Source organism: Leucopleurus acutus (genome assembly GCF_964270905.1).
Source record: "Leucopleurus acutus genome assembly, chromosome: 14".
Lineage (NCBI taxonomy): Eukaryota > Metazoa > Chordata > Mammalia > Artiodactyla > Delphinidae > Leucopleurus > Leucopleurus acutus.
The window spans coordinates 83,182,945-83,251,979 of NC_139156.1; the positions used below are offsets into that span (position 1 = coordinate 83,182,945).

At 48.6% G+C, this 69,035-nt stretch overlaps 1 protein-coding gene across 2 annotated transcripts; it reads left to right on the top strand.

Moving 5' to 3' along the window:
* Positions 1-3,973: 3,973 nt before the first annotated feature.
* On the top strand, positions 3,974-36,011 carry LOC309971764 (uncharacterized protein C1orf198 homolog). Of its 2 annotated transcripts, XM_082855151.1 has the most exons (4): positions 3,974-4,314; positions 16,214-16,264; positions 31,461-31,973; positions 34,821-36,011. In XM_082855151.1, the coding sequence occupies exons 1-4, from the start codon at positions 3,982-3,984 to the stop codon at positions 34,875-34,877; spliced, it is 954 nt and encodes a 317-aa protein (XP_082711277.1). In that variant the 5' UTR covers positions 3,974-3,981; the 3' UTR covers positions 34,878-36,011. The 2 variants fall into 2 exon arrangements, with proteins under 2 accessions (XP_082711277.1, XP_082711278.1); XM_082855152.1 differs by lacking the exon at positions 16,214-16,264.
* The last annotated feature ends 33,024 nt before the right edge of the window (positions 36,012-69,035 follow it).

Here is a 69,035-nt window from a genome sequence, read left to right on the forward strand (position 1 = left end):
GTCTCTAAATACACCAGGCCGACTCTCTTCCATCTCCTGTTCTTTCTGGGTGTGGGAGTGAAGAACAGAGAACAGTCCTCTTTCAGGGCAGCATCTGGAATAACCAGAACCAGATGCAGGAATGAATCATCCTCCTCAGGGAGCCTGCTTGCATCCAAGCTGAAAGCGTCAGTAAGGAAGGCTGGCTTTATCTACCAGCCGACTGCCTGCTATGTCACCAACAGATTCCCTTCCCAAAACTGTCATGTTTGCCACAGTGCCTGGAATTTCACCATGAGCGTCAATAACCGGCTTGTAAAATGTCATAGCTGGTCACTCGGCTCTTAGAAGCAGGGCTAGAATGCGTGCCCTGTGGTCTCCCATGAGCTGGCAGTGTCTTCATGGGGGGAGTGGGCTCACAAATGGTTTGTTTGGGACAACAAATTCATTCAACAGACATTTGTACTAACTGGCTGAGGGAGGGCCTTTCGCACGTGTCACCCACCCCTCTCATTTGACGTGCTACCCTTGAAGGCTGGTATAGTTGTCTCTGTATCAAAAATGAAGGGATTGGGCTTCCCTGGTGGCGCCGTGGTTGGGAGTCCACCTGCTGATGCAGGGACACAGGTTCGTGCCCCGGTCCGGGAGGATCCCACATGCTGCAGAGCGGCTGGGCCCGTGAGCCATGGCTGCTGAGCCTGCGCGTCCGGAGCCTGTGCTCCGCAACGGGAGAGGCCACAACAGTGAGAGGCCCGCGTACCGCAAAAAAAAAAAAAAAAAAAAAAAAAAAGTGAAGGGATTGAGGCTTCAACAGGTTTTGAGCACCTCTGTGGTGGCCAGGTGCCTGACCACGGCACCCCACTTCAGGTGCACCCGACTTCATTGCCTCTGGGCTTTTCCCCAAAGCCACTGAATCTTGGCAGCCCGCGGGTCTCCCAGAGGTGCCTGCAGGGCAGCCTCCAACCCTGGGGATGGCCTTGCTGTTTGCATCTCTGTCAATAGGTTTAAGAAAGGTGCTGACCTGGGGAGAGGAGTTCCAGGCCAGCAACTGTTAGCTGAGACGTCAGGCGTATAATGGAAATGTTCGTGATCGTCTCGGGTATTCAGTTATTATACTGAAAAAATGAGTGCTGTCTTTTACTAATGAGTAATTTGGAAGCTTTAATAAACTGTAGCCATAAACGCAGTTTATTATTAATAATCCAGTAATTAACCTTAGACACATTAATCTAATGTTAGAGATTTAACAAAAGGCAAAGGCACCTCTGTTTTGTGACTCTCCGTTCCATCGCATGAGGGGCGACGGGGGATGATCTCAGGTGAATTTTTTTCCTTTGATGTCTCAGCATCTTTATCTGTAAAGATGGGATAATAATGTAAACTATGCAACATTCGTTCCTTTCTTCATTCATAATTCATTCAGCAAATAGTCACTGAACCCTTAACTCTGAATCAGGCACATGCTTGTTCCCAAGAGTAAACAAGACAGATAAGGATCTCCCTACTGTGGAGTTTACATTCTGGTGGGGACTCAAGAACTCTTCTGAGAAAAACAGCTGAAATGACACTGGCCAAGAAAGAGCTCCACAGTTCAAGACACCGAGACAGTTTAAACCTTAGTTAAAGCACTCTTTGCTATGTCTCCCTAGTTCTTAAGAAAAGCCTTCTAGGAACAAACACCAAATGCCTCAATAAAATGTTGATGAATGAAGGAATGCTCTTTGGAACAGCGCAAGGTTTTAAAGCATTTCAGAGGGTCAGTGACCACATGCTTGTCTCTTCATTTTGTGAAGAGCCCACTGGCTAAACCAAATCCACAAAGGACAAGGCAGCCTGCCTCTATCCAAACTCTTGCCTAAGAAGATGCTTAGCGCTCGAATCATCCCACTATTTCACCTTACTACATATTTGGGGTTGGGCTATCTTTATTCTCCTGAGAAGACGTTCGGGAGAATTAAATGGCTCTGACAGATGACTTTGCTGAAATTAGGAGATAAATGGGCAGATAGATAGATTCACTATCTATTCACTATCTATCTATCTATCTGCCCATTTTTCTCCTAATTTCAGCAGTCATCTGTCAGAGCCATTTAATTCTCCTGAGTGTCTTCTTTTAATTTGGAAGAAATTTTCTTTTAGTTACCCCTTATCACCAAGATCATGGATTTTACATACTTTGGCTGACGTCCCTGATTTATTTCATACTATATTTATATTATGGCTTCTCTAGTAATAAATTATATTTGATCTGAAACACTTAATCGGGTTGTGCTTTTCTGCAATCAACATTTATTGTTGAAATTGCTGTGAACACCCCATGCAACCAAGTTTCTAACAGCACAGAACCCTTTCTATGTGACTTTCAAAGCAACCTTAAAGATGTTAATTAAATTTCAAGAATACATCTTTAAACATCACCCACCTTATTAAACAAGTCTTAGAGGTGAGAAAGTAGGATTCAGGTTGGTGTATTGAGCCTATATAAAATAGACTTATCTAGAGATAGAACAGTACCAGAAAACTCAACCTCCTGGCCTCTAATAGACCTTCAAATACTGTGCAATCCAGGCTATTACTTCGTGGCTTTTCCCACTGCTTTTCAATATGGTATGCTGATAACACTGTTGAGAGCAATATGTTTTATTGCAGAGCTTGTCACATTCATGGCATTCTAAAAATATTTTCTAAGGAATTCTGCGCCAGAAGATAAGGCCATCTCACATTTAAAACAGAACCCTGCGAGTTATTTCTATGACTGTGTTCAGAATTATCCAAGTGCTTTATTGTTATTATTTGAGGCAACACTGGTTTATAACACTATACAAGTTTCAGCATTAGCCAAGTGTTACTTCAGAGGCAATGACCCTAAGTAACAGCTGAAATGCAGTTTTTTGTTTTAAATGTGGACATTTAATTCTCACCTGAGACCTGTTACAGTCAAATCAGCCAGAAAGTAAAGCAGATGAGGGCTCTGTATAATTTTAATCGTTGTGCTCTGGGGCACACTTCAAAATGGCCCGGCTGACCTGCCTATGAAAACTTTCTGCCGCTCTTCAGTTGGTTTGCAAACCTCAAGCCGCCTAGAGTTCTCGTGATTTTCGTGAGATTCCAAGAGAAAGCAAAGGCCCCGCGGCCGGCTCGGGGAATACGTCTTCACCTGCAAAAGCACAGCGAAGTGCAGGTGCACCAGCCCGCCGGCCCCAGATGCCTGCCGGCAGTTCCACACTCCCTTTTAGGGAAAGGTACTGTGAGCTACCCGGCACTTCATTTTACTCCTCTCTTTAGGAGGCACGGAACCTGATTTTCTTTCGCCACTCCCGACACCAGTCCAGTCTCCCCAGCTCGTACCTTCGGCGCCCTCGCTGCCCTGAACCCCCGACCCCCTTCCATCAGCTCACCGCGCCAGGACCCTGGCCCAGGTTTGGGACAGCTCAAAGAAAGCGAAAAAGATGGCTCGGCAGGGAAAGGGAATACAATAGGCATAAGGCGGCCGGTGGCTCGGACCAGAAATGCCGCACTTCGTAAGGAGAAAAAAGTTTCCTTTGTCAAACAAGTGACCACGTGGCGCTATGGCGGTCACCCCCAACAGTCCCGTCAGGCTGCCAGGCGCGGACCTGGGGACGCGCCAGCCACCTCCGGCGCTGGCCGAGGGGAGCCCCGAAAAGCGGGGGCCCCGCTGTAAGCCCTGAGAGAGCGGATCCGGAGGACGCAAGGAGGCGCGAGACGGTGGCTCTGGGAGCTGCGCTGAGGGCGGGGCTCCCGGGGGGAGAGGGGCGAGGAGCGCAAGGTTCCCGGAAGCAGAGGGGCACAGGGGGCGGGACCCTCGGGGGCGGTGGCGCGGAGGGCGGGGTCCCCGGCGTTGGGCGGGCGCGGGGGGCGCGGCTTCAGGGACTGGGCGGGAGGCGGGGTCGCTGGGGCCTTGGGCGCCGGGCTCCGGGCCGCGGAAGGGCGCCGTTCGCGGGGCGGGGCGGGGCGGGGCGGGGAGCGGCGGGCAGGCCGGGCATGGCGTCCATGGCGGCGGCGATCGCGGCGTCGCGCTCGGTCGTCATGAGCGGGAACCGGCCTCTGGACGACAGGGAGCGGAAGCGCTTCACCTACTTCTCGTCGCTGAGCCCCATGGCCAGGAAGATCATGCAGGACAAGGAGAAGATCCGGGAGAAGTACGGGCCCGAGTGGGCGCGGCTGCCGCCCGCGCAGCAGGACGAGATCATCGACCGGTGCCTGGTGGCGCCGAGCGCCCCGGCGCCCCGCGACTCCGGGGACCCCGAGGAGCTGGCGCGCTTCCCCGGCCTGCGCGGGCCCACGGGCCAGAAGGTGGTGCGCTTCGGGGACGAGGTAGGTGCGGAGCGGGCCGGGCTCCCCGCCCCCCGAGGCGCCCCCGGCCGGGCGGACCCCTGCCCGCTAGCAGCCGCCCCCGCCAGGCGCGCGGGCAGGGGCTGGAGAGGAGAAGGCGCAGGAACCGGGGTGGGTGGGACGGGCGGCCCGGAGCCGGAGGTGTGGGGCTGGGGGGCTCCCCGGGGCAGTTCGTGGAGGACCGCCGAGAGAAGGAAGGAGGTCATTCCAGACCCTCCATCTGGAGCTGCCCCGCCGGGCCGCAGGGGACCCGAGACTTGTCAGACCAAAGTGCCAACAACAAGGGGTTTTAAGCCAGGCAGGCCTGGGTTCTGATCCATTCTGCCATTTAGTTCTCTGGCCGTGGGTGACCTAACCTTTAGAGCCTCAGTTCCCCCCGGGAATAATAATATCCCCCCTGGCCTGCCAGGGAAGGCAGTCAGCCTTTTATACGTAATAATATTACTATTTGTGGTGGGCTGTGTGCGGAGAGTGAAATTGTCCAGCAAGGTAACAAGAAGCAAGAGGTGCCTTCCAAGATCAGGAGGCAAAACCCGAAGCCCTAAGATGTTTCCGAGTGAGCCCGATGAGCTGCTTAGTTTTGGGAATGAGTACGGTGGCCTCCTTTTTCCAGTGAAAAACGGGGGATACGTGCAAATGAGCTGTCGCAAGCCTTTGGGACATATAAGGGCATGCCTGGGCCTCTGACCTAGACACTCTGCTGGGCCTTCTAGAGGGCCGGACATTGTGGAGGAAGAAACACTGAAACTAGAAAAAACTCAGGGGTGACCCATACTAAGTCACAAAGGCCTGAGTGTTCTGTGCTTCTCCGAAAGTTGGCCTTTTCCTGGAAACGTGTTTAACTAAAACCTGTTTGGTGCCAAATCTGCGGCTCTTTGGCCTTTCAGACTCAACTTTTGTGGTGAGGGTCAAAGAAGTCCAAAGGAGCCTGCAGTATACAGGGAAATCTGCAGCCCTGAGAGCTCTGAGGCTGCAGGCAGGAGGGGCTGGGCTTGGAGAGGTTTTCCAAGGAAGTCGTAGACTGTGGAAGGAATTCTAGTTGAGGATGAGGTTTTAAGCTGATTTTCCGGCGTGGGTGTGCTGAGACATTTATTAATACAAAATGTTTGTGGTCATAAACCCGCTTTCACATGGGGGAAGTGTGAGAGAGCAAAACTTTGCTTGCAACATTGCCTTATACTGACAGGATTAAAAGAAGAGTCTTCCATGGATTTTAAACTCTGAAGGCTTCGCCAGGAAAAAAACGAGGGTGTGGTAACGGAAGAGATGAGAATATAGGTTTAAAATGTAAGCCCAGAGCTGAAGCATTTTTAGTGTGAACATATGCATCTCTCTAAAGACATTCGCAGGGTTGGGGCTCAGATTTGGGTGATGGAAAAGCAGGCAGCCCCTCTTTGGAAAAGTCACGAAGAAATAAACTGTGAGAAGAAATAAACCTGCAGGTATTTACAGATGTTGCAGGGTCCCTGTCATTTTCCCTTAGCTTGCTGTCCGGCTAAGAATATCCGCGTGCCCGTTCACCATCCAAAAACCCGTGCCATATAAGGGTCCAGTGTGGCTGATAAGGAGAGATGTGGCCAAGTGAATTTTGTGCTCCGATTCCTTAACTGCGTGCCGGACTGAGCTGTTTGCGAATTTGTAAACGCAAAGCGATTTAACGGCCAACGGAACTTTTTGCTGTGGGACCTACATGTCCTTCCAGGAGCACGGGAGCCCTGATTTTCAGAATTGAACTCAGCTTTGCAAAACGGGTTGCGAGTATGTCCTGGAATGCCTCCGACCAACCTCTCAGCACGGATGGCGGAGAGACAGTGAGTTTGAGGACAGGTACGGAGGTACCTTGCTCAGAGCTTCTGTTGTTGTTGTTGTCTCCCCCTGCCCTCCTGCAGCGGCTGAGCGATTTCATCCCACTAGGGAGTTTAAAATGTGTTACCTGGACTTGGCAAGAGGTTGGCACCAAAGTGGAGTTGGTGGTCTCGTGCCCAAGAGGAGGGTTGTACTTGGAGGAGGGTTGGCTCCTGTGCACAAGGGGCGATGATAAGGAGAGGGTGGCGGGTGACCTCTCGGTAGGCTGCTGGACAGAGTGGCCTGCATAGGTGGCCCCAGGTTTGTCCAGAAGGGCCCTGAACCAGACAGAGTCAGGCACTCTGTCCCTTCCTGTTTGATCTGTCCTCAGATGTAGCCCCTGGGGCCTCCACGGCCGATCTGGCAGCAGAGAATCCTCACCCTAGCTGTGCCACTGCCAGCATCCACCGTGGGCCCACTGAGGGACGGGTGCTCAGGGGCGCCCAGCTCTTGCTTTACCAGCATCTGACCTTGGATGATAAGCAGGTGGGCCCCGTAGATACTTGGGAAAGACCAGCTGGGATACTGGGCTCTGAGGGCCTTTCCTAAGGCTGTAATAGAGAGCGCCTGGGCTTGGTGGTGAGTCTTGGCTTTGTTCTGGCTTCCATCTACTAACCTGTTGGCTGTGGTGAACCCCTAACCTCTCTGAGCTCCTGCAACGGGAAGAACGTTTACAGGATGAGAGTAGAGACAGTGTCTAGGAAAGGCCTGTGGGATAAAACATGGTGGCTGCTGGTGAGAATATGAAGGTTGTTAGCTGTTGTCTCTCCCCATCCACTTTTGAAAATCACTGTCGTGAAATCAATAAATTCCTCCTGTTGCTAAGCCTGGAGCTGGCCACATAGAGTCCCACGTGAGAAGGAGCTCTGTCCTGCTGAGCTCTAGGGATGGGCCTCGGGGCACATACTGAGAGCTGGGCTTGCTCTGTCCGCACTGTGGCCATGATGTGCCCTGTTTCCTGATCAGCAGTCACACCGCCTCAGATGGGCCTTCGGCTACCCCGAAGGGCCAGGACGCCGCCTGTTCCTTTGAGTACTCTCCCTCATCGCTGGCAACATTTCTGTGTCCCACACAGCAGCATCTGACGCCAGATCATGCCCACATGGCCTTCAAATGGGACTGCCATCCAGTCACGGTTACGCGTTGAGGGAACAAACGAGTGGAAGCCTGCTTGGGCTCCGGGCTCAGCGCACATGCCCAAGTTGCCCAGCGGGGGCCACTCCGTGTAGGACAGGTGTGGCAGCGTGCCATCCGCATGTTCGTTTTTACCTTCGCTGTCTGTAAAGTGAGGAGACCAGCGTCCAGGCCCAGATCCACCCTTGCTTGGAGGGCGCGCCTGCCGAGGAGAGGGAGGCTAGCTGCCTTTGCGCGGTGAAGCCGTGAAGGGTCCTGTCGGTTGCTTGGTTCTTAGCACCTTGGCAGTCAATTGAGTGCCTACTTCCCAAAGCCCAGTGTATTAGACACTAGAGCTGCTCATGCTTTAGGGACGCTTAGTCTTCCCCTGATTTTCACCAGCTTTTTTAGAAATCCCTCCACGTGAACACATGATCTCAGTACAGCTTCAATGCAAGGCTGCCGGCCCCTCCTGCCCCCTGGTCATCTCCCCAAGCCCCCTCCTGTGCAGAGAATCTAGAGCTGCTGCCGGTGGAACAGTTATCTCTCAGCAACGGAAGAGAAGCACCTGGCGTCCCCATACCTGGTTCTGGTCCTGCCGCAGCCCGGCTGCCCTCTTAGGGCGGGGTTCTCCCTCCACCGGGGAGCAGCTGCCTGGACTTCTCTCGGGTTATAGGCCTTGCTTGGAACAGACATGGACACAGGCTTGCCCTTTGGGTCGAGTACTTGGTCTGAACGTTGAAGCGTGGAGGTTTCATGGAATGGATGAAAGCGAGTGGATGCTCTGAGCAGTCTGGCTTTCCCTGTGCTTCTCAATTACGGCGTTCTTCTTCCAGCAGTCAAAGTTCTGGGAATGGCTTGCTTTGGGAGATGAAAAGTTTTCATTTTAGAGGGATCTAGCCATCACCCCAGTCTGCTTCTGCCGCTTCCTGTTACCAAATAGCAAAAAAAACACACCAAAAACGAAGAAACAAAAAGCCCGAAAGACGAAACACCAAAAACGAAGAAACAAAAACCCCGAAAGACGAAAACCCTGACTTTGCAGGCATGTGTCGCTCTCTGCCCCTTGCCCCACTCCCAGACTCCTCCACCGATCTGAGCACGTCAGTGAGAGTCACAGGCTTCCAAGCACTATGCCACATTCTTGGCTCCCGACAGGCCATAAGCAAGTGAACTCAGAAGTTTGGGCAGCCGGAGTATTGGCTTCTCAGGGGCCTGCTTGCCTGTTTCACTTCTCTGTAAAGTAGGTGGGGCTGGGCAGGAGGGGGTTTCCACATGCCAGCCCCGGGGACCCTGACCTGGATTTCGCGTGCTGTAGAGCACAGGTTTGAAGCCCTGGAGCGAGGCAGTTCTGTCCCCTGTTCAGCAGCTGCGCGCGGCCCGCAGCTCTCAGAAGGAGGTGTTCTCTAGCACCTGCCTCCCTCCCCCTCCTGCAGGAGCCTGGAGGCTTGCTCCCCGCTCTTCTACTCTCCCTGGCCTTCACCTCCTCTTCTGGGGCTGAGTCCTGGCCCTCCCGGCCCCTGGGTGCCTTCTGCAGGCCTCTGGCGGCCCCGTGGCTCTTCCCGTGCCCATTGCCCATCCGGCTTCTGCTCCCAGCCGGCTGACGGAGCACCTTTCCCTGAAGCGCCCAGGAGGCTGGGGGTCAGTACGGGATCCCCCAGCGCAGCAGACCTCGCCGAGCCGCTGTCATCCAGTCCGTGCCCTTGGGGCTGCCTGCCAAGGGCCACCTTGCCCTCGCTCCTTAGGGTCCAGGCTGGCCAGCTCTTTGTGTTTGCAAATAAACTAATTAAATGGGTATACAGTTTCTAAAATAACGACCCTGTATGTTACTGTTAAAAGTTTCAGGCGCTGCAGAAAGCAGCGGCATTATGAAGCAGAAATTGGTAGTGCCCTTCCAGAACTTTCCTCACTTATTCGGATACGTGTCTTCCTGATGCAGGACCTGTGACACGTGAGGTCACCTCTTCCCCGTTCACTTCAGCAGCTTGGCTTCTATTTTTCAGCCTTTGGCACAAAAAATGAGAAATTTGAGAGTTCCTTTCTCAGCGTTTGGACTTGTTTTTTAAGGAAGGCGGAATGTGTAATTATGATTCCCACCTTCTGTCTGGCAGATGCGTGCATTTTTTAGAAAAGGTGACAGGGTGGACCTGGCTTTTCGTGTCCCTGCGCCTGGCGTCTGTGCCCGGGCTCCAGGCAGGAGTTGAGAACACGGTCATCCTCAGCCATCCAGTTGAGATGGTCCGATGGCCCTCTGCCCAGAGTAGCACCTGGCCTGGGACTCTGCATAGCTGGGGCTCCTCGGGTGGGGCAGCTGTATTGAACAGGTGGCCTTGGGAGCGGAGGCAGCAACACAGGCTCCCCCTGGCCCCTGTGGGTGTGTGGCCCAGTGGCTACCAGGGAACAGGTTTTGCAAAGAAACGACTGGCACCTCGTCTTGCAGGGAGGGAGGGGGCAGAGCTGGGAAACCTGTTGGCGGGTCTGGAGTCATCTTATAATTGACGGGAGTTACTTTTACACTCTAAAATGAGAGATTTCCTTAGTGCCAGAGAAAGTACCCATTTCTCAGAAAAAGAAATCAAGGCCAGACCTGTCTGTTAAACTTCTGGCTCGTTCTTCTCTTCATTTCCTTAGACCCGTCCCCCACCCATCCTCCCATCACTACCTTGGCATGTTTCTGCTGAGGTCTGAGGAGGCCTGAGTTTCTGTATTTGTATTCATGGTGGAACCTGCCCAGGAGTTAAATCATAACTGCTTTTCTGTTGTTGGAACTGCCCTTTTGTACTTCCGGTGATGGCAACCCTCTGATCTCAGCAGAATTAAATACACTGCAAGTCAAAGGGGAAAACATCGATTCCATAAACATATAAACAATAGTCCCTAAGAATAACCAGTTGGTAAAAAAAAAAAGAGCATATTCTTCTTCCTCACGTCTCCCTTTTTTAAAGTAGGCTTTATTTTTTAGAGCAGCTTTAGTTTCCCCAAAATTGAGCAGGAAGTACAGAGGGTTCCCATATACCCCTGCGCCCCATGCACAAACTCCCCCAGGATCAACACCCGCACCAGAGCCGTGCATTTGTGAACGACCAGTGAACCGACACTGACATATCATGATCACCCAGAGCCCAGAGTTTACACTTCACTCTTTTTTTTTTTTTTTTGCGGTACGCGGGCCTCTCACCATTGTGGCCTCTCCCGTTGCGGAGCACAGGCTCCGGACGCGCAGGCTCAGCGGCCATGGCTCACGGGCCCAGCCGCTCCGCGGCATGTGGGATCTTCCCAGACCGGGGCACGAACCCGTGTCCCCTGCATCGGCAGGCGGACTCTCAACCACTGCACCACCAGGGGAGCCCTTCTTACTTTTTTTTTGAATTTTATTTCATTTTATTTTTTACACAGCAGGTTCTTATTAGTTATCTGTTACAAATCTGTTACAAATTAATTACAAATTAGTGTATACATGTCAATCCCGATCTCCCAGTTCATCTTCCCCCTACCCCGCCCGCCCCTCCTCCTTTTCCTGCTTCGTGTCCATATGTTTGTTCTCTACATCTGTGTCTCTGTCTCTGCCTTGCACACGGGTTCATCTGTACCATTTTCCTAGACTCCACATACATGCGTTAATATATGATATTTGTTTTTCTCTTTCTGACTTGCTTCACTCTGTATGACAGTCTCTAGGTCCATCCACGTCTCTACAAATGACCCAATTTCGTTCCTTTTTATGGCTGAGTAATATTCCATTGTATGTATGTACCACATCTTCTTTATCCATTCGTCTGTCGATGGACATTTAGGTTGCTTCCATGACCTGGCTATTGTAAATAGTGCTGCAATGAACACTGGGGTGCATGTGTCTTTTTGAGTTATGGCTTTCTCTGGGTATATGCCCAGTACATTTCTTACTTTTAAGCCAAGATGCCACTGTCTATCAACCAGAAACTCCCCTCATTTATGGACTTCAGGAGGACAGTGACAGTATATGGTTCCAGTGAGCACTGTTTCTGAATCACTCAAGAAAAATCAGATATATTTCTGGGGAACTTAATGGTTGGGATTCTAACTCTTAGAGACTCAGCCCTCTAGGTGGCAGGAGAAATTTAACAAACAGTGCACCATATTCTGACTACCACCTAAGAGTGTTTATTGTTTATGGTTACATACTAAGGGCATGATTAGAAACGCTGTTGCAGTAGTTTTATGTAATCTTTGAACTCTGGGAAGAATGAAATGAAAGCGGCCTTTAAACGTGATCTGCGGGGCCCTTGCTGTGTATTAGGAGACCGTTTGTGTGCCTTGGTTGACTATACTGATACGCAGAACGTGATTCTGCCTGCTGCAAAGTTGGGTGGGTGAGAGCCAGCCCAGAAATCCTTGGGCTCCTCGTGACGGAAGCCTGAACCCTGGTTGGTTTAGTAGAAGTCCTTATTTGGGGATGATGAGAGCCACCTAGCAGTGTTCATTGAGGCCACCTTGGCAGGTGGGGTGGCCTGGGAAGACAGAGGTGGGTCCCTGAGCCTGGGAGGTCGGCAAGTGCAGCCTGTGTGGCCAAGTGTCCCCAGTGTGAAGAGGCAGTCAGGTGTCCTGTGGAGGACTGAAGTAGGTAAGCTGCCCAAGGGGAATGGCTGCCTTAGAATTACCTAGGGAGTTGTTGGTTTTCTAAAACTAAATCAGGTGGGACCCACAGATTCTGCCTATTAAAACAGCACTCTAGATGATTCTTTTTTTTTAATGTGGGAGTCTTGTCCTTCTAAATGAACTTGTTAATTCATTTGGTGGAATCTTTTTTTTAATTAATTAATTTATTTTTGGCTGCGTTGGGTCTTCGTTGCTGCACACAGGCTTTCTCTGGTTGCAGCGAGCGGGGGCTACTCTTCATTGTGGTGCACGGGCTTCTCCCTGTGGTGGTTTCTTCTTGTTGCGGAGCACGGGCTCTAGGCATGTGTGCCTCAGTAGTTGTGGCACATGGACTCAGTAGTTGTGGCTCGCGGGCTCTAGAGCACAGGCTCAGTAGTTGTGGCGCACGGGCTTAGTTGCTCCGCAGCATGTGGGATCTTCCCGGACCAGGGCTCGAACCCGCGTCTCCTGCATTGGCAGGCGGCTTCTTAACCACTGCGCCACCTGGGAAGTCCCTAGGTGATTCTGATTTACAGCCAGACCTAGAACCTCTAGGCTAGAGATGCTCTTCAGAGAGTCTTGAGTCTGGTGCCTGTGAATGGCGCCAGCGTGGACCCAAGACCAGTAAGGACCCAGGAGCTGGTCATCCCCTCTGGCTACCTGGGACAGATATGCCAGAGAGAGGGCATCTGCAGGAAGGTGCAGTTTGTTCAGGTTGCAGAATGGTCCCTAGCCTGTCCCTCAGAGAGGCCCAGAGTGGAAGCGAGACTTTCAGAGCGCTGCAGGGGTCTCAGAAGTGGTTCTTTTGACTGTTGCAGGAAAGGTGCCGCTCCCCGTCTGCGGGCTGCTAGTGGCCTGGCTTTGTGTAGGAGGAGCTCAGAGCTGCTCTGTGACGCCCGTGCTCCTTGCCCCACTTGCTCAGGCTGACCTATGGCCGCACTAAGGGACACCCGCTGTGGACAGTGCCACTTACGGGTGCTGTCCACCTCACACGCTTGAGACACGATGAAATTCACCGGCCCCAAAATTGGAAAGAAAGTTATAAAAGAATAAATGTCCCATTAGTCTCCAACTTCATGAAGAGGAAAGGCTAATATTTATAACATTTCATGTTTGAAATGAATTCTAAGTCCAGAATTTTTCATTTTAGAATAATTTTGGAACAGTCCTGACTTTTACAGAGGAATCAACCAATTATAGATGAGTTACTTGTCACCAAATAATTTCTAAAGCAAAATTACCAAAATCCTTAAAAAATTTAAGAGTAGCAGTTACATTTAGTGTAGAATGTAGTGAATTTCAGCGTGTCTGATATTGGTTGCAGCTTGTGGTGTGTTCGGGAATGTTTAACATCTGGCTCCAGGGCAGTGAGGGGAGCAGCCCTGATGTGGAGCACGTGCTGGTTGCCATGGAGATGCTCCCCCAGGGGCTGTCCAAGCCCCCAGGTAGCTCACTGCATCAGAGCCGGTCAGGGAGGTGCGGTGACCCCGTTGTGTGGTGTTATAGATGCACTTTCCATCTTGCAGGGGCAACAGATGTAAGTAACCTCAAGAGCACAGATAATAGCAAGAGGCACTAAAGTCATTAGGAAACGATGTTTTTAGCATTTGTTACCTTTGTCAGGTTTTTTTTGGGGGGGAGGGGACACTTTTTTGAAGAATAGATTTTAATTTTTGGAGCAGTCTTAGTTCCCAGCAAAAGTGAGTAGAAAGTACAGATTTCTGAACTACCGCCTACTGTCACACATGTGCACCCTCTGCTACTACCAACACACGCCCACCAGAGTGGAAGATTTGTTACAATGGATGAACCCACACAGCATTGTTGCCCAACATCCATAGTTTCCACTGGGGTTTACTCTTGCTGTGGTACATTCTGTGGGTTTTGAGAAAAGCATCCATCATTACCGCGTGGTACAGAGTATTTCACTGTCCTGAAAATCCTCTGTGCTCTGCCTACTCAGCCCTTCTTCTGTTCAACCCTGGTAGCCACTGATCTTTTTATTGTCTCCATAGTTTTGCCTGTTCCAGGATGTCATATAGTTGGAATCATATAATATATATAGCCTTTGCAGATTCTTTTATTGTGGTACAATATTCAGAACATAAAATTGACCGTGCTAACCACTTCTAGGTGTACAGTCAGTACGTTCACCGTGTTGTACAGCCACCACCACTCTCCACTTCTACAACTTTGCAATCCTGATGCCATTTTGCATCCAACTGCCTGGAAAGCCTGTGCTTGCCCCCAACGCTCTTTGTGGCTGGAGTGTGCAGCCAGTGGCTGACATCAGAGCTTCAATCACATTTTTGTTTGGCATGTTTATTTTTGTTAAGTGCTTTATTATTATTTTTTTTATGAGCTCAGAATTGCAGAAATCTAAGGAATTTGCCCCTTGACTCCGTTTCTTGCTGGAGCAAACAAAAGATTATTGACTTGACACCAAGTTGGGGAGAAATCACAGTGCACCCCTCTGTCTGCAGCCCCCTTGGAATTTCAGCCTGTCTGGGCTGCAGCCACTGGAGCCTGCTGGCTCACCAAGCTCCAGGCTACATCTTTCTTCCTCAGTCTTGCACTCATTCATCTTCCAAAGCCAAAAACCTTCTTACTGTGTTCTTTGCAGATTTCAAAGGGACTCAAGCTGCATAATTAACATTCAGAGGATCGATCATATCCCATGAGAAAGGGTGTCCAGCTCTGGTGTGTCCTGCTTTTGGTCAGTGGTCCTGTCCCCTTCTCTGCCTCTGCCCGCCCAGTGAATCTCCGCACGCCTCCTCTGTCCCCTGAGGTGGCCACTGGGCTTGTCCACCGCCCCCCCGCCACCTCCCCATAGAGGGGGCACATTTACCAGTTGGTTTCCCTTTGCCCTTTTCCACAGGTCCAAATCTAGAACAAAGGGAACATACATTCCATCAGCCTCCTTTATTTTTTCCCATGTGAAAACAAAGTCCTTCTTGTCTTATTGCTTCTAAGAGGAACTTAGAGGGTCCTGAGATCACAGAATTTTAAGGACTTTCAGGTCATTGAGCTCAACTGCGCTCCTCTCCCACGCCCTGACCACACACACAGAGACCTGGATGCAGGAGCCCCTCAGCCGAGACTCGTTAACTCACATTTCTGCTTTTGGAGGGACGCAGTTTGTAAGCTGAGGAGTACACTTGGACTTAACTGAGGTTCCCAATGGGAGCGTAGTGGCCCACGTTCCCTCTCATTTTTAAAGTTTTGCCTGACAGCCAGGAGTGAATAGGAGACATAGCTTAGAGGCCAAGGCTGGGGATGGAGTTGGTACTGAAGGAAGTGGACCCTCTGCAGAACTCCGGGAGGGGGAGGGGAGCCAGGTAACCTAGCTCTGGGGTTAGGGAGTGCCTCTGGGCGCGAAGACATCATGTACCTGGGGTGCTTTATGCAAGGACAGTCTCAGTTCAAAATATTTTATGCCATTTTCAGTCTGTATCGCCCACGATGTCCCAGTTTTTGGTTCAGAAAATAAGATTCCTCAGCAGAAGCTGGGCACACGTGAGACATTTGCTAGTATAGGAATACAGCTGGAGAGTTGGAGGGGTGGCCTAGGAAAGGCGATCTTACAAACCTGTGTTCGGGTCACTGGATCCAAGGTCAGACTCTCAGTGACTGTTCGAAGGGCTCCTTCTCTCCTGTTCCGCTTGTGAGGGTCGGAAGGATTTCAGAGTTTTCACTATAATTAGGCAGCTGCATTCAGTTGGCATTTTCTTCACTGACAGGCTGGTCACTCACTGCCTTTCAGATCTCTGGTAGGCACTTAGGGGGATGGCGGGGGGCGATGCTCAGACAGTTACAGGTGTTGATTGGCAGATAATCACCCGGCCTCCTTTTCCTCTGTTACCTCATTTTATCCTCACAACAGCCCCGCAGGGGCAGCGCAGTTCTCCTTTCACAGATGAGGAAACTGAGGCTCAAAAGGCTAAGTCATCTTCCCCTGGCCGTGTGGCTAGGCGCTGGCAGGGCCGAGACCTGAGCCCGGAAGCCCTGTTTCCTTTCCCCTCGGCCTCCCTGTCATCGAGTCCGTCCTGGGGCTCCCAGGCATTCATCGAATGTCCGTTTGGCAGGGGACGGGCGTACCTGGCAGCCGCGGCCAGCAGGGTGAGGGGGGAGCCAGACCAAGAAGGTCAGCACATTCTCTGCAGAGCGCGACAACTTCAGGCTTGTTTTGAGCCGGGACTTGGGATTCTTCTTGCTGAAGTTTGGTTCCCCCATGGCCTCGGGTGGTGGCTGTCTGCGCGGGGTCCCTTTGGGTTTGGATTTCAGATTTATTCTTGAATTTTTATTTCAGGACATAACTTGGCAAGATGAGCACTCTGCCCCTTTCTCCTGGGAAACGAGGGTAAGTTGGGTTAAATTTAGATTTGTTTGTCTTCTTAAAAAGCGTGGCGTCCTTAGGTATTTTCCGTTCAGCCCCTGGTGGGCTCAGACGGCCGCGGGCTGCGGGTGATGCGCCCCCTGCCGGTGGGAGAGGAGAGGTGGAGGGGCGGGGCCTGCGCCGCGTTGGGCTTGGTGATGGATGGAAGCGTGGCGGTCGGCGCGCTGGGCACGGTCGGCGACCCTGTCCTGGGAAAAGCGGGGGCAGCCCCTCGGGGGGCTTTCTCGGCTCACACTTCTGCCCACCAGCACTCAGTGCCTTGTTGGGGGCTCCATAAGGCAAAGCTTTGAGGGAAGCTTTTCTTGGCGGGGGGACGGGGTGGTTAAGAGCTGCGTTTATTAAAGTGAAATGCGAAGGGCAGCCGAGACGGGAAGGTGGGTGGATGTGGAGACAAGGCTGCAGACGCATCAGAACTGCCTGCAAGAGTCACCTCAAAGGCAGAGTCCTGGGGGAAGAAGGGAGGAGGGGAAGAGTGCCCTTGGTACCCTTTGAAACTGGAGTAGCCGCTGGATACAGATGTGCAAGCCAGCCTGGGCGCCTGATGCTGGTCCCCAGTCATTCGTTTATTGCTGTTAGTGTTATTGTTGCCAAAGTTGCTTAAAAGTATCAAGCTTAACGGGGTTTATCCATTTCCCCATTCTCCCTGGTTGTCCCGGTACAAGTGCATTAATAAGTAGCGCAAAATGACCAAAAGGCAGGTGTCTCAGACCCAAGGAAGAGAGGGAACGACCAGGACTCTCTGGATTCTAGCGCGCTCTCTGCCGTGCGCCGGGGCCTCCGCATGGGGTGGCCAGGGCGGCTGTGTGCCTGCAGTGGGGCCCCGGCTTGAGGCCGGGCCAGGGCTTCCAAGCCGCGGCACTTGAAGGGGCTCGCTTCTTGGTTTTCCACTTGTCCCCACAGCTGTTCATCCTGGCAGAAACGGCGTCCAGGGGGCCGTAGGGAGGGTGGGCCAGAGCGGGTGCGGCAGTGGGGCGGGCTCTGCAAGCCACCTGGGCGGCCCTCAGGGGTCTGTGTCTTAAAATGAAGGATTTGGTGAGGGCCCAGATGGATGAGGGCAGCCGGCGGCGTTGCCCACAGGCGGCGCGGTTGGTTAGCTGATTGCCCCAAGTGACGCGAGCGCCCTAGGTTGAGGAAGCCTGTGGAAGTCGAGGGGACCCTTACGTGAGAGTCGAGAGGTGGCTTCTGCGAATACGTGGCATTAACGCAGATGGCCGTGCTCCTCCCGCAAGCACAGACTCCTGCCTTGGGGGGTCCAGAGCGTCAGGTCCTAAACATCCTCAAAATAAAGATGCAAATGCCTGCATCCTGCGTGCGTGATTTTTTTTTTAAATTTCCGTGGCAGATTAATAACCTAGGTCTGTGCAGAGGGCAGGGCGAGCGACAACGTTGTGCCTGGAATTGGAGTCTCCTTCAGGATCTGGACACTGGTTAAGGGGTGGCTGAACCAGCGAGGGTGTCTGGGAGGCAGCCAGAGAGGGTGAGGGGCAGCCTGGGATTGTAGCTTCCGAGCTCCGAGACCCACCCATAAATCCCTTGTCCAGTGACAGGGCAAAGGGAGTTGGAGGTGGCTAGGAGGGACCTCGCCACAGTGACGTTCAGCCAGGGCCGTCAATACTCCTTTTATATGGGTTCCCCAGATGGGTAACTGACAAGCACTACAGTTAAGTCCCCTACGTAGGAACCTTCAGGTTACAAACTTTCAAAGATGGGAACCATCCACGTCAGGCGTGAGGGAAACTGCAGCTTCCTCCGTCTCCTATTGCTGGCGCTCCTTTAGCTCTACCGTCTCCCACCTCCTCTCCCTCCTCCAGTCAGTACCTCTTCTTGCCTGTTCACTCGATGCCAGCCCCTGGACGCCAGCTGTTGTCCTGGACTACTGTCCTTTTCAAGGGACTGTACTGTGAGACTAAACGTGTTATTTTTTGTTTGTTTGTTATGTGTTATTTGTGCGAAAGGTATTTTAAACCTGTTACAGTACAGCACTAGATAGCCCATGTGTTAGTTGGGTACCTACATACAACTCGTTCGTATGTAGGGGCCTTACTGTAATCCTAGGCAGATGGGCAGTCTGCAGGGGGGAGTGGACAGCCTCGGGGACAGTGGCCCGGAAGGCAGCACAGATGTTACTGGACTGGGCCCTGTGTTTGATGATGTCTCAGTGATGAAGACAGAGAAGTCGAATTAGTTAAAATGCCCCGAGCCCCAAGTCCATCGTGCCCCCCACGAGGATATCTACTCTCGTAAGAATTTACCTTGTTAAATGTTCCTGAGTCAGCCGTTTGTGGGATGGGATGTTTCATCTGTTATTACCTTGATGCAGATGACATTCTGGGGCAAGGATGGGGCAGCACCTGGGGCGGCTGCTGAGAATGAGGCTCATTGTGGGAACAGGTGCCGGGAAAAGGTCTCCAGAACAAGGTGTGCTGACCCAGTCCAGCACGGGTCACACTCGTGCTGGTGTTAACTGTCCACAGACACCGTCCAGGTCCCTTAGGAACCTGCATAAATTGAGAAGGCTTGATAAAGTTAAGTCAATATGTGTTGCTCATTTTAATTAACTTGTTTGGTTTTTTTTTAGTAAAAGGTATAGTCTTTGTGGCTCAGTTCTCAGTTTCATTTTTTTTTCCGTTGTATTATAGTTACTTTACAGTGTTGTGTTAGTTTCTGCTGTACAATGAAGTGAACCAGCTGTGTGTATACCTGTATCCCCTCCCTCTTGGACCTCCCTCCCACCGCGCCCCTCCCCCCATCCCACCCATCTAGGTCATCACGGAGCACGAGCTGAGCTTCCCGTGCTATACAGCAGGTTCCCACTAGCTATGTGTTTTACACAGGGTGGTGTATTTATGTCAAACCTAATCTCCCAGTTCATTTCACGTTCCCTCTCAATGAGAGAACTAGCTTATTTCATGAACAGGTGGGCTGTGTCCTCACCTTTTGATTTGAGCTCTCAAAATCACACTTACGTGATTTAAAGTCAGAACTTCGTAGGGGCAAAACAGAGAGCGCTCCAGAGAGCAAAGGGCCTTACCCCGCTCGGTCATCAAGAGTCAGAGTTCCACCACTCGCCTCTCCCCAGCTGAAGTGCGAGTGCCCGCCTCTCTGCATTGTCACGCCCTTCCTTAGGACTGAAAGACAGATGAGAACTTTGGAGAGCTGCATGCAGGAGCTGGGTTAGCCAGGGCAGGGTGGCCCTGACCTCCAGCTGCAAGGCTGGAGACTCTGTCATTTGATGACTCTGATGCATGGCAGGCACCTCACTCCTTCGCGGCTTGAAGCAGCCATTTCTTTGCTCTTGATTCTGGGGGTCAGTGGTCTGGGCAGGGCTCAGCCGGGCTGTTCTGTGGGCCTCGCCGGGGACCGCTCATGTGTCATCTGACGGCCGATGGGAGCTGGTTGCTCTAGGGTACCTTCTCTTCTGTGTCCGGTTGGGGCCACATGTGTCCAGCGAGCTACGTGTTGGTGGAAGAGTTCCCTCGGGTGAGGGTGGAAGCCGACAGGGCCTTCTGAGGCTGAGGCTTGGGAACCAAAGTATCCCCTCTGCTTTGTTCTAATGGTCAAATCGAGGCACAGTCCAGCCCGAATTTGGGGTGTGAGAACATGGATCGCAGCTGCTGATGGACAGTTGCAGAGAATTTGTGCCATTTCAAATCAAAGACTCCACGCTCTGGCAGCCCCGACAGCGGGTCGTTTCATTTGATTGTCTATCATCCACTGACGTTTTTTTTTGAATTTTAAATTGTGGTAAAATACACATCCCGTAAAATGTACCATCTTAGCCGTTTGTAAGTGCGCAGTTCGGTGGCCTTAAGTGCATTCACACTGTTGTGCAGCTGTCACCACCATCCATCTCCAGAACTTTATCATCTTCCCAAACTGCAACTCTGTTCCTTTTAAGCCGAAAGCCCCCTTTCCCCCTCCCCCAGCCCCTGGCAACCACCCTTCTACTTCCTGTCTCTATGACATCATTCACTGATTTTTTTCAAAACTCCGGCGGACGTTGATTGTCCTTCTACTCTGGGACAGACGTTATGGTTAAGGCTCAAAGGTGAGTAAACACTTGCTCTCCGCAAAGATCCCAGCGTGGGGATGACGGCGCCTGGGGCAGAACTCACAAGGGGGCCACTTCAGCCACACGACCCTTCCTCCAGTCATGTTCCTTCGTTCACATGACGCATATTTACATACACGTTGGTAGATACGGTCTCATGCCTTCTGCAGCTATTCACTTCAGCAGACTTTTTTTTTTTTTTTTTTGGCCGTGCTGCGCGGCATGTGGGATCTTAGTTCCCCGACCAGGGATTGAACCCGCGCCCCCTGCACTGGAAGTGCGGAATCTTAACCGCTGGACCACCAGGGAGGTCCCCACTTCTGTAGACATTTAAGGATGGCCAACTAAGTGCCCAGCTCTTTCTCAGCTCTGACTTCTCAGCCCCCAGTCGATCAGCTGAGGCCAGACCCCGGGTGATGACTGTTGAGCACAGAGCCGAGAATCTCAGGGATTTGGGATTTCTTCGCAGTTTTTGCACCTCTGTCTGGGCTCCTTCCTTTGGGCCAGCCCGTGGCCGAGGACCCCTGCAGAGACCTGCAGAGACCTGCAGAGCGTGGACGAGCTGGTGCTGTCTGTCCCTGAAAGGCGGCTCTGACCAGGAGAGGCCTCGATGCCGGGCAAGCACTGCCCGTTTCCTCAGATCCTGCTCGGTCTTCCAGCCTGCCCTCCCCTCCTGGGTCGCCTCCTGCCAAGGCCGGGCCAGGCCTGATGCCTCTGTCGCTCCGGAAGGGAGGCTCCGAGGCAGAAGTGCCCGTCCCGGTCGGGTGAGGTGCCCTTGGTCATCATCTTTCCCCTCATCCGTCAGCTTGGCAGGTGTGCTGGGGGCCAGGGCACCTGCAGGGCCCCACGGCGGAGTCCTTTCTCCTGTCCTGAGGTTCCACGGGGAAAACACTCAGCACTTGGAATGCTCCAGAGAGGGGAATCGGGAGGAGAGGATGCTTCGCGCTGCCACCCCTCTGGGCTGGGGGGTTTACAGGAGACCCCTGCAGAGGCAGGTGAGGCCCTAGCGCCGGGTGGCTGGACTCTGGGGACGCCACGCCCACCGTGCTCGCCTCCCCCCAGGCGGTCTGGATTTTCCCTTTCTGTCTACCCGAGTCCTTCACCCGAGGTTCGGCTGCCTCTTTGGGGATCGTAAGTCAGCTGGGTGGGGATCAGCTCCTTGATCTCCGAGGGTCAACACAGACCACTCCTGGAGTAGGGGGCCTCTCAGCCGCTCCTCAGGAGGAGAAGTAAGCCTGGGAGCCAGAGCGTCTCCGCGGGCTGGGGTCCACACCAGGGATCTGCAGGCACGTCAAATTCTCTCACCCAGGAGGTCAGCGTCGCTGCCCCCGCCGCGGGCCGGATGCCGGGGCTCAGGGGCGGCGGTAACGGGCAGGCGGGTTGAATCGAGGAAGAGGGATTGGAGCTTGGGTCTGTCTGTGGCTAACAGGCATCTCTGGCCCACGCGGAACAGAAGGGTGTTCCGTCGGGATGTCCGTACGTGGAGCGTTCCCTGGGTTCCCAGGTACGGCTCTGCCTGGCTGTCACCCCTCACCGCCAGCCCAGAGTTTCTGAGGAACGCAGGGCCGTGGAGCCCCGCCGTGCTCCCATCACAGCATCGCTCCTGCTTGGGGACCCTCACGGAGACCCCCGTCTCTGCCCAGCAGTGAAGCCTCCCTCCCCCTCCCCCTGCCCCTCCCCCGTGCCGTCTCTAGCTCACCTTCCTGAGATCCAGAGCAGGCCTGTGGCCCCCTGCTCTGGACCTTTCCTGGCTCTTGTAGGTGCAGTGACCTGTCAGCTCCTCAGCCCAGGGCCCAGCCTGCTGCTGTGGCCCCAAGGGTCCTTCCCGCCGGTCTCTTCTCCAGCCCCACAGCCCTGCCCCATGGCACCGACCTCACCTGCCTCGGTGCCTTGCCCAGCCCCCTGGCCCCAGCCACCTGTGCAGGTCCCACCTGCCCCCAGACCCGGAGCAGATTCCGTTCCTGTGTTTCTCCCAGTTATCGTGACAGCCGGGCAGCTCCCACAGGACCCCGATCTGTGCTGAGCACCTTGGGGGCATTTCCTCAGCTAATCCCCACAATGCGTGCTTTGACAGATGAGGAAACAGAGGCCCAGAGTGAGGGGGTGTGAGCTAGATGTCCCAGCCCAGCGCCGTGCGCTTCACCCCTTGCCGCAGCGTCTGCAACTGTCCCCCTTCTGTGTCCCCTGAGAAGCTCTGCGCTAGGCGGACCCACGTTAATGTCACCGGTGGTGCTCTTTGTTGGTGCGTCTTGTCCCTGCGAGACGACAGGCACCTGGAGGGCAGAGGCTCCTGCCCTCCCCTGTGGCCTTATGACCGCAGACTCCTGCACACCCACTGTCTGGTGGGTGTCTGGTGGGTTTTCCCCAGGCTCGTTGCCATGGGGCCCAACAGCTGGGCCCTATCCATCGTCTGCCCGGCTCCCTGGTGAAAATACAGGAGCGTCCTCTAGTCCCTGGGGCCTCGCGGTTAGGGGCGGGTGGTCCCCAGACCCTGTGCCCCCTGCCCCGCTGGCCTGGAGGGCCTGACACCCCCAGTCTCAGTGGCTAGGCCGTGCTGTCTCTTCCCCACCGGCTTGTCATCTACTAATTTTTAGATTCTAAGAGTTCGTATCTTCCCCTCTTCTTATTCCTTTTCCTCCTTCGGCGGGGGAGGTGGAGGAGGGTAAATGTTAAATGGTTTGTGAATTTATTAGGATCTGCTCCAGTAAAGCTATTGTATCTTCTGACAATGTTTCTGCAGCCTTCATCTCAGCAGTTCAGACCCGCCAGAGGCCGCCAAGCCAAACAGTTAGTTTTGGTCGCCTGCACCCTCCTTTACTGAAATATCACACATTCCTCTCCAGTGAGTGGGACGTAAAAATAGACACTGGGCTCAGTTTTGGGCTTTCTGTTTTTAGAACGGACGTGGCCAGCTAAGACCCAGTTTCCCACATGGGGAGGCTGACACCCAGGCCCAGCTCAGTGTGTAGCCCTGGGGCTCCAGCTGGGGCGCCTGGGACGTAGAGGGTAGCGCCGTCAGCATCGCTGTGAGGAGAGGAGAGGGCTTCCTGAGTGCCCCTCACTGTTCCGTCTCAGCCATCTCGTGTAGGACCGCGGGCTTGAGTCCCCCTCCGGCTTGCTGTGCGAGCTGGGGCTGCTCTTCACCCGGTGCAGCCTCCTGGGCAGCCTGCTGTCACTGGGCCCCGCTCGGCGCAGGGCACCGGGTTCCCGAGAGCTTTGTCCACACCTGGAAAAACGGACTTTTCCCAGAAATCAGAAGATTGCACAGGAACTTCCTGACTTGCTAGCGTTCATCACAGGCTCCAGACGCAGCCCCCTGCTGGGCTGTCAGGTCTCGAGGCAGGGCTGGCCTCCCCTGGTCACTGATCGGCTCCAGTGTCAGAGGGCCCCCTTGCATAGCCTCAGGGCGACGGGGGAAGGTGAGGTCAGAGACCCCGTGGGAAGCACAGGCTCTGTGGGGGGGTCCAGGGGCAACACGGCGGCTGCGGTACATCCCTGTGGGGAGTGTCTCAGCTCAGATTCCACGCCAGACACCGGGCCAGGATGGGGCTTCAGAGTCGCGCTTACTTCCGGACGCAGACACGGCCCGCGTGTCCCAGCCACGGGCACCACGCCCCCGGTGACCAGAGGAAGGCGGGGAGGGGCCAGCGCCCGGAGGGGATCCAGTGGGAGTACTGCTGACCCCTCAGGAAGCTTAGATGCCTCTGACCAAGCAGAACAGGAGCAGAGCCCAGTAGCCTGCGTTTACTGAGCACTTCCTATGTGCCGGGCCTCGTTCTAAAACAACAGCCCAGGGAGTAAGAATACTCCGATTTTACTAGAGAAGAAAAGAGTCCAGGCTCAGGCTGGGTCGTTGGTGGGTTTGCCCTTTACCGAGAGGAGCTGGCTCAGGGAAGAAGGTAGCTGTGGCTTCGGGCCAGTGAGCAGGAGACGCCTCTGAAGGGGACCTGGGGCTTAGGGCACCTCCCGGGAGAAAGCACGGGAGGGAGCAGAGGCGCCAGGCTGAGCCCTGGTCTGGGAGGTCAGGGGGCGGCCCAGGGAGGGTGGAGTCACCGAGCAAAAAGCAATGAAAGCTCTCCTAAAGCACAGAGGGAGCTGCAGCGCGGGTGCCACTTCCGTGTGACCCGGACAACAGCGCGCCTTTGAAAATGACCAGGAGCCCCTCTTCACCATGTCCTGGTCCAGTTTTGCTGGCGTTCTGGGGTCTTGGAGCCAAGTAAGATGAACTCTGGTCAGGAAAAAGGACCCTTTGCCCCTCTTCTTCTTTCTTTGCCCGCCCCTTCCCAACAGGCGTGTGTTTTAAACACAAACCACAAACCTTTGCCCTTTGGGGCGAGGAGTGGGAAAGAAAGAGACCCTCACCAGTGCAGCTGATCAAGGAGGACTGTTTCTTAAAAGGGGGTTGTAGTCGTATTTTATTTGCAGAATGGAAATCAACACATGCCTGGGCAAAAAGGCTCAGCAGCTGACACACTAGAACGTTTTTTCTTCTGTAAGTTCTTGTTTTCCCCATTTTCACCCCGGGGCGCCCCAAACCAAGTAGCCATCCCCGTCAGCGTGGCCCTCTCTTCTACCAAGACGTCCCCCTCCCTGAGGGGCTCTCACGAGGGCTCCGGTAGCCCAAGGAGCCCTGAAAGCCTCTGTGGTTCTGTTTCAGGTTGTCACTCCAGCCAGCTAAGTGCTGCGCGGTGCCCTGATCGAGGGCCTGAAGCAGTCCTGGAACCACTGTGGCTGACTTCTCTCCCCAGCATCCCTGGCTCGGCCCAGTGCGGTCCTGTGCCTAGACTCATGTTCAGCCCAGCTTTCCGGGAGCTTCTCCCCACTGGAGAGATGGCTGATCCTAAAAGAGCCTAGTGTTTGACGAACCACTCAAAGTGTTTTCTTTACCCCGCAATTTCCAGATCAATCTCAACTCTTTCTCTCAGGCTCAGTCCCCACTTCCAAGCTATTTCTAGCACTTTGCTTATTTAAAGAACTCATCATCTCTGTGCCCATATTCTCCCTGTATTTTATTGTGGAGTTTGGAAATATGCAGAGTATTGAGAATGACTCACTCAGAAACAGCCCTTTAAAAATCAGATTAGGTCACTGACATACAGAAGTCCTGCCACGTATGGGGATCGCTGGTGTTCACATGGACATCGTCCCTGGCGGCCACTGGCTTTTTAGGTGTGGTGTGATGCCCAGCACAGCTGCAGGCCTCGGAATCACTTGCTCCAGATTGAAATCCCAGCTGCTCTTAATGGACTAGTGACCTAGGACAATTCACTCATTTGCTCCAGACCTCCATTTTCTCCGTTGTAGAATAAAAACGTTTTAGGAGAAAAGCCCAACAACAAAGAAAACTGTGCCTGGTGCACTGGATGTGCTCAGAGTCTGCATTTGTTCTGAGCTCCAGCACCTGAGCTTTGATTTTCTTTTTTAATGTCTAGATTAAAAAAATTTTTTTTATTGAAGTATAGTTGATTTACAATGTTGTGCCACTCTCTGCTGTACAGCAGTGACTCAGTTATACACATACATACATTCTTTTTTTATATTCTTTTCCATTATGGCTTATCACAGGGTATTCAATATAGTTCCCTGTGCTGTGATCTTGTTGTTTATCCATCCTGTATGTAATAGTTTACATCTGCTAACCCCAAACTCCCAGTCTATCCCTCTCCCTCCCCACTGGCAACCACAAGTCTGTTCTCTATGTCTGTGAGTCTGTTTCTGTTTTGTAGGTAGGTTCATCTGTGCCACATTTTAGATTCCACATATAAGTGATATCATATGATATTTGTCTTCCTTTTTCTGACTTACTTCAATTAGTATAATAATCCCTAGTTGCATCCTTGTTGCTGCAAATGGCATTTTTCATTCTTTTTTATGACTGAGTAGTATTCCATTGTTTATATGTGCCACATCTTTATCCATTCATCTGTCGATGGACATTTAGGTTGTTTCCTAAACATGTCTCCATGTTTTGGCTATTGTGAACAGTGCTGCTGTGAACATAGGGGTGCATGTTTCCTTTTGAATTATAGTTTTGTCCGGGTATATTCCCAGGAGTGGGATTGCTGGGTCATATGGCAATTCTACTTTTAGTTTTCTGAGGAACCTCCATACTGTTTTCCATAGTGGCTGGACCAACTTACATTCTCACCAGCAGTGTAGGAGGGTTCCCTTTTCTCCACATCGTCTCCAGCATTTGTTATTTGTAGACTTTTTAGTGATGACCATTCTGACCGGTGTGAGGTGGTACCACTTTGTAGTTCTGATTTGCATTTCTCTAATAATTAGTGATGTTGAGCATCTTTTCATGTGCCTACTGGCCACCTATGTGTCTTCTTTGGAGAAATGTCTGCTAAGGTCTCCTGCCCATTTTGGGATTTTGGGTTCTTTGCTTTTTTGTTGTTGAGTTGTATGAGTTGTTTGTATATTTTGGAGATTAAGCCCTTGTTGGTTGCATCATTTGCAAATATTTTCTCCCATTCTGTAGGTTGCCTTTTCGGGGTTTTTTTATGGTTTTCTTTGCTGCACAAAAGCTTGTAAGTTTGACTAGGTCCCATTTGTTTACTTTTGTTTTTATTTCTGTTGCCTTGGGAGACCAACCTAAGGAAACATTGGTACGATTTATGTCAGAGAATGTTTTGCCTGTGTTCTCTTCTAGGAGTTTTATGGTGTCTTGTCTTATGTTTAAGTCTTTAAGCCATTTTGAGTTTATTTTTGTGTATGGTGTGAGGGTGTGATCGAACGTCATTGATTTACATGCGGCTGTCCAACTTTCCCAACACCACTTGCTGAAGAGACTGTCTTTTTCCCATTTTATATTCTTGCCTCCTTTGTTGAAGATCAATTGACTGTAGGTGTGTGCGTTTATTTCTGGATTCTTTATCCTGTTCCATTTATCCATATGCCTGTTTTTGTAGTGATACCACACGGTTTTGATTACTGTAACTTTGTAGTATTGTCTGAAGTCTAGGAGAATTATGCCTCCTGCTTTGTTTTTTATTTTTTCCTCAGGATTGCTCTAGCAATTCTGGGTCTTTTATGGTTCCATATACATTTTTGGGTTATTAGTTCTAGTTCTGTGAAAAATGTCATGGGTAATTTGATAGGGATCGCATTAAATCTGTAAATTGCTTTGGGTAGTATTGCCATTTTAGCAATGTTCATTCTTCCAGTCCAAGAGCATGGGATATATTTCCATTTCTTTGAATCCTTTTTTATTTCCTTTATTAATGTTTTATAGTTCTCAGTGTATAAATCACCTCCTTGGTTGGGTTTATTCCTGGGTTTTTTTTTCTTTTTGGTGTAATTTTAAAAAGCTTTTTTTGTTTGGTTGGTTTTTTTTACATTCCCTTTCTGACATTTCACTGTTAGTGTAAAGGAATGCAACTGATTTCTGAACGTTAATCTTGTATCCTGCTACTTTGCTGCATTCATTTATTAGATCTAGTAGTTTTTGTGTGGAGTCCTTAGGGTTTTCTATATATAGTATCATGTCATCTGCATATAGTAACAATTTTACTTCTTCCCTTTCAACTTGGATACCTTTTATTTCTTCTTCTTGTCCGATTGCTGTGGCTAGGACTTCCAATTCTATGTTAAAGAGAAGTGGAGAGAGTGGACATCCTTGTCTTGTTCCAGATTTTAGTGGGAAGGCTTTCAGCTTTTCACTGTTGAGTATTGTATTGGCTGTGGGTTTGTCATAAATAGCTTTTATTATGTTGAGATATGTTCCCTCTATTCTCACTTTGGTAAGAGTTTTTAATCATGAATGAATGTTGAATTTTGTCAAATGCTTTTTCTGCATCTATTGAGATGATCATGTGGTTTTGGACTTTTCTTTTGTTAATGTGGTGTGTGTTGATTGATTTGCGTATGTTGAACCATCCTTGTGAACCTGGGATGAATCCCACTTGGTTGTGGTGTGTGATCTTTTTTATGTGTTGTTGGATTTGGTTTGCTAATATTTTGTTGAGAATTTTTGCATCTATATTCATGAAATATTTTGTCCTGCAATTTTCTTTTTTAGTGGTGTCTTTGTCTGGTTTTGGTATCCGGGTGATGGTGGCTTCATAGAATGTCTTTGGGAGTGTTCCCTCCTCTTCAATCTTTTGGAAGAGTTTGAGAAGAATCAGTATAAATTCTTCTTTGTATGTTTGGTAGAATTCACCTGTGAAGCCATCTGGTCCTGGACTTTTGTTTGTAGGAATTTTTTTTATTACAGATTCTACTTCACTTCTAGTGATCAGTCTGTTCAAATTATCTATTTCTTCTTGATTCAATTTTGGTGGTCTGTAAGTTTCTAGAAAGTTGTCCATTTCTTCTAGGTTGTCAAATTGTTGGCATGTAATTGTTCATAGTATTCTCTTATGTTTTTTTGTATTTCTGCAGTAACAGTTGAGATTTCTCCTTTTTCATTTCTTATTTTACTTGGGTTCTTTCTCTTTTCTTCTTGGTGAGCCTGGCTAGAGGTCTGTCAATTTTGTTTACCCTTTCAAAGAACCAGCTCTTGGTTTTGTTAATTTTTTCTATGTTTTTTTTAACCTCTTTTTTTTTTTTTCGGTATGCGGGCCTCTCACTGTTGTGGCCCCTCCCGTTGCGGAGCACAGGCTCCGGACGCGCAGGCTCAGCGGCCGTGGCTCACGGGCCCAGCCGCTCCGCGGCATGTGGGATCTTCCCGGACCGGGGCACGAACCCGTGTCCCCTGCATCGGCAGGCGGACTCTCAACCACTGCGCCACCAGGGAAGCCCCTAACCTCTGTTTTATTTATTTCCTCCCTGATATTTATTATTTCCTTCCTTCTGCTGACTTTAGGATTTTGTTCTTCTTTTTCTAATCCTTTCAGGTGATAGGTTAGTTTGTTTACTTGAGATTTGTCTTGTTTTCTGATGAAGACCCAGTCCCCTCCCCAGGGTCTGACCCCCGAAGCCTGAGCCTGAGCCCCCAGCCCCCATCTGCTCCAGCAGTGGAGCAGACAAGCGCCTCAGGCTGGGGAGTGCCGGTCTGCACAGACCCTCTGTGCAGGTCTCTCTCCGCTTTGCCCTCTGCACACCTGTTGCTGTGCTATGCCGTGAGGCTCTGAATGGGCTTTGATGTTTTCTCTTGGGTTCTATTTCTTATAACCCTGAGCTTCGAGGCAGCCTGTGCTTGTGTTCGGAGCTGGAGTTCCTTGTGGCCTCATCATCTTGAGGAGAGACCTGTGGCCATCAGAATCTGGGCTTCTAGGAAGAGTCTCAGCCAGAGAGAAGTGAAGGCGTATGCATTAAAGTAATAGAGAACCATGTTAGCACAGTTGTAAATTATACTCAGTGACAACACGGACGCAGTGGCTGCAGTTGCTACTCTGATATATAGCTGGCAGCATTAGCAATCAGGGCAGCCCCTGGCAAACAAATTTGGTATGCACCCAAAACCACAATAAAAGAAAGGTTTAAACCTGTTGTAGTTTGGTACTTCACTTCCGGAAATCTGTCTGAAGAAATTAACTCCAAATGGGGGAGAGCTGTATACATGAAGATGTTCTGGCAGCCTCAGTTATAACAACAGAAATTAAAAGCAGCAAACTGATAAAAGAAAATGGAAAGTAGATGGTGGGACAGCCACTCAATGAAGTATCTTGTGCCCATTCAAACTGATGATTACAAAGACAACATAACACCATTGATGACGCTTCTGGTTAAGTGAAGAAACGATACCCAAAATTATATGCATAGCAGAACTGCAACGTCATAAAATACGTATCTGAGAAAGATTACATGAAACTACACAAACTAATAGAGATTATGGGAAGAGGGAAAGGTTATGAATGATTTTTTTCTAATTCCTCAAATTTTAGTATGTAGTTTTAATACTTTTATTTTTAAAAGAAGAAGAGGAAGGGAATGTATGAGGGAGCAGAAGTGGAGAGGAAGAGAAGAATGTTCCAGTTTAATTTGAGAGATGCCTGAGGCAGCAGATTGCTCACTCTGCAGGGCTTGGGGACGCCACCCTCCAGGGTGCTCCACTGTAAGGAGGCGTTAGGCTTCCACTCAGTGGTTTGTTGGTCAGAACAGCTCAGCCCTACCACTTTTAGAGGTCACAGTGGTTAGCAGCAGCAGATCAAGGAAAGTGTTTCTGGGGCACTTGGATGTGGGATGTGGACCCTGTCCTGCCCTCAGGGGTTCCCCACCTAACAGGGCCAGGACCAGCTGAGAGCAGCAGGGTAGCACCGAGGAGATCACGGTCAGCTGAGATCACAGTCAGCTCGGGCAGCTGTGACAGATACCGCAGACTGGGGGCATCCAGTAACAGACGTCTGCTTCTCACAGTTCTGGGGCTGGGAGTCCGAGATCACGGTGCCAGCAGGGTTGGTCCTGGGGAGACCCTCTTCCTGATTTGCAGACAGCCGCCTTCTCACTGTGTCCTTACATGGTGCAGAAAGAGAGCATCTCTCGGGGCACTAATCCTGTCCTGGGGGCTCCACCCTCATGACCTCACCTAAACCTCCTAAAGGCCCTGCCTCCAAATACTAACTTCGGGAGTTAGACCTTCAACATGTGAATCTGGGGCACACAAACATGCAGTGTGTAGCGGGCGTGCAGGCGGAGTGTGGGATGGAGGCGTGAGGGGGATCACGTCTTTGCAGCCGCGCACAGGCCTGCCCTTGCCTTTCTTGGTTTAGTCCAGGGAAGCAGGGTCTGGCTGCTGGTTTTTCCTTCACCCTTGCTGGCTGCCATCGGTCAGGAAGGCAGAGGCCCGTGAGGTGGGGACTTGGTTCTGGGTTTTGACCCTCACTGCAGTGCTGTCGTGCTGACTGTGCACCCTTCCTGGGGGGCAGTCACCCTCCTCAGGAAGGGGCGGGAGTCCCTCCTGAAGAGGCGGGTGGGTGATCTGCCCACCAAGCAGAGGCCTTAGTCGTCAGTCAGATTCAGGAGTCCGAGCTGTTCGTAGCCTCCAGTGTGACAGCATGTGACAGCTTGCGCCGCGTTTCAGGGCTGTGATGGCGCACAGGCAGTGCCAGCAAATGGACAGCAGGCGGCGCTGTTGCCACTGGGGGGGACCTGTGGGCCGGCACACCTGTCCCGTTGACCGCATGTGTCGCTCTCTTCTTTCCCTCCCTCCCCGCATCCCGCTAGAGTCAGATGGAGTTCAGCGTGTCCTTCTTGTCCATCCAAGAGCCGAGCTGCAGCACCTCCACCGAGCCCAGGCCGCTGTCCAAAGCCCCTCAGGGCTCGCAGGCCCTCCGACCCTCCCAGGGCAGCAAGTCCTCCAGCCTGGATGCTCTGGGTCCCGCCGCCCGGAAGGAAGAGGAAGCGTCCTTCTGGAAGATCAATGCAGAGCGGTCCCGGGGGGAGGGCCCTGAGGCCGAGTTCCAGTCGCTGACCCCCAGCCAGATCAAGTCTATGGAGAAAGGGGAAAAGGTCTTGCCTGTCTGTTACCGGCAGGAGCCCGCCCCGAAGGCCAGGGAGGCCAAGGTGGAAAAGTCCAGCAGCCTGCGCCAGGAGCAGGGGGTCCTGCCCAGCGTCAGCGTGGAGCGAGAGAGACCCCAGCCCGCCCAGGCCTGCAGCAGCCCGCTGAGCGAAGCCGCCGCCTCCGAGCCCGTGGGGGACACGGAGGGTGCTCTGTTCTCGGAACCCGTGCCTGTACAGGTGGGTGCCTTGCTTCCGGCCAGGGGCTCCTTCCTCCCGAGTGGCCAGGGCCACCTCACGTGGGTGGGCGGACCACAGATGCCCCCATTTTCTCCTTCCTCTGCCATCCCTCGGAGGACTTCTGGGTTCAGGTGTGCTGGGTTGTCGCTCAGCTTGGCGACCAGCACACAGGCAGGAGACGTGTTCTGGTGCCGTGACCTGTTTGCCTGTTCCGTGGTTGTGTCCCAGATGCCCACCGCCCTTCCCCAGTTGTGTGAGGGCAGGTACGGAAGGGACGCAGGGGGCAGGGAGCAGAGGACTCGAGGGGGAAGGCGGCAGTGTGGGTGCCACGCAGGGGCCTGGGAGGCTGGGCTGCAGTGTCGGTGAGGAGGGGACCCGCAGATGTCCCAAGGGACATGGGGGAAGTGGCTGGGACCCCAAGCCTCTGCCAGGAGAGCAGCCGTGCTTGTTTGGGGACCACGGGAGACTTGCCTCAGGAATGATGGGCCACTTCTCATTTCCACGCAAAACAGGGTTAGGTGTCCAGGGAGGAGTCCTAAAGAAAGGACTTCTTTCTGGGAACAGAGGGAAAGGAAGAGAAAGATGTGAGAGGTTCACTGGCTGCAGTGCCGTGTGTCGTGAAGAAAGAGCCCTACAAGAGAATAGGCAGCATGGGTGGCTTCTCCATGTTTTCCCAGTTTTGTGGAGCGCCAACTGTTGTCTTTACCAGCTGTTCTGCATTGCTTGAGAAAACTCAGCAAAGAGAAGAGAAAATGAATAAATAAATAAATAAATAAATAGGTAGGTGTGTTTCAGAGGGAGGCTGTGTTTTGTTTTTAATAAATTTATTTATTTTATTTATTTTTGGCTGCATTGGGTCTTCGTTGCAGCACGCAGGCTTTCTCTAGTTGCGGCGAGCGGGGGCTACTCTTCGTTGCAGTGCGCGGGCTTCTCATCGCGGTGGCTTCTCTTGTTGTGGAGCACGGGCTCTAGGCTTGAGGGCTTCAGTAGCTGTGGCTCGCGGGCTCTAGAGGGCAGGCTCTGTAGTTGTGGCGCACGGGCTTCTCATTGCGGTGGCTTCTCTTGTTGCGGAGCACGGGCTCTAGGTGCGCAGGCTTCAGTAGTTGCAGCATGCGGGCTCAGTAGTTGTGGCTCGTGGGCTCTAGAGCGCAGGCTCAGTAGTTGTGGCTCGTGGGCTCTAGAGCGCAGGCCCAGTAGTTGCGGTGCATGGGCTTAGTTGCTCCGTGGCATGTGGGATCCTCCCGGACCAGGGATCAAACCCGTGTCCCCTGCAGTGGCGGGCGGGTTCTTAACCACTGCGCCAGCAGGGCAGCCCCTGGCTGTGGGTTTTGTTGTTGAGCTGTGGTCATCCTCTGGGTGTTTCCTGGATTGGGGTTCCAGGCACGTCCACGCCTCTCTAAGCAGATGACCTAGTCAGTTGTCCTCCCGAAGAAGGGGAGCCCCGGGACGGGAGGCCCTCTGCCTTCCATCGTCCAGCCTATCCCTCCTTTCAGGGTCTCCCTCCATCTTAGGCCGGCACTTTGGGCCCCTCCCTTGCCGCTCTGGTGCCCGGCTCCATCTCCGCCCTAATCTTCCTGCCTGGTGTTCTCTCTCCGACACTCCGCAGTGGGGTCCACTTCCTCCGAAGGAAGCATCTATATAAGCTACGTGAGGGTCTTCATTGTAACGAGATGCAGGAAAGCGTGTGTGTGGGGTTGGGGGCTGTGAGTAGGACAGAGCACCTGAAACCCTTTGAAAGAACAGATTTACGAGTGCACAGCACAGCGTGCAGTGCGGCTGCACGTAAGACACTGGTAGGAAACCAGAAAAAGGAACGTGTGCCTGAACGCCTTTGGCTTTTCGGGCTCTGGCTCAACCCAAGAGGCGGCAGAACTGGGCCTGGGACGTGCTTCAGAGGGAGCCGTTCAGCTCTGTGGCCTCTGCGTCAGCATCTTCTGTTTGCCGGTGTGTGGAGAGCACAGGGTCAAGGCTCCCTCGCTCGGGAAGACTGCGGCCACCAGGGAAACACGCACTCATGTTAGACCCGGGAGACGGGCCTCTCGCCTCAGGCGGCTGGCGGAAGCCTGTGCAGATGTGTCTGAATTAGCGGCCTGTGCTCGCAGACGGCCCTTTAAACCAACCCCATGTCTTGTGAGTGGGCAGTCTGTGGCCTGAAGAGTGGCCCTGGGTTAGGGAAGACCACTCCAGACCCTTCCGCATCATCTGAAAAGAGTGCGCTTTGCGCCCTCTCTCCGTATTTCTCACCCCCTTCCCTTGGTAAGGTTAGGGAAGACCACTCCAGACCCTTCCGCATCATCTGAAAAGAGTGCGCTTTGCGCCCTCTCTCCGTATTTCTCACCCCCTTCCCTTGGTAAGGTTAGGGAAGACCACTCCAGACCCTTCCGCATCATCTGAAAAGAGTGCGCTTTGCGCCCTCTCTCCGTATTTCTCACCCCCTTCCCTTGGTAATTTATTGCATTTTGTTTCGTCTGTCAGTGTGTGTGTTTCATATTAGGCTCACATGAAACTTGCAACTTGTTCCCTCAGTCCACAGTGACTAAATTTTAACGTGCCCGTCATCCAACAATAGAAAAGCTCCGTTCTTCTCCTTTTCTCTGTGGGTAGTTCCGCAGGCTGCCCTCGGACACGCCTGGGGACGGAGCGGGGTGCGTGTTGGATCCTGTGGAGTGTGGCTGGCACTGAGCTTTATTTAATTTTCTGGTTCCCAGCACTGAGGCAAATTGAGGTCAGGGAGCCTCTGAGACGGGAGCGGACTATTTCATTTGGGTCATTTTAAATGAGGTGCTGTTTTTAGCTTATGCTAACTTAGTCTCATGCCTTATTTTGGTGTTTTTGTCCCTTCTACAGGTCAGCTCAAGTAATGTCATCTTGAAGACAGGATTTGATTTTCTGGACAATTGGTAAAATGTGTTAGACGAAACAAACCAAGAATCCCAAAATGTTTTCCAAAGCGGTGTGGCGAAGGAGAAGAAGGGCAGCGTTCGCCTGTGTCTTTTGATAGTTTCGCTACGCTCTTTTCTTAACCGTTTGGAAACTGGTAAATTTTGCCTTGTCCAGCTTTCCAGATTTTTCCCGTTTTGGTAAGAACAGATACCTGTGCTATTTTCAGCGATTTGATTAACAGAAGTTTTACATTTGGAATTTTTAAAAACTCTTAGGAATTCAGTAAACCTTGTAAATAAATGTTCTGTTCTAGCTCCACCCAATTTTCCCCCTCCTCAGAGAAAGATGTTTCTCAACCCTGTCACAGAAATCATAAAGTGATTTCCATCTCCTCTCCCGTATCCCCTCCCTTTTAGAAATGCACGGGGCTCCTTTCAGTGGGTGGCTGTCCTCAGCAATAATGGTGCTGGGTGCTGGCTGTGCCCATGGGGAGACCTGCCCCACATGGCGGGAGTCCTCAACGCCACGCTCCGGCTGTCCAGGCTTCCCTTGCTGAAGCCACGCTTCTGCATCACGTGCCACCCTTCATTCTCACGTCATTTCCAGGAAACAGGTTGTTGGCATGTGATGGAGGTTGTCTTTAGGCTGCCGTGGTACTTATTCAAACTATTCATCATTGTTTATTAACGAGTTGCATGTTTAGAAGTTTTGTATTAACTTTACATTATTTTGTACCTAGATGTAGCAGTTGTAGGGCTACCACTTTTCTTGGGTTTGTACCAGTTTCCCTTTGGAAGTTCTTTGCTAATTCTGGGGCCTGTTGGGTGTTTCCTGTCCTGGGCACCTGCGGGTGTTGCTGGCAGACCAGGCCCTTCTGATTAGTTGTGTTAGAACCTTCCAGCGTGAAGCTGTTAGGGGCACTGGATGTCCTTCAACCCAAGGACTGGTCAAGCTGCGTCACAGTGGACACTCCCTCAACCCTGACCGCCAGCAGAAGCGGAGTCGAGTTTCTGCATGGCCCGAGCGGCGCCCCCTGGAGACCTTCGTGGTCATGGCAACAGCATCTCCTGGAGGTGGACTCGGCTGCCCGCTTGACCTGTGTTCCCTGCTGCTGGGGAGGGGCGTTAGGGCAGCTCCGAGGCTGCCCGGGAGGACGGGGCGGGGTAGGGCGGGCGGGGAGCCGCTACCCCGCGGCCCCGGGTGGTGCGAGCCTGCAGTACGTGCCCGAGCGTGGTCTCCACGTTGCCTCTCACTGTGTTCTCCTCACCTGACGCCTTAATCCCTGCGAGTCCTGCCAGTGAGCACCTAGTTTCAGTATCAAAGTGTGTCTTTTTACGATGCCTTTCTGTTCCATAGGACCTTCTGAAATGGTTTTTAGAATATTTTATCTGGCTCCAAGGTGAAGCACGTGGCGACTTGTGTTTTCCAGAAAGTTTCTGCCAAAGCTGTGGCCTCGCCAACTTCTGGTTTGGTTTCTGCCAATTGCATCCTGTCCCTGAACTGCATTTGGCCCCTGGGGGTCTTGCATCTGACCTTCCTCCTTTGGTGACCGACGGTATCGTGGTGAATACATGTCCCTTCTGTACTGTTTAAGTATAGTTGAAACACTCAAGAGAAAAAAAGATTCCTAGCATGGCAATGAGGGGAAAACGAAATCCCAGCCGGGTGCCAGCCCTGCAGGTCAGCTGCTGAGCCTCGGAGCCGGGCTCGACACCTGCCCTCGCTTCCAGCTTTGAGGGCAGTGACCTTAGAACCCATGCTTGCCAGCAGGGTCCCCGTAAGAAAAAAAGATGTCTAGAAGGGAGTTTGCATTCCTTGGCGTTGGTGTAGCAGGGAAGAAAGATCTGCATCCCGGGACAGTTAGCCCCAGCTGAGGTGTCTGTTCTTTCGGGAGGTGACTGATTTCTTTCCCACTTTCTCATAAGACCCAGTATTCCCTTCAGGTTCTCCTGGGAAAGGAGGAGCACGGGGACTTTTGAGAGCTTCCACCTTCTTTAACACCATCTGGGGTCCAGTACCCAAGAGTATTCAGTTATCTGTAGCAGTGTTTAAAGTTCCGCAGAGGTACAGCCTCCTGAGATTAAATGTGAAACTACAACTTGGGAAGTCCTAGAGGGAGTTCTGAAGTTGTGTTGCTTTGCTTTGCTTTCGGAAGCGTAGAAGCGTGAGAGGGAGAGGTGAAGGTCTGGAGGACACGAGCTCATGGGTCTCCATCCCGCCCGACCCCGCAGATTCTCCTCTTAAGCCCGGGCAGCCTATGCAAAGACGATTCCTTTCACTGCCCTCCTGGGAATCTATGTTTAGTGTGTCCAAGTAAAGGAAAAATTAAACTTATACGTTTTGCCCCCTTTTTGCCATGTATCAAGAGGGCGTTTCTAAAACCAGAAGTTTCTAGTTATCATTTTAAAAACATACACTTTTCAGTTGAAGCCTAATGTGGTTTTGCATCCTCTCCCTCTGGCCACCCTGTTGTCTGCCCCTGGGGTTCAGCTCAAGGATTCAGTGTCTTGCTTTGGGTGACCGTCATTGGAAAATCTCCACCAGGAGGCTAGAGACCAGTCTCAGTTCTTTCACCTGCGACCCGCCCCCCCCCCGCCCCCGCCCCCGCTGCCCCTGCCCTCTGGGCTTGGGAGTGCCACCCGCTCTGGGGACAGCAGGGTGTGGCACCCAGCCGCACCCGCCCCGTGGGTGTCACAGCTGCCTCCCTTTCTTTGATATATGTTTTCAAAAATGGAAACTTCTTACCGACTACTCATAACTTGGTTGTATTTTATATTAACAGCCTTTAATAAAGCCATTTAAAGTTTGCTCGACGTGTCTATTTGGGACCTCTGCTGGGGTCAGGAAGCCTGCTAAGATGATTGCTGTTGAACACAGAGGAGGAGAAAAGGACTCGTACTGGTGAAAGCCAGCTTGAAACCCCTTCAAAGCCCACTTTGCACAGTCCTGCCTTTGGCCCCCTGCACGCTGGTGGGAGGCAGTGGCCGAGGTGTACAGGCCCCCAGCAGACGAGGTGGGCTTTACCCCGGAGAGCTCTCATACAGCCTTCCGGTGACATGGAAAGCACGGCGTGTCTTTCCAGGGCCGGCTGGTTGCATCAGGTGACTGACCCAGAAGAGCAGGTGCAATCTCCCCGAGTGCTTTCACCTCCAATGTGGTTGAACCTGATTTTTCTTGGAAGACATGCAGATTTAAGCATGGCCCGTCAATCTATTCTGTTCATTAAGGTGCCGGTGGTAAGTTACCAGCTGTAGATTGATGAGAATTTTTAGATGTCAATTTTTAAAACTAATATCCCCTCAAGAAAATGGGGATTCAGACTGTCAGACTTCTCCTGAGTTATCGTGCACAGTGGGGCCTTGCTGCCTTGGGGACCATAGATTTCTGGGTGAGCAAGTGATTGTACTTGCTGCCTCTTTGGGCTAGGGTGATTCAGGAATCAACTTCAGCAAGGATACAAAGACGTCTTTAATGAAAACTATGAAAAAAGAAAATAGAAGATGTAGAAGAAAAGCTGAATAATCCTAGGTGGGATAACTTAATATTATAAAAATGTTCATTTTCCTCAAATCATTTTATAAAGTTAGTGCAACCTCAACAAAAATGGCAGTTGGATATTTTGGTAAATTTGATAAATTTGCACTAAATTTTAGGTGGAAAAATAATAGTTCACTGAAGAATGAGGGGGGCCTTGCCTGTCAGTTATGAAAACACGTTTATGGGTATTGGGGCAGGACTAGATTATTAGATCAATGCAGAGCTTGGGGACAAACTCACACATATAAGGAGACTTAGTTTACAATCAAAGTGGCATCACAGATTGGCAGGGGAAAGGCGGATTCACTGTAGGAGATATAAAAGTGGTTTCCTACACAATTCCACATAGAAGGTTGGGCTCCATATGGATTCAAGACCAACTTACAAAAGGTAAATGTGTAAAGCTAATAGAGGGAAAAATCTTGTGACCTAGGGGCAGGAAGGACTTCTTTAATAAAAGTTCCAAAGGACAAACCATACAGCAAAATACTGATGACTCTCATAGATGAAAATTTAGGATTTCTGTCAGTGAAGAGCACTGTGGATAGAGTTAATTAGTGGAAAGGACGGGAGAAGATACTTGCTATGTCAACTCCAATAAAGGACAAATATCAAGAATACAGAGGGCACTCCTGCAAATCAACAAAAAGAGGCCAGCAACCTTAACAGAATTAACATTACAGAAAATCCTTAAAAACTGTCAAGCATATGAGAAGGTGCTTAAAATAATTGGTAATCAGAGAAAAAATTAGCTGGATAATGCCAAGTGTTGCAGAAAGGGGACAGAGCACTGGTTTTCAACTGGGGGTGATTTTGCCCCTCTTGGGGACCTTTGGTAGTGTTGGGAGACTTTTTTTTTTTTTTTTTGTCACCGCAACTGAGGGAGAGTATGCCGTTTCATCTAGGGGCTGGAGGCCAGAGATCCTCCCAAACATCCTACAGTGCACAGGACAGCCCCAGAACAAAGATAATCTGGTCCAAAATGTCAGTAGTGCTGAGGTTGAGAAACCCTGGGATAGAGGAGCTGTACAGCCATGTGTCAGGAGTAATCTGGTGCTATTTTGCTAAACTAAGTGTTCGTATGTCCTGGGACCCTGCAGTTCCCCTCCAGGACATGTCTTATGGAAATTCTCACACAGGTACTTAAGGGACTATGTACAGGGCTGTTCACGGCAGCACTGCTTGTGGGAGTTGGAGGCTAGGTAGCTGCTATCAGTGGGAAGATGTTTTGATGAAATGTGATGGACCCACACCATGGATCATTACTGAAAGCAGCAAATTGGATGTGCACATGGCAACGTGGGTGGATCTGAACAACTAAACTACTGAGCGAAAGCAAGAACAATGGGATACAGAATAATCCCTTTTGCATAAATTAGAAACATGCACACAAAATAAGACATTTAACAGTGGGATGATTGCCTGTGGGAGGAACAGAGGTGGAAATAAGGGTAGCAGGGAAGAAGTATAACAGAGAGCTCTAGAGTGGACCGGTGGTGGTCATGTTTCAGTAGATGCCTTTTGGCAAACAGGTTTGCCATCTTTTGTCATCTAGGTCTGTTACTGATCTCTCACATCAGACAGGATGTGAGACACTCTTGTTTAGCTGGTGTGTTAGGTCGGAGGCAGCCCTTGGCCAGCACTGGTTAGATCTTTTGTGGCTTGGCTCTGTTTGCTTTTAATTTGTGTGACTCTGCATTTGCACATCAGCCAACATCTCTAACCCCTGAATCAATCCAGGCACTTCTCTAATAGCTGGTGGGGCAACTAAGCAGATTGGGAGGAGAGTGGGGGTGGGAATTAGTGACACCTGATGCCCTGTGCCTTAGGGAGCAGAGATGACACAGGCCGTGTGAGACTGGACAGGGCCCTCTGCGGAGGAGAAGATGATTTCATCAGTTGGCCAGTGCCTTTACCGCAGCAACCTGAAGTTTACCCCAACTAAGAATCTGCAGTAAAATTATACCCAGTAATATGTGCAATGATCTTTAAAAACTATTCTAAATCTTCTAACTACACTACAGAAAGTGTAGAAAACATAGTCTACTGCTTTAACACAATACTGGCATCTTGAAGCATTTACTGCCGATCTTTTATTGTGAAAGTGTCCAAGTCCAAGCATGGAAAGCATGTGTCACAGGGACAGCCCAGACTGGAAATGAGGTCCAGATGCAAGTCTGGCAACCACATGGGCCCTGGTCATTCTCTTTGTGCCGTGTGCTCCATTGCTCTCCCTCCCTCCCCTCATGTTGTCTCCCTCCACGGATTCACGTCAACATCTAGCTCCAGGATTGCAATAATATATTTTTTTCTTCATAGTTCTTACTGTGTTGCAGCCTGGTGCTGGGCACTGGGAATTTCATAGTGTATAATACAGACAGAGTTGCTACCCTCACGCAGCTTACATTCTAGTAGACTATGCATATGACCTAGTAGACTATGCATATGGACTATGCATATGGCCACACAATTTCATAGTTGGAGATTGTTAAAAGTAAACAAGGGGCTTCCCTGGTGGCGCAGTGGTTGAGAGCCCGCCTGCTGATGCAGGGGACGCGGGTTCGCGCCCCGGTCTGGGAAGATCCCACGTGCTGCGGAGCGGCTGGGCCCGTGAGCCATGGCCGCTGAGCCTGCGCGTCCGGAGCCTGTGCTCCGCAACGGGAGAGGCCACAACAGTGAGAGGCCCGCGTACCACAAAAAAAAAAAAAAAAAAAAAAGTAAACAAGATTTCTTCTTCTGGCAATGATAGAGTAATCAGGACTAGACTCAACCCTCTTTTATAAACAACTAGAAAACTGGAGAAAATATATGTAACAGCAGCTTGTATAGCCTTTGGACAACAGTCAACGCAAGACTCTGATCTCGAGAGAAGGGAAACAAGTGAAGTGAAAGTCTTATAATCTTGGTTTTCTGACTTGAGGCACTTTTTAGACTGTGTTGCAAGGATTCTCACTGAGCTGAGGCGAATGAGTTCAGGGATGAAAAAGATAGTTGGAATTTGTAGGGGGGAATTGTGTAGAGAAAGAGCTCCAGATAAGTGCCTAGGATTCCCCTTGAGTATGTTGGAGACTATTTCTAGACTGCAGCACAGGGAGGGGAAAATCCAAACAGAGCCTGGCAGTCTTCCTGAGGTGAAGAGAATGAATTTGGAGTTGGGGAGGCAAAGGGGACTAGAATTAAAAGGGCAGAGTTCCAGAAAGGAACTCTGCATAGGAACTCCTTAAGTCTTTGGCCCAAAACAAATCTGTACATGTGTTGGGTGAACTCTTAATGTGCTGGGCAAGAACAACTTCCAAGGAAGAATAACCTCCAGTTATCAGGGAGCTGTAAGATAAGCAATTCTTAAAGTTCACACAAGGCCAGGAATCAGCCAAGTTCTCTCCAGTAAGGGCGCAGACCATGTTGAATACGTGGCATCTCATCAGAGATTGTAGAAGGGCGTGCACTAGAAGTGAGGTTAAATTAGTCTAAAAACAAAGGGTACTCTAGGTCTTCCCTAAAATAGTTTTAAAACAAGACATGAAAAGATCAAACCAATTCACAAATAACTTTGCTGCCTGCCAGAATATGTCCAACATGCTTTACAGGAATATTATAAAATCCAGCATAAAACATAAAAATCACAATGTACAGCAACGAATCAAAAATTACTAGACATACAAATGAGCAGAGAAATGTGACTTCAACAGGAGAAAATAGACCAACCTAGATATGACAGAACAGATAGAATTGGCAGATAGGAATTTTAAAACAGCTACTATAAATATGGTCCATATGCTCAAGGATGTAAAGTAAAATGTGAAGAAGAGAGGGAGCTTACAGAGATAAAACAACATCTTAAATGAAAAGTTCATCAAAGTAGATTAAAATTAAATGACACACTGCAGAGCTAAGTGAATGTGAAGCTAGCACTGGACTCTATCCAAAGTGAAGCAAAACGATTAGGGAAAAAAATGAACAGAGCCTCAGTGTCATGTGGGAAAATATTAACTGATCCCGTAATCAAAATCCCAAAGGGCAAAAAGAGAGGGAGGGATGGAAAAAAATATTTGAAGAAATAATGGCCAAATTTCCCCCAATTCAATAAAAACTATGGATGCACAGATACAAGAATTTAATGAATCCCAAGTAGGACAAGCATACACACAGAGACACCCCAAACCATGCTGCAAATGGCTGAAAATCAGTAATAAAGAGAAAAACTACAAAACAGTCAGAGAAAAAGAGACATCTTAAGTACAAACAGGGGAATAGAAAGAATTGCTACAGAATTATCATCCCAAAATATGCAAGCTTGAAGTAAATGGAACCACATCTTTTAAAGTGCTAAAAAGAAAAACAGGACTATCAAGCTAGAAGTTAATATACAACAATAACAAAAATCCTTCAGAACCAAAGGCAAAATTAAAACATACACACACACACAGAGACACATAGATAACAGCCACAGAATACACAATTTTTTCAAGTGTACGTGAAAAATTCACTAAGATACAACACAATATGTGTTGGGCCATACAATAAGTCCCAGTAAAATGAGAAGAATTGAAATGATCCAGAATACGATCTCTCATACCAGCATTGGTGGTATAGTGGTGAGGACAGCTGCCTTCCAGACTATGACCTCTGACTGTAAAGTAATTAAATCAGAGATTAATAACTGGAAGATACATGGAAGATCCTAATGTATTTAAATATTACATTTGAAAATAACCCGTTGGTCAAAAAAGTCATCACAAAAAAAATTAGAAAATATTTTGAACTGAAAGTACAGCATATCAAAATTCGTGATAGGCAACTAAAGCAGTGTTTAGAGGGAAATTTACAGCTTTAAATGCTTATATTAGAAAAGAAGAAAATTGGTCTGAAAAACCAATTATCTAAACTTCCACCATAAGAAACTAGAAGAACAAATTAAGCGGAAGGAAGGAAATAATAAAGAGTGGAAATTAATTAAACAGAAAATGGGCCAAAAATAGTAAAATAGATGATTTTTTTAAAAGTTAGAACTTTGAAAAGATCAATAAAATTGATAAATTTCTAGCTAGGCTAATGAAAAACAAAGATATATCATTTACATGCACACACACAAAGAGACAAATTACTAATATCAGGAATGAAATAGGGACATAACTACAGATACTTCAGATGTTAACATGATAATAAAATATTATTATAAACAATTTTTTTCCAAATAGTATAAGTTAGATGGAATGGACCACTTCACTGAAAGTTACAACCTATTAAAAGTGATTCAAAGGAAATAGAAACCCTGAATTTCCCTACAAAGAAATTTATCTTTATTTGAAATCTTACTCCCAAAAATCTCTAGGTTCAGATGATTTCACTGGTGAGTTCTACTAAAATACGTAATAATACCAATCTTCCACAAACTTTTTAAAATAGAGAAAGGAAGAACTCTACCCATCTCATATTATGAGGTCAACATTACCCTGGCCCCAAAATCACACGAAGACATTACAAAACAATAAAGAAAAGAAAGCAAAAACCTGTAGATCAATACTCATATCATGAACACAGATGCAAACATATCTAACAAAATATTGGGAAAACAAACCCGGTAGTATTTTTTTTTTTTTTTTTTTTTTTTTTTTTTTGCGGTACGCGGGCCTCTCACTGCTGTGGCCTCTCCCGTTGCGGAGCACAGGCTCCGGACACGCAGGCTCAGCGGCCATGGCTCACGGGCCCAGCCGCTCCGCAGCATGTGGGATCTTCCCAGACCGGGGCACGAACCCGTGTTCCCTGCATCGGCAGGCAGACTCTCAACCACTGCGCCACCAGGGAAGCCCTCCAGTAGTATTTTAAAATAATAATGTATCATGACCAAGTGGGGTTTACACCAGGAATTCAAGGTATGGTAGTCAATTTGACTAGGCTATAGATACTACCCAGTGATATAATCAAACACTAAGTATGCTGTGAAGTATTTTATAGATGCGGTTAACATCTACAATCAGTTGACTTTATAGGAGATTCCCTTGATAATATTTGTGGGCCTCATCCAATCACTTGAAAGGCCTTAAGAGCAAAAACTGAGGTTTCACAGAGAAGAAGTTCAAGTCCTGCCTGAGTCTGCCCTTCATATTTTGGACTCGCCAGGCCCCACAATCATGTGAGCCAAGTCCTTAAAATAAGTCATTCACATATATATATGTTCCCTATTGGTTCTGTTTCTCTGGAGAACACTGACTGATGCACAAAATTTGTTTAGCATTTGAAATTCAGTTAATGTAATTTACCATATTAGCAGAATTAAGGAGAAAAGCTAATTGATAGTCTCAGTAGATGCAGGAAAAGTATTAAGCAAAATCCAACACCCAATCATGTTAAAAATTCTCAGCAGGCTTGAAGTAGGCAGGGACTTCCTCAACCTGGTAAGGGACATCTTTGAAAATTCTACATCTAATGTCATATTTAATGGCAAAAGACTGAATCCTTTTCCTTTCAGATTAGGAATAAGCAAGGATCTCCTCCCTCACCACTTCTACTCAGCATTGAGTTGGCAGTCCTAGACAGCTTAATAAAGCAAGAGATAGAAATTAATGTCATAAAATTTTTAAAAAAAGCTCTCTTTATTTGCAGTTGACATGGTTATACACATATGATATACATGTGGATGCCTAAAGAATCCATAGAAATAATATGCAAATTTAGAAATGTTACAGAACAGAAGGTTAATATAAAAAGATCAATTGTATTTCTATATATTAGCAGTAATATGGAAAATTTAAAAATTTAATGGCATTTACAAGATTATCAAAAACCATGACATTATAACACAATATGTGTACTATGTATATTCTAAAAACTATAAAACATTGCTGAAATTTACAAACAGCTAAATACATGGAGAATACGTGATGTTCATGCTTTGGAAGATTTAATATTGTTAAGATATTAATTCTTTCCAAATTGATCTATAGATTCAATGCCAACCAAATAAAATCTTAACAGTTTTTTTTTTGTAGAAATCAACAAGTAGATTCTAAAATGTATATGGAAATTCAAATGGCCTAAAATAGGCAAAACAGTTTTGAGAAGAAGAGCAAAGTTGAAGGACTTAGCCTGATTTGAAGACTTATTATAAAGCCAGAGTCGTCAAGGTACTGTGGTATTGACATAAGGACAATTATGGAAAGGAAAATCCCCAAACAGCCCCAGACATAGAGAGTTGAATTTTTTTTGACAAATATGCCAAAATAATTCAATGAGGAAGGAATAGACTTTTCAACAAATTGTTCTGGAAGAATATCCATTTGGAGAAAAATTTGATTTTGACCCTTACCTCACGCCATATACAAGAATTAACTTCAAATGGATCATAAACAGAAACAGAAAAATTAAAAGTTTAAAATATCTAGCAGAAAATAGTAATTGCATGTATTAGAAGGATTCTGGGAGAACCCACCACCGTATCACAGGGAGAGCTGAACAAGTTGGCCTGGGCACAGTGCGGAACCAGCGATCCCTGTCGGCCTCTGCCACGAGGACCCCTCTAGGACACGAGAGGAGGTACACAGCACCACCTAGGAAGGAGTCTTGCCACAAAGAAAACAAGATTAAATCTGAATGCAGACAAGCCTCTACAGTTATCCTCCATTAACAGGAAAAACTAGATGGTAGAGAAACAAGATTGATGGGTCCACAAAAAAGCACATTGACTAATCTAGAATGTAGGGCATTCTAGAGGCATGTGTTTCCATCCTCGGAAGAGCAGATGCCAAGATCATGGCGTCTGAGACGTGCAAGAGATGTATTGGGGGAAACAGCTGTGAGGAAAAATGACGGGGAGTTGGTGGAGGAGGCTGGGAGAGCCATCGGCCTGCAATGCAGCTCTAACCTCTGCAGAGGAAAGAGGGAAGCAGAGGAGGTTGGGTTGGAAAAGTCTTAGCCTGTGGTTAAGGCTGCAGTGGTCTGCGTGGTCATCCTCTAGGAGGTGGCAAAAACTGACTGGGCTCCAGGCACCTTCCAGCTTGTGTGTCTCTGCTCCAGTTAGCAAATTCTAGGAAGAGAGAGAGAAGAGAGGAGAGGAGAGGGAAAGAAAACGATCCAGCTCTGGCCAGCTGTCTACAATCACCCCTGAATCCACATGGCCAGGGGACAGAAAGACATGCCCTGTTTCATAACCTCAGGGGCTATTACTCTGGTCCTTGCAGCTCCTCAATTGGTCTGTCCCTTCAGCAGGATAGTGAGGACAGGTCACTCTAGCCACTGTATGGGGAATGGCTGGTGTAGGGCTGGAGCTGTTGAGTGTGAGACCATTTAGGAAACAATTACAGGTACTTTGCAGTTTAACACTTCCTTGAATGTTTTCCAATCCCCTCACTCACCTTGAACTGCAGTGCTTGTTGGGATGGGTTATTTTACTTAGCTCACAGGGGGTAATTTTCTTTACATCCACTTGCAGTCATGCTTCCCTAGAGACCTCCACGGGGCTTGCCCTTACGCAGCCTCTGCCCCCAGTACTTTCCCCAAGAGACCAAAAGGGAACATGAAAAAGGAAGCTGATTCTAGAGCCCATAATAGCAGCTGAATTTTTTGTAACTTCTCAAAAGCTGGTCCCAGCTGAATGGACCTTGTAAACTGAAAGAAAAGTCTTGGAAGTTAAAGTGGTAGTGTCAGGCAGGAGTGGGCCCCAGGCACCAAACTGGTCTGGTTTGGATCCACTTGAAGGCATGGTGACGGATGAGGTGGCTATCAAGACCCTTCCTCCTTATATTTCAGTTAAATTGAATGTTGAATAGGCTGGTTTATTAAGCCAGATATTCTGAAGGAGCTGATTTTAACCAGCTTTCTTGTATAGCCAATTTGATGGTGGGACTCTTATTTTGAAGTGGCTATTTGGACATAGCTGCATAAAAATGTATGACGATGAAAACCACAGTTTATTGTTGATGAAGAACGTGCACAGTTCCTTGTTCGTACCCCATTCAGGGACCATGCCCGTCTCTCATCGCGTTCCCAATCCTCGCCCCTGGAGTGGGCATCTGCGTGGGGCAAGGCTTGTGAATTGGCTGAGGGTGTGTATAGGTTTTCCATTGATGCTATAAAAAATTACTACCAACTTGGTGCTTTAAATTCATGATCTTACACTTCGTAGGTTAGAAGTCTAATGCACAGGTCTCACTGAGCTAACATCAAACTGTCAGCAGCAAAAGTGAATATAACATAATACAAATAGCGAATAAAACAAAAAAAGCAACAACTCACAGATCTAGAGAACAAACCAGTGTTTACCAGTGGGAAGAGGGATTTGGAGGAGCAGGATAGGGGTCGGGGATTAAGAGATACGAACTCTTACGTATAAAATAAACTACAAGGATATATTGCACAACAGGGGGAATATAGCCAGTATTTTATAATAACTATCAATGGAGGACAACATTTCACAATTATGAATCACTATATTTTACACCTGTAACTTACATACCACTGTACAACTATATTTCAATTAAAAATTAAAATAAATTAAAAAAAATCAAACCCAAAGAAGCCTTGCCCAGCAGATAATGCCTTGTGAGTATTACCCAGTGACTATTTGCACTGTGTTCTTCACTTAGTGATGATAAATAGATAGGCACACAGCTGCCCTACCTTTGGAGGTCCTTGGCCATCTGCAGAGCACTTGCCTTCATTCTCTCCCCATCACTGAGATGACTGATGGTGGTCCCCTGGGCTGTAGGGGAACGAGGAACCCTGGGATGACGATAAAGCCTCCTGCCAGGGTTGCTGGAGGCTGGCGAGAACTCTGGGGGTGGGAACTGAAGAGAGCCCTTCCCGTGATGCCCCGCATCCATCCTCCGTGCCAAGACAGTAGGTCCGGAGGGTGTGCCCTGCCCCAGAGCTGGGACATGGGAGAGACACGAAGGAGTATAAATGCGTCACTGCTGCTCCTGGAAGTGTCGCTGGGGAGTTAGAGCGAGCGACAGTTGAGTCACTGCGATTTACCAACGGCCAGGACTTTAGGGAGGGCAACGGGTCAGAGAGCAGGGTGTGGAGCAAGTAGGGTTCCGCCTTCTGTGCTACTTCTGGCCTGACCCCTCTCAGAAGGGACAGCTGCGGGGGGCAAGATGTCATTTTCCCGTGGCAGTGGGGTGGCCTCCTCATTTGTGGTCGAGACAGCAAGAGCTCTCTGGTACGTCTGAATTAATATAATAAAAGTTATCATTGATTAAACACTTAACATATGCCAGCCAACTGGTATACTGGGTGTTTTATTTTTATGTCATTTAATCCTTACCATACTACAAGTGAAGATAGTATTATTATTAATCCCATTTTACAGACCATGAAACTGAGGTGGTAAGTGACTTCTCCGAGGTGACTCAACCAGTAAGTGACCACACTGGGATTCAAGCCCCCATTCACCTGAGTTCCAAGCACATGCGTGGTTATTTTGCAGAGGTCGTACTATCCTTCAAACTCAACAAGGCAGTGGTTTCCTGAAAGGGAAATCTATTTACTCTGAAACATCTTTATGCTTCCTCTTGTATAACATCAAATTCACTGAGCTGTGATTCCCAAAACCTTTGTGTCCTTTCTTTCCTTAGAGCACAAAAGCTACAAAGAGCCCATTTTCCTGAGCTACACACTGGCCCTTCTTTTCATATGCTTATTTGGTGTAGAGTGAAAAATTAGTTTGGTCAGTTTAACACCCGGTTTTACATGAATAATGTTTTGATTTTTTTTTTTTTTTTTAATAACAGCTGCTGTTCCCTTGTCCTCTAGTGGCCCTTGGTGTCTTGCGCTGCCATTCCCATTTGGGGTGAATCTCTGAGTGCCCACAACGGAGATACGCTGTGGCGTTGCCTGTCGCTGGGAGAGGGGACTTGTGTCTAAAGAACGCCATCTCTGGGAGGGGAAAACAGCATCTCCTCTCAGGGACAAGCAGCCCAGCATAGGAGGAAAAGTCACCTTCAAAACATACAGCAGGGGAATTCCTGGTGGTGCAAGGGTTAAGAATCTGCCTGCCAATGCAGGGGACACAGGGTCGAGCCCTGGTCTGGGAAGATCCCACATGCCACGGAGCAACTAAGCCCGTGTGCCACAACTACAGAGCCCACGCTCTAGAGCCCGCGAGTCACAACTACTGAGCCCATGTGCCACAACTACTGAAGCCTTAGCGCCTAGAGCCCGTGCTCCCCAACAAGAGAAGCCACCGCAGTGAGAAGCCTGAGCACCGCAACGAAGAGTAGCCCGTGCTCACCGCAACTAGAGAAAGCCCTCTCACAGCAACCAAGACCCAATGCAGCCAAATAAATAAATAAATAAATTTATTGGGGAAAAAAAAAAAGTACAGTAGGGGACTTCCCTGGTGGCCCAGTGCGTAAGACTCCGCTCTCCCATTGCAGGGGCCCTGGGTTCGATCCTGGTCAGGGAACTAGATCCCTCATGCATGCCGCCACTAAAGATCCCGCATGCCTCCACTAAAGATCCCGGCGCATCCAAAATAATAAATAGATAGATAGATAAATAAATATATTTTTAAAAAAGTACAGCAGCAGGAGTAGCTTGCCTGGCTGTCTCTCTTTTTTATTTTTTATTTTTTTGCGGTACGCGGGCCTCTCACTATTGTGACCTCTCCCGTTGCGGAGCACAGGCTCCGGACGCGCAGGCTCAGCGGCCATGGCTCACGGGCACAGCCGCTCCGCGGCATGTGGGATCCTCCCGGACGGGGTCACGAACCCGTGTCCCCTGCATCGGCAGGTGGACTCTCAACCACTGCACCACCAGGGAAGCCCCTGGCCGTCTCTTTTCCTGGCTTTCAGACTTTGTCTGGTACTTCCCCTCTCTGAGCTTCATTACCCTTCTCTCCAAATTAGCATCAGCATGGTATAACATCTTTGAAATTTCTGGCACAAAATAGTCACTCAGTAAATGTTAGATGAATCCACACTCCTTCATAGCATACTGTTAGGCTGTAGATGCATTTAAATTATGTCCCTCATAAATTTTATCTATCCATATGAGACATTTTAGAATAATATTTTAAGGGAACTTCCCTCGTGGTCTAGTGGTCCACCTTACAATGCAGGGGATGGGGGTTCGATCTCTGGTCGGGGAACTAAGAACCCACATGCTACGGGGCAACTAAGCCCACGCACCACAACTACTGAGCTCGCGTGCCTCAACTAGAGCCCGTGTGCTGCAAACTACAGAACCCATGCACCCTGGAGCCTGTGCGCCACAACTAGAGAAGAGAAAACCCTCACGCCACAACTAGGGAGAAGCCCCTGTGCCACAATGAAGAGCCCACATGCAGCTACTAAGACCCGACGCAGCCAAAAATAAATAAAATATATAAATAAATAATAAATTTAAAAAATATTTTAAAATTGTATAGTGCTTCAGATACTACAGAGCAAATGTATTTATTTCAAAGCCTGGATGACACAGCCTATGAAGCATGTGTTTTTTCAGAGTCAAAAATCTTAATGTCCTATAGGGAGCCATGTCCTGACCTGCGTTTGGACTCTAATTGTGAGGGCTGTCTGGGGCTGACACAGTGGTCTAGTGGGAAATCTATGGGACAGGTCAATGTCAGGGCCCACCTCCACTTTCGAGTTCTGTGACTGAAACAGGTAACTTTCCCTCTCTAAGCCTCAGTTTCCTCTCTGCAAAATGAGCCCAATCATCACACTTTACAGAGTTGTGAGGCCCCATAAGTGCAGGTTTGCAAAGTCCTGGACCCTCAGTGGTGGTCATCAGCACTACATCCCAAGCCCTCAAGCTGATGGAGGAGAGGTTGGAGAGTTATGTGGTCCTGCCCCTAAGTCACCACCACGCTAGGGTGGGGTGGGGGGCTGGGGTCCACTGGCATTTTTCAATCTGTGATAATTGAATTCTTTTTTTTTAAATTAATATTTATTGGAGTATAGTTGACTTACAATGTTCTGTTCATTTCAGGTGTACAGCAGAGTGATTCAGTTATACATGTACATATATCCACTCTTTTTAGATTATTTTCCCATATAGGCCATTACAGGGTATTGAGCAGAGTTCCCTGTGCTATATAGTATGTTCTTATTAGTTAATCTATTTTATGTATAGTAGCGTGTATATGTCAATCCCAATCTCCCAATTTATCCCTTCCCCCTTTTCCCCCTTGGTAACCATAAGTTGGTTTTCTACATCTGTGACTCTATTTCTGTTTTGTAAATAAGTTCACCTGTACCATTTTTTAAAATTCCACATATAAGCGATATCATATGATACTTGTCCTTTTGTCTGACTTACTTCACTCAGTATGACAATCTGTAGGTCCATCCATGTCGCTGCAAATAGCATCATTTCGTTCTTTTTTATGGCTGAGTAATATTCCATTGTATATATGTACCACATCTTCTTTATCCATTCATCTGTTAATGGACATTTAAGTTGCTTACATGTCCTGGCTATTGTAAATAGTGCTGCAATGAATGTTACGGTGCATGGGTCTTTTCAAATTATGGTTTTCTCTGGATATATGCCCAGGAGTGGGATTGATGGATCATATGGTAGCTCTATTTTTAGTTTTTTAAGGAACCTCCATACTGTTCTCCATACTGACTGTACCAATTTACATTCCCGCCAACAGTTTAGGAGGGTTCCCTTTTCTCCACACCCTCTCCAGCATTTATTGTTTCTAGATTTTTTGATGATGACCATTCTGACAGGTGTGAGATGATACCTCATTGTAGGTTTGATTTGCATTTCTCTAATAATTAGTGATGTTGAACACTTTTTCATGTGCTTTTGGACATCTGTATGTCTTCTTTGGAGAAATGTTTATTTAGATCTTCCACCCATTTTTTGATTGGGTTGCTCATGTTTTTTTTTATATTGAGATGCATGAACTGTTTGTATATTTTGGAGAGTAATCCTTGGTCAGTCTCTTTGTTTGCAAATATGTCTCCCATTCTGTTGGTTGTCTTTTTGTTTTCTTTATGGTTCCCTTTGCTGTGCAACAGCTTTTAAATTTAATTAGGTCCCATTTGTTCATTTTTGTTTTTATTTTCATTACTCTAGGAGGTGGATCAAAAAAGATCTTGCTGCAATTAATGTCAAAGAGTGTTCTCCTTATGTTTTCCTGTAAGAGTTTTATAGTATCCGGTCTTACACTTAGGTCTTTAATCCATTTTGAGTTTATTTTTGTGTATGGTGTTAGAGAATGTTCTAATTTCATTCTTTTACATGTAGTTGCCCAGTTTTCCCAGCACCACGTATTGAAGAGAGTGTCTTTTCTCCATGGTATATTCTTGTCTCCTTTGTCATAGATTAGGTGACCATAGGTGCATGGGTTTATCTCTGGACTTTCTATCCTGTTCCATTGATCTATATTTCTGGTTTTGTGTCAGCACCATACTGTTTTGATTACTGTAGCTTTGTAGTATAGTGTGAAGTCAGGGATTCTGATTCCTCCAGCTCCATTTTTCATTCTCAAGATTGCTTTGGCTATTTGGGGTCTTTTGTTTTTCCACACAAATTGTAAAATTTTTTATTCTAGTTCTGTGAAAAATGCCATTGGTAATTTGATAAGGATTGCATTGAATCTGTAGATTACTTTGGGTAGTATAGTCATTTTGATACTACTGATTCTTCCAATCCAAGAACATGATATATCTCTCCATCTGTTTTTGTCATCTTTGATTTCTTTCATCAGTATCTTACAGTTTTTGGAGTACAGGTCTTAAAACATTGAGGGCCTGCTTTGGGGGACACCTTGGAGAAGTTTGGTGGCTGGTCTGCCCCCTTCATCTGGAGAGCTCTAATTTGATCTCTTTTCTATGGTGAGGTTCACATCAGATCTTTGTTGTGAAAAATTTTCTGGTGGAAAATCAAGGTTGCAGTCCACTGGGTAGTGTCAGTGCTGGGTTGTTTTGGTTTCTCACCCTCTCTGAGCCTAAGGAGTCCTGCAAGTCCTCTGAGCTGGCCTCATTAAACTCATAGCTGTCCCAGATTAGAAAGGTCTACAGGAGCTACTTGTATCGCTGTTGGATAATGCTGAGCTGTCCTATAGAGCAGTCCTGGCCACATGTGGCTACGGACCCCTTGAAATGGGACAAGTGCTAATTGAGATGTGCTGGAAATGCAAGATACAACACTGGATTTCAAAGACTTAGTATGAAAGAGGGAGGTAAAATATTTCATTGATAATCTTGCTATATTGATTACATGTTGAAATAATATTTTCGATATACAGGGTTAAATAAAATATATTAAAATCCCTTTCTTTATACATTTTTAGATGTAGTTACCAGAAGATTTAAAAATTTCCTAGGAGTTACAAATAACCAACAGGCACGTGAAAAGGTGCTCAGCATCTCTCATCATCAGGGAAATGTAAATGAAAACCACCAGGAGATATCACCTCACACCTCAGATTAGCTCTCATCAAAAAGATAAGAAGTAGGGCTTCCCTGGTGGCGCAGTGGTTGGGAGTCCGCCTGCCGATGCAGGGCACACGGGTTCGTGCCCCGGTCCGGGAAGATCCCACATGCCGCGGAGCGGCAGGGCCCGTGAGCCATGGCCGCTGAGCCTGCGCGTCCGGAGCCTGTGCTCCGCAGCGGGAGAGGCCACAACAGTGACAGGCCCGCGTACCGCAAAAAAAAAAAAAAAAAAAGATAAGAAGTAACAAGTATTGGTGAGCATGTGGAGGAAAGGGAACACTTCTACACTGTTGGTGGGAATGTAAATTGGTGTAGCCACTATGGAAAACAGTATGGAGGTTCCTCCAAAAATTAAGAATAGAACTACCAAGGACTTCCCTGGCTGTCCAGTGGTTAAGACTTCGCCTTCCAATGCAGGGGGTGTGGCTTTGATCCCAGGTCAGGGAGCTAAGATCCCACATGCCTTGTGGCCAAAAAACCAAAACATAAAACAGAAGCAATATTGTAACAAATTCAATAAAAGATTTAAAAAATGGTCCACATCAAAAAGAAAATCTTAAAAAAAAAATAGAACTACCATATGACCAGCAATTTCACTCCTGGTTATTTATCTGAAGAAAATGAAAACACTAACTTGAAAAGACATATGCACCCCTACCTTCATTGCAGTATTATTTACAATAGACAAGATATGGAAGCAATACCAGTGTCCATCAACAGATGAATGGATATATATACAATGGAACACAACTAAGTCATAAAAAGAAGGAAATCTACCTTTTGTGACAACATGGATGAACCTTGGGGCATTGAGCTTACTGAAATAAGTCAGACAAGAGAAAGACAAGCACTGTATGATTTCACTTATATGTGAAATCTGAAAACAAAACAGAACTCATAGATACAGAGAACAGATTGGTGGCTGCCAGAAGCAAGGGTTGGGGGAGGGGCAGAAATGGGTGGGTGTGGTCGAAAGGTACAAACTTCCAGTTAGAAAATCTAGAAAAAACGATGTGGTGGCTCACATTATATTCCTAGTGGGCAGCATGGTGCCGCGCTTCGTCCCCTCCAGAGGGCCTTCCCATGCGCTCTTCCGTTTGATTTGTGCAACAGCTCCGTGGAGGACTGAGGTGTGCACTGGATTCTCATGAGTCATGTAGACGGAAGGCTGAGACCTCGTCCTGCTTATGATGCCTGTGATTTCAATCAAGTCTGTTTCCTTCTCTGTAAAATGGGATCTCTGGCAGGCCCCCATGGTTCTTGGAAAGCTCGGACCAGACAGTACAAGATCAGACAGTGTAGCATAGGTGTCATCAACCTCATAAGGGGATGAGAAGGCTTTTCCACTCGGGGGGTGACACCTGTCCCTGCTGGGCAAGCTCCCTTTCCTCCCTCCTGCAGGGAGTCCACCGTGAGCCTCAAGGCTACACACTCCCTCCCAACCTGCTGGACCAATGCGTTGTCAGATTAATTTGAGTGGAGAGGACCCCTGCAAAGGGCACGTCTGCCTGTTGGCTTACCCCGACCTTTTGGGATGGGGAGTCAGGAAAATAAACAAAATTGACCTCAAAGAATTGTACAAAATGGGTCCTGGGTCAAGGATCTTCTCTGTGCAGCAGCTTTTTTTGCAAATAACGAGTGGGTTTTTTTTTTTTTTTTTGGCTGTACATGGGCCTCTCACTGTTGTGGCCTCTCCCGTTGCGGAGCGCAGGCTCCGGACGCGCAGGCTCAGCGGCCGTGGCTTACGGGCCCAGCCGCTCCGCGGCATGTGGGCACGAACCCGTGTCTCCTGCATCGGCAGGCGGACTCTCAACCACTGTGCCACCAGGGAAGCCCACGAATGGGTTTTGAATCTTTACCGGACCACTCTTTCTAATGACTCCTTCACCCCACCCCTGCTCCTCCAGGAAGATGGTGACCATTCTTTCCATTTTCCAGTTGAAAAAATAGAGGAAAAGAGAGATTGAGTGCTCTGTTCAATGGCACCCAACCAGACAATGGCAGAGAAAAAGCAGTGTCCAGGGGCGTGGAGAGCAAGGGAGGTGATGTAAGGAGGCTGAACGTGGCAGGAGGAAGTGGGGCAGTTGGCCAAGGGCGGCCGCACAGATAAGTGGCCGTGACACTCGTGGTCCATGAATGAGGCTGGACACATTGTCTGTGTTGGAGAGCCACTGGTCCTTTCCTTGGGTGAGACCCCTTCAGGCCTGGTGCCACCCCCAGCCTTGCCCCACGTCTGATGGGAGTGCCAGTGTCGGGCCGGGAGAATCCCTCCCCTGTGCCTTTTCAGGGCCTTCTGTGGATTTGATTGTTGTTGGACGGCAGGGTGGAGCAAACCAGGCAGCAGCCACGTCCTCTAAACTACAGCTTCTAAAAGCATCCCTGAGGGCTCAGGGCTGGGCGGAGGAGATACATGGGGACTCACCAGCCTGGGGGCCTTGAATCCGGGACCTGAGCCCTAGCGAACTTGGGTACAGGATTTGCCTACTCCACATTCAGCTTTCGTTTCTTTTGGAGCACAAGATTGACTCCACTGGTGTCTCTGACCTTCACTCACTGGGGGGCCCTGCTGCACCCCACCTCGGATCTCTGTTTGGGGAGCCCCAGGTCAGGATGCGCTGGCGGGTAGAGGGGCTAAGAATGGACTTTGGAGTCACGCAGACTGAGATTCCTTCCCAGCTGCATGCCCTGGGAGGTTACATGACCTTTTTCAAGAGGTTGTACGGACCTCATGGGGTTGCTGAGAGGGTTGGCGAGAAGCACGGTTAACGTAATGCCTGGTGGGCAGTGAACGTTCCCAGGGCAGCATCCTAACGGCAGTCACGTGACAACTCAGCAAGGCGGTGAAGGAAGGAGAGAAGGAGGCGGAGGCTCCCCTCTTGGTGCCTAAAATGCCTTCCAGACAGCTAGCTGTCTTCCTGTCCCCCCTCCTGGCCACCACCTCCAAGGTGACGCCTAGCCCCTCAGAGGGCACGATGCCATTTTGTGACTTTGTTCCCATTTGCAGGCAGCTCCGATGAGTCTTTCCTCTGCTTCCTCCTGCTGCACCTGGCCGGGCAGGCTCCCGGAGGTGGGACTGGTGGCCCTGCAGTACCATCTTCCCACCTTCCAAAAAGTGCCTCTACTGAGGGGTGGCAGGTGCCTGCACTGGGGGGTGGCAGGTGCCTGCTCTGGACGGCACCGAAGTGCTCGAGACGCGCCAGCTCCCAGCCTCCAGCCCCGGCCTGTCCAGCCCTGCCCCAGGCTCTGTGCCCAGCGGGGGCCAGGGCTGGGGTGGGGGGGGACAGGGACAGTGGTGAGGAACCCGGCAGCCCGAGCTGTGGGCCTGTTGGGTGCCCAGCATTGGCCTCAGTGGACTCTGTCTGCCTTCCAGGCTTCACACCAGCTCTGCTCCCCCAGGCCCTGGCCCCCCTCCTACTTGGGGGCTGCTTCTGTGTTCATGCACTGAGGGAGACGGCACAGCTCTGGAACACTGTGTGTGGCAGGCAGAACAGCGATTTCTTCTAGAATCGCTCACCTTGCATCAGCCTGTATCCTCACCCTAGCCAGTGCTGAGGCGGGATGGGGGGAGCAGAAGGGCTCTATGGCTTCTCAACCTCACTGCCAGCACCCCAAATCCCATGGGACACTAGTCCCTGCAGTGCCGTTTAGGAGACCCTGCTGTTCCATGAATGACCTGCTTTCTAGAACCACACCTCTCACCAAAATCCTCTCATGTCCTCCGTTATCTCCCCTGCCGGGGCCACAGTCAGATTTGCTCCCGTGACCTACAGCAGAGTTACTGTTTCTAAGTGCCTTCTTGTCAGGAGACCACATAGGACGTGTTACTGAACTTTTCTGTTCTCCAGGTGCCTCACCTGCACTACAGGTAAAATAATAGTTCTGTGAGGACGAAATAGGTAAAAGTGTAAAGCACGGTCTGCAGGGCCCGTCCACAGCAAATACTTTACAGGGAAGAACAAAACCTGGCTCCACGCTGCATCTGTTTCTTCTACTTTAACCTTTGCTTTCCGCTGCTTTGGTTCACTGAAAGGATCCTGTCTGTACACAATGGCCCGCCTCAGGGAACCCTGCCCCTCTGCCTGAAGGTTAAACCAAAGTGCCTTTGTTCAGGGCAACCTCCGGCCCCTGTCCACCTGTGCATGGCTGCAAGAAAGAAGAAATTAACACACCCCCTGCCCGAGGCTGGCCATTCCAGGGGATACTGGCAAAACTTACAGCCTTTTTACTTTACTTCCTCACCCCCTCCCCGTCTCTGTGCTATAAAACAAACTGGCATCCAGACCCCGATAAGATGGCTCTTTTGAGGCACTAGTCTGCCTTCTTATCGGTCTACTGGCTTAGCGGACAAAGTCGTATTCCCTGCCTCAACGCCTCGTCTCCCGATTTACTGGCCTGTCGTGTGGCAAGCAGAGCGAGCTTGGACTCCAGCATTATGATGTAACACCATCATTATTAGTGAGCCCGTCATGAAAGCCACCTGAAATCAGCTCCCTGAAGCTTTTTCTCACCCTGAAATGTTGTGACATCTATTTTCTCTCTACACTTTCACTGTATCAATATTTATCTTGTGCAGCAAACACAAAGCGGAAACACAGCTAGATGTTTAATACAGCCCAGCACTGGGTCCCAGGGGGTGTCCTTCCTTCCCCATAGCCGGCGGCCGGCTGATCAGGTGGGTGAGGCTGAGCTCACCCCAGAGCCAGGGAAGCTTCCAGTCTCCGAGGAAGACCTGCTGGGCGGATGGCGGTGGTGTGGGCAAGAAAAGACTGCCTGGGCTGCAGTCCTGTTCTGGAAATGGCCAGCTGGGCATCCCCCTCTCCATCTATGACTTCAGGGGAACAGGGGGCAGGGGCTCTAACCTACTGCACATAGAGAGGCATCAGAGGGTGGGAGAACTCTCTAGAATGATGTGTGCACCTCTGTGTGTGTGTGTGCACCTCCCAGAGGAAAGGGCCAGGAACTCTTTTTTTCAGATTCTCAAAGGTCTCCAACCCGGAAAAAAAAGTACCACTCTTCAGGGTGATCTCTGGGGTCCTTTCCATCTCAGACCTTCTCGATTTCTAAATAATAGACCTCTCAGTCCTGTCGACAGGTTTCCAACAGTGATAGAGACATTACCTGAATCTGACCCAGGGGCTGTGACTCTGAGAGAAAGCTGGGGTGGAACAGGCTGTTGGATCGCATTTGTATTTTGCCCTGCACGGAGGAAGAAGATGCATTCTCCAAAGTACTGTGTTCTTCCCGAGTAATTAGATGCAGATGCTCCTATTAGAACCATTTCCTCTCGTTCCTCATCCACAGGCTCTCCGGGGCGTCTCCCGGGACACACTGCTGGCCCAGCCCCATCTCCATCATCCTATTTGCCGGATGTGATCTAGTATGGCTTTTGTACCACATCAGAGGGTGGCTGTCGCCTGGGCCCCAGGGCCATCGCTGGAGGAAGAAGATGCCTTCTGCGGTACTTCACAGCCCCTCAGCTGCCCCAGTTTCTAGAGGCATAAAAATAGTGTTGTCAGTTTTCTCTACAAAACTAACTGGTTTTCTTTAGAACAGGGTATCAATTCATAAACAGAGGCAGTTTGGGGTCCAGGGAATTCAGCCTCACTAACTGGATGAGGTGCACAACCATTTCTGAGCTACCCTTTTACTTCTCGGACCCCCGGTCCCACACCTCCAGCACTTTTGAGGGGAAGACCCCGGCCAGGCCTCAACACTTGGTCAGAAATACTTGAATCTCCAGGGGAAAATGCTTCGATGTGAGAGGTCCCCAGGCTTTGGGGAGAAAAGGTTTTCCTTGGATGGCCTGGGGTCCCCTGACCCAGGGGGAATGATCAGCCCTGATGGTGGTCGAGGGCCTCATGTTTGCAGGACCGTTCCTCCTGTGACCTGGCAGTGCTGATGGTGGGCAAGGGTGTAACTCCTCTGGTGCAGATGCCTCCAGACACATCCTCCTGTCCCTTCGCCCACACCTGCTCAGCTCTGGTTGCCAGGTGCCCTCTGCCAGGTTTCTCCCCCTGCCCCCCACTCCCATAGGTATCTTTTCCTTCACTTTATTTTTTTAAATTTATTTTTTAAAAATTGACAATTGGTTTGTTGGTTTGTTTATTTAATATACTTTTCGGCCATACTGCGCAGCATGTGGGATCTTAGTTGCCCGACCAGGGATCTGTTGACTTGAAAAAAATGCACAACGTGAGAGTTGCGAGTTAAGTTTTATTGGGGGCAAAAGGAGGACTGCAGCCTGGGAGGCAGCTTTCAGATAGCTCTGAGAGACTGCTCGGAGGAGGTGAGGGGGGATCCAGGATATATAGGAGTTTTGCAACAAAGGGCAGGTAGTCTGAACATCAAAAGATTATTGTTGATTAAAGAAAACCAGATATCTCAAGCTAAGGAATTCAGCGCCTTTCTGTATATGGGCAGATGCAAGAGTCTGGGCCCACTGAAATCATTCCTTTGATTTGCACCTCGGCTCTCTGGGGCCAGTATCCTGTATTTTCACATCCTGAGTTTCCTCAGGGCTCACCGCAGGGAGTGGCTGCAGTCTGATGGCTGCTAGGTGGCAGGTATTCTTTTCAGCCCTGAGTTTCCTCCGGCCCACTGGCTCGCTTTGGAGGGTTGCAATACTCGATGACTGTGACATCCTTTGTTTATTGATATGGCAGAAAACATTCCATTTATAAATATTCCATTCCATTATCAGATAGAACCCGTGCCCCCCCCCTCGCCCCCCCCATTGGAAGCGCAGAGTCTTAACCACTGGACCACCAGGGAAGCCCCTCCTTCACTTTAAATTCCTTGGCTGCAAGAGGTCCTGCGAAAGCCCAGGCCCTGCATCTCCCCATAGAGCCTCACTCCTACTTCTGAGCTGCTGAGCACACCTGGAGCAGCCCTGCCTCTCCTCTTTCCTCCTCTTAGGGACGCCCAGCCTCCCTTCTTTCCCACCGCAGCCGGGTCACATCATGGCTCTTCCTAAGCCCCCCGCACACCTCACCCACTGCCAGCAGAGTTTAGCAATGCCCACTGATGAGTACATCTGAGTCTTTGCTCACCCCCGGCTATCGCTCTTTGGGCATTGATTCCATTGATCAGACCTCGAGAGGGCAGGCGAGGGAAGTGCAGCCAGTGCAGCTGGCCTCACTCTTTCCAGGCTGCACGCTGCTGGGTAAGGTGACTGCTGCCAATAGGAGAGAGGCTCTGGGAGAAGCACAGAACTCAGAAGGAAGGGAGACCCTTCTATTTCTGGTTTTGACCGCGCAGTAGCTGCTGGCAGTTGTAAAGCAGCAAGAGTGGGGTAAAGCCGGAGCAGAAGTCGGGCTGGTCTGGACTCTGGAAGCCTGCACAGAGGCGGCACCTTTTTGGCACTGCCAGTTGTTGCGGTGTTCGGGATGGTGCAGCAGCAGGGGAAGGCTCATAGGCTCCTGTATCTTTTGTGTGGAACAGACATGCGTTTGGGGGAGGGGGCGCTAGAGGGAGAACTGTGTTATGCCGAATAACAGCCCCTCAAATATGCTTATGCTCAAATCCCAGAAAACTCTGGTTATACTATGGGAACTGGAAAAAGGGATTTTGTAAATGTAATTAAGGTCACAGACCTTAAAACAGGCAGGTTATCCTGATTGTATTGGGTTGGCCAAAAAGTTCGTTCGGGTTTTTCACACCATCTTACGGACAAATCCGAACGAACTTTTTGGCCAACCTAATATTATTTTCTTGGAAAATTTATCTATGTATTAGATAAGACAATTAAGATAAGACAATTCCCACTATAAGGAAATTGTCTGTCTTTTGTTTTACAATTACTGGGTGGGCAAGTTCTTATTCAGTAGTTGTATCCATAAAATCCTTTAATTATTCAGTCCTACATTAGAATTTAAAAAAAGCAGGTTATCCTGGATTTTCTGGATGTGTGGAAAAATAACCCCAGGTTAAATGCTGCTTTTGTCCCCCCTAAAAAAGCTTAAAAGCAAAACTCAGAAGGATCAAACTTATTTTGAATAACTGTGCTCCTGAACAAAGCTCAAGAATATTTATAGGAAAACAAAAATATCCAGCAACCAAGGTAAAAGTCATAGTGTTTGGTGATCAGTCAAAAATTAGCAGTCACGTGAAGAAGCAAGAAAATACAAACCATAATGAGGGAAAAGAAAATCAATCAGCTGAAACTGAACCAGCACTGACACAGACAATAGAATTAGTAAATAAGCACATAAACACTGTTATTATAACTGATTCCATATTCTCAAGAAGCTAGAAGAAAATTTGCAAATGTTAAGTAGCGACATGGAATATATAAAAAAAAAAAAACCAAAACCCAAACTGAACCTCTAGAGATGAAAACAACAATGGCTTAGATTAAAACAAAACAAAACAAAACAAAACAAAACAAAAACACAGGATGGAATTAACAGCAGAGTAGACATTTAAGAAAAAATTAGTAAACTCGAAGATGTAGCAAAAGAAATTATCCCAATGAAACACAGAGAGAAAAAAAGACTGAAATAAAATAGAGCATGTAACCTATGGAATGACTTCAAGTGGCCTGGAAGTGTCCAACACAGAAGGCAGATGGGGAAAAAAAATATTTTTAAAAATGACTAAAAACTCTCCAAATTTAGAGAAAACTATGAACTCACAGACTTAAAAATCTCAGTGGACACTAAGCACAAAAAACACAAAGAAACTAGAAAGGCACATCAATCATAATTACATTGCTTGCTACCAGTAAGAAAGAAAAATCTTAAAAGAAGCCAGAAAAAAGGGCACATTATATCCAAAGGAACAAAAATAAAGATGACAATAGCTTCCTCATCAGAAATATTGCAAGACTCAACTTACTAGAATCAGAAATGAAAGCAGAGACATTAAAGTCAATTTCACAGAAATAAAAAGGACCATAAGAGGAATACGATGAATAATTGTATAGCAACAAATTGGATAACTTGTATAAAATGAACAAATTCCTAGAGCTGTACTAGCTATCAAAGCTGACTCATGAAGAAATAGAAAATCTGAAAAGAACTCTAATTAGTAAGGAAATTAAATCAGTAATCAAAAATCTCAACAAATGGAAAGCCCAGAAGTAAATGGCTTCACTGGTAAATTCTACCAGACATTTGAAGAATGTCCAAATCCTTCTCTAACTCTTCCAAAAAATTGAAGGAAGGAAACACTTCTAACTCATTCTATGAGGCCAGTGTAACCCTGATACAAAAGCCAGAAAAACACACTGTAAGAAAACTACAAATCAATATCCCAGTTGGCTATTGACACAAAAATCTTCAACAAAATACTAGCAAATTGAATTCAGCAGCATATTAAAAGAATTATTTTTTATGGCCAAGTGGGATTTACTCCTGGAGTGCAAGGATGGTTCAACAAATGAAAACCAATTAATGTAACACCCCACATTAATAGAATGAAGGAGGGAGTTCCCTGGTGGTCTAGTGGTTAGGATTCAGAGCTCTCATTGCTGTGGCCCAGGCTCAATCCCTGGTCGGGGAACTGAGATCTCACAAGCTGCGTGACGTAGCCAAAAAAAAAAAAAAAAAAAAAAAAACTAGAATGAAGGAAGAAAATCCACGTGATCTCAGTTGCAGCAAAAGCATATGACAAAATTCAACACAATTTCATGACAAAAACACTCTACAAACTAGGAATAGAAAGGAATGTCCTCAATAGGATAAAACCATATGTGAAAAATCCACAGCTGACATCATATTCAATAGTGAAAGACCAAACTTGTCCCTTAAGATCAGGAAAAAGACAAAATACTTACTTTCACTAACTCTATTCAACATACTACTGGAAATTCTAGCCAGAGCAATTAGGCAAGAAAAAGAAATAAAAGACATTCAAATTGGAAAGGAAGAAGTAAAATTACCTCTGTTTGCAGATGCCATGACCCTGTACATAGAAAATAAAGACTCCACAAAACCCTGTTAAACTAATAAAATAATTCAGCAAAATTGCAAGACACAATGAAAATCAACACACAAAATTCTGTTGCATTTCTATACACTAGCAATGAACAATCCAAAAAAGAAATGAAAACAATTCCATTTATAATAGTATTAAAAAGAATAAAAAGGAATAAATTTAACAGAGGCAAAAACTTGTACACTGAAAACTAAAATGACATTGCTGAAAGGAATGAAAGAAGACAAAATTGGAAAGATATTCTGTGTTTATTAATTGGAAGACATAATTAAGCTGTCAACTCCAAAGCAATCTAGAGATTCAACACAATCTCTATTAAAATCCCAATGGCATTTTTTTGCAGAAATAGAAAAACCCATCCTAAAATTTATATGGAATCTCAAGGGCAATAGCCAAAACAATCGTGAGAAAGAAGAACAAAGCTATAGGACTCACACTTCCTGACTTCAAAATGAACTACAAAGCTACAGTAATCAAACAGTGTGACACTGACATAAGGACAAACATATATCAATGGTACAGAATAGAGAGTCCAGAAATAAACCGTCACGTATATGGTCAATTGATTTTTGACAAGAATGCTAAGACCATTCAGAGAGAGAAAGAACAGTCTTTTCTACAAATAGTGCTGGGAAAACTGGATATCCACATGTAGATGAATGAAGTTGGACCTTTACCTTGTACTATACACAAAAATTGACTCAAAACAGATCAAAGACCTAAACTTAATGGCTAAAACTACAAAACTCCTAGAAGAAAACATAGGGGAAAATCTTCATGACACTTGTTTTGGCATTTATTCCTTGGTTATGACACCAAGAGCTTAGGCAAAAAAGAAAAAACAGATAAATAAGACTTTATCAAAATTTAAAACTTGTGGATCAAAGGACACTGTCAAGAGAAGGAAAAGACAAGCCATGGAATGGGAGAATATATTTGCAAATCATATATTTAATAAAGGATTAACATCCAGAATAAAAGCTCCTCCAACTCAACAACAAAAACCAAACAATCCAGTTCAAAATGGGCAAAAGATTTGAACAGACAGTTCTGCAAAGAAGATATGCGACATTAAAAGATGTTCAACAGGGCTTCCCTGGTGGCACAGTGGTTAAGAATCCACCTGCTAATGCAGGGCACATGGGTTCGAGCCCTGGTCTGGGAAGATCCCACATGCCACGGAGCAACTAAGTCCGTGCACCACAACTTCTGAAGCCTGAGCGCCTAGAGCCCATGCTCTGCAACAAGAGAAGCCACCGCAATGAGAAGCTCACACATCGCGTGCAGCAACAAAGACTCAACAAAGCCATAAATAAATTAATTAATCAAAAAAAAAGATTCTCAACATCATTAGTCATTAAAGAAATGCAAATCAAAACTACAGTGAGATACCACTTCATATCAACTATGATGACTATTATTTTTTTCAAAAGGAAAATTGCAAGTGTTAGTGAAGATGTGGAGAAATTAGACCCCGTGGGCATTGCCAGTGGGGATGTAAAACGGTGCAGCTGCAGTGGAAAACAGTTTGGCTCTTCCTCAAAAATTAAGCAAAGAATTACCATAAGATCCAACAATTTTAATCCTAGGTATATATGCGAAAGAATTGAAAGCAGAGATTCAATTAGATATTTGTACATCCATGTACATAGCATCATTATTTACAATAGCCAAAAGATGGAAACAACCCAAATATCTATCAACAGATACATGGATAAACAAAATGTAGTATATACATTCAAGGGAATATTACTGAGCCATAAAAAGTAATGAAATTCCGACACATGCTACAACTTGAATGAACCTTGAAAACATAAGTAAAATAAATCAGACAAAAATTGTATTATTTCACTTAGTTGAGGTACCTAGAATAGGCAAGTTCACAAAGACATAAAGTAGAACAGAAGTTTCCAGGAGCTGGGAGTAGAGGAAAATGGGGAGTGGTTGTTTAGTGAGTCCAGAACTTCTGTTGAGGTGATGAAACAGTTCTGGAAATGGATAGATATGGTTGCACAACACTGAGGAGTGTACTTAATGCCACTGAACTGTGTACTTCAAAATGGTTAAAATAGTAAATTTTATGTTACGTATATTTTACCACAATAAAATAAAGTTAAAAAAATTTTATCTGCATGATGATATTTGGGATGATCTTTTCAACCTCATTCCTCATATTTTTATCACTTAAACTCTTTGTAATATATATAATAAGAACAACATAAAGTGGTTTTAAAAACACTGGGGGGACTTCCCTGGTGGCACAGTGGTTAAGAATCCGCCTGCCAGTGCAGGGGACACGGGTTGGAGCTCTGGTCTGGGAAGATCCCACATGCCACGGAGCAGCTAAGCCCGTGCGCCACAACTACTAAGCCCGCGTCTAGAGCCCGTGCTCCGCAACAAGAGAAGCCACCGCAATGCGAAGCCCGCGCACCGCAACAAAGAGTAGCCCCCGCTCGTCGCAACTAGAGAAAGCCTGCGCGCAGCAACGAAGACCCAATGCAGCCGAAAATAAATAAATAAACAACAGCAACAAAAAATTGGGATTGTTTTTTAGAAATATGAGGGCTTATAATAGGCCTTGAAACTGCTCTGCAAGAGCTCCTTGAATTATTACTGTGTGCGTGCCCTGTGATATAATGCCACCACAATCCTATATACCTCTGTGATTTCAGCTAAGGAAACTTCTGTTTCTGTAGATACAGTGATCAATTGCAAAAAACGGACTGATTTGTACATATCTCTACCAAGTGCGGTAATAAATAAAGGTAAAAATGACGTGGGATTTCTGTGAGACTCTCAATCCCATGTTTTCTGACTTTTCCAGGGAATTTTGACCAACTGAATGCTGCTTGTATAGGGTGATTTTTTAAAAATTGTAATTATTGAATGCTCAGGCATTTTCCATGAATGGCACCGTGATTCTTTTGTTTAGAAAAAGGGACTTGCACCTGTTCTCTGTCAAAGGTTTTTTTTTTTTTTTTTTTTTTTTACCACAGTGCTCATTGCTTCAGTGCAGGCCCCCTGCATGCTTGAAATTTCTAGTATCTGCAGGGCATGATGCTGTCTCTGGAGCAGAACGCCCTGGGAGCTGTTCAGCAGTAACTGAGGCAGTGCCACAGGCCGGCAAAAGTGTTCAGTGAGCGGCCCTTCCAATATCCACAAAGCCAAGCCTATCCTGACTCTTCAAATGGATCCAAGGGGCACAGGCATGCATGTGCTGGGCCTAATTTCCCTTCCTCCACGCTTGTGGTTCACAAACACTAACTGAGCAGAAGAGACAGGGCCTGGGCTTCCCTGGTGACGCAGTGGTTGAGAGTCCGCCTGCCAATGCAGGGGACGCGGGTTCGTGCCCCGGTCCGGGAGGATCCCACGTGCCGCAGAGCGGCTGGGCCCGTGAGCCATGGCCGCTGAGGCTGCGCGTCCGGAGCCCATGCTCCGCAACGGGAGAGGCCACAATGGTGAGAGGCCCGCGTACTGCAAAAAAAAAAAAAAAAAAAAAAAGAGACAGGGCCCAACCGTTAACATGGGCCAGAAGCTGTGCTGGACACTTGGGACACACAGAGGTGGGTGACCCAGTCCCCGCCATCAAGGTGCTCCTTGTCTGCCGGGGACTCCACAACGGACAGGATAAAAGCACAGTAAAGGCAGTGCTGGCATCCAGCAAGACCAAGGGCCTGGGGCAAATGGGAGGACAGGCGGCCGGCTCTGGGCTGCTTCCCGGAGGAAGAGGGCGATGCAGCCAGGAGGTAAGCAGCGGAAGAGGTAAGATGTTTCGAGGTAAGCGGGGCTCTCCTGGCAGCAGTGAGGAAGCATGACCATATTTTAAGCAGTAGGGTGACACGGCACCCATCACCACGCTGGCTGAGCTGTCAATATTTGCAGAATGCAGAAGTGGAGACGCCTGTGGAAGGTCTCACGCAGGGCAAGTGCAGATACACTTCTCCTCCAGCCCATGTGGTCGGGGAGCCCAGGAGGGGAGGGAGGGGAGGAGGGAGACATGGGTTTGGGAGTAAGTGGCAGAGAAATGGTGATCGAGGCCACAAGGACACAAAACCTAGGAGGCATAGACTAAGATGCAGAGGGGCCGAGGGTTGATTCGCAAAGGACACCAGTGTTTAAGTCTGAACAAAGCGAAGAGAGCGTGGAAATGAGAGGGTCAAAGAGTGGCCAGGAAGGCAGGGGAAGCCGGAGGTGACGCGGCCCAGAGCGAAGGAGTCCTTCACACCGAAGGGCGTGGCCAAACACCCAGAACTGCAGGGACCTCACACAGGATGGGGCCTGATGGGGTCCCCCGAGCTGGCAGCGTCCCAACAGAGGTGTCAGCAAAGGGGAGAGGCAGGCAGCTCCAGCAGAGCGCTGAGGAGTGGTCACAGGGGAGACCGTCTAGTGGTCACAGGGGAGACCGTCTAGGCAGATGACTGTCTGTTTAGGACCCAAACTGTAAGGGACAAGAGAGAAAGTGTTTACAGGAGGGAGAAGCTGAGCTCGTTGAGATGTGGACAGTCCAGAGTATTTCCTAGAAGCCAGGTCCTGATGTGGCCGAGAGAGACTGCTCTGGTCTTGTTCTTCCCAGGACCCTGAGCACTGTCGGGAAATCGGATAAATGAATTCTCAGGCCTGCCAGCCCCACCTCTACTGTCTCCTACCAGTCTGTCTCCAGCTACTGGACCAGGACCGAGCCACATTTGACTTGCTTTCGAGGTCCCAGGGTTAGGGAAGGAATCATACAATTGCACAGTGCAAGGAGGAAATAACATGTCTCTGAAGGACAACAGAGTATCTTTGGAAAAGCAGTCCCACTTGGGCTTTTCAACTGTGTCAAACTTGAATCTATAAGTCCCCAGAGTACGGATAATTGGTGACGGGGTGGAAGGAAACAGGTATCGCTCAATGATTACTTCCATTTTTGTACTCGCCCGTGATTTGTGTAGGCCGCATTCCAACTGGCTTTTGAGTAACTGAAATCCAGGGCAGTGTATAATGTATCACATTTGAAGTTCTAATCTAGTCTGTTAATCTAACTGAAGTTGGATTTTCTTAAAGTAATAAAAAGTCAAATGTTAAAAAAAAAAAAAAGACAGCCCAGAGAGGTTAAGTGATATGGTTAAAGTCACACAGCTAGCGGGGGCTAAATCCATCTCTCTCTTTCCCTCCCTCTCTACTGATGTTCCTCTGCCCCTCCCCAACCTCTCTTCTCCCCAGCCCCTCCCGCCTTTCAGAAAGGCACAGTGGGGCTGGGAAAATGCCCCGGGTGGCATCCGTAGCTGCACAGGCTGATTCACAGCTGTGGTGCCACGCAGCCTTCCCACTGGTACTT

Coding starts and splice junctions, on each gene's coding strand:
- LOC309971764 (XM_082855151.1), top strand. CDS start 3,982: ATGGCGTCCATGGCGGCGGCGATCGCGGCGTCGCGCTCGGTCGTCATG. Junction 4,315..16,213: donor TGGTGCGCTTCGGGGACGAG/GTAGGTGCGGAG, acceptor TTTTTATTTCAG/GACATAACTTGGCAAGATGA. Junction 31,974..34,820: donor CGGAACCCGTGCCTGTACAG/GTGGGTGCCTTG, acceptor TCCCTTCTACAG/GTCAGCTCAAGTAATGTCAT.